The 69804-nt window shown below is 37.4% G+C and overlaps 8 protein-coding genes and 1 pseudogene across 12 annotated transcripts; 6 read left to right on the top strand and 3 right to left on the bottom strand.

Annotated features, from left to right (window-relative positions):
- Positions 1-1891: 1891 nt before the first annotated feature.
- On the bottom strand, positions 1892-7251 carry LOC117615609 (CRC domain-containing protein TSO1). 2 transcript variants are annotated; one of them, XM_034344719.1, is made up of 10 exons: positions 6779-7251; positions 5272-5432; positions 4436-5192; positions 3657-4144; positions 3458-3532; positions 3145-3325; positions 2967-3065; positions 2826-2892; positions 2545-2701; positions 1892-2462 (listed from the first exon to the last, which is right to left on the bottom strand). In XM_034344719.1, exons 1-10 carry the CDS (start codon positions 6827-6829, stop codon positions 2111-2113), a joined length of 2388 nt encoding a protein of 795 aa, XP_034200610.1. In that variant the 5' UTR covers positions 6830-7251; the 3' UTR covers positions 1892-2110. The 2 variants fall into 2 exon arrangements, with proteins under 2 accessions (XP_034200610.1, XP_034200612.1); XM_034344721.1 differs by having other exon boundaries at positions 2967-3062; positions 6779-7249.
- A 14209-nt stretch (positions 7252-21460) lies between these two features.
- LOC117628471 (serine/threonine-protein kinase STY13-like) lies at positions 21461-28259 on the top strand. Its single transcript, XM_034360941.1, has 6 exons — positions 21461-23147; positions 24407-24528; positions 24653-24861; positions 24951-25125; positions 26701-26835; positions 27526-28259. The coding sequence occupies exons 1-6, from the start codon at positions 22724-22726 to the stop codon at positions 27730-27732; spliced, it is 1272 nt and encodes a 423-aa protein (XP_034216832.1). The 5' UTR covers positions 21461-22723; the 3' UTR covers positions 27733-28259.
- A 2482-nt stretch (positions 28260-30741) lies between these two features.
- Positions 30742-34060, top strand: LOC117635631 (homocysteine S-methyltransferase 3-like). The gene is made up of 7 exons (XM_034369968.1): positions 30742-31215; positions 32181-32237; positions 32327-32517; positions 32813-32942; positions 33165-33368; positions 33458-33529; positions 33725-34060. Exons 1-7 carry the CDS (start codon positions 31039-31041, stop codon positions 33893-33895), a joined length of 1002 nt encoding a protein of 333 aa, XP_034225859.1. The 5' UTR covers positions 30742-31038; the 3' UTR covers positions 33896-34060.
- Positions 34061-35268: 1208 nt separating this feature from the next.
- LOC117615154 (pentatricopeptide repeat-containing protein At3g22690) lies at positions 35269-37936 on the top strand. The gene has a single exon (XM_034344171.1). It carries the CDS (start codon positions 35369-35371, stop codon positions 37904-37906), a length of 2538 nt encoding a protein of 845 aa, XP_034200062.1. The 5' UTR covers positions 35269-35368; the 3' UTR covers positions 37907-37936.
- Positions 37937-38458: 522 nt separating this feature from the next.
- Positions 38459-42302, top strand: LOC117614301 (annotated as a pseudogene).
- A 151-nt stretch (positions 42303-42453) lies between these two features.
- Positions 42454-45966, bottom strand: LOC117624795 (protein RDM1). The gene is made up of 3 exons (XM_034356250.1): positions 45656-45966; positions 43692-43868; positions 42454-42993 (listed from the first exon to the last, which is right to left on the bottom strand). The coding sequence occupies exons 1-3, from the start codon at positions 45882-45884 to the stop codon at positions 42614-42616; spliced, it is 786 nt and encodes a 261-aa protein (XP_034212141.1). The 5' UTR covers positions 45885-45966; the 3' UTR covers positions 42454-42613.
- On the top strand, positions 45662-47990 carry LOC117624785 (pentatricopeptide repeat-containing protein At3g22670, mitochondrial). The gene has a single exon (XM_034356238.1). It carries the CDS (start codon positions 46061-46063, stop codon positions 47711-47713), a length of 1653 nt encoding a protein of 550 aa, XP_034212129.1. The 5' UTR covers positions 45662-46060; the 3' UTR covers positions 47714-47990.
- A 97-nt stretch (positions 47991-48087) lies between these two features.
- Positions 48088-57074, bottom strand: LOC117624761 (DExH-box ATP-dependent RNA helicase DExH16, mitochondrial). 4 transcript variants are annotated; one of them, XM_034356219.1, is made up of 16 exons: positions 56690-57074; positions 55558-55690; positions 54907-55028; positions 54602-54792; positions 54143-54283; positions 53350-53472; positions 52484-52561; positions 52101-52158; positions 50545-50657; positions 50340-50420; positions 49643-49708; positions 49459-49523; positions 49246-49291; positions 49050-49166; positions 48598-48689; positions 48088-48515 (listed from the first exon to the last, which is right to left on the bottom strand). In XM_034356219.1, the coding sequence occupies exons 1-16, from the start codon at positions 56751-56753 to the stop codon at positions 48404-48406; spliced, it is 1602 nt and encodes a 533-aa protein (XP_034212110.1). In that variant the 5' UTR covers positions 56754-57074; the 3' UTR covers positions 48088-48403. The 4 variants fall into 4 exon arrangements, with proteins under 4 accessions (XP_034212110.1, XP_034212093.1, XP_034212102.1 ...); XM_034356202.1 differs by having other exon boundaries at positions 52101-52269; positions 56690-57072; XM_034356211.1 differs by lacking the exon at positions 56690-57074 and adding an exon at positions 55776-55932 and having other exon boundaries at positions 52101-52269.
- A 7301-nt stretch (positions 57075-64375) lies between these two features.
- LOC117616271 (type IV inositol polyphosphate 5-phosphatase 7) lies at positions 64376-69273 on the top strand. Its single transcript, XM_034345529.1, has 13 exons — positions 64376-64900; positions 65037-65124; positions 65504-65575; positions 65689-65773; positions 65870-65974; positions 66068-66776; positions 66878-67071; positions 67212-67320; positions 67433-67581; positions 67766-68031; positions 68540-68615; positions 68707-68890; positions 68983-69273. The coding sequence occupies exons 1-10, from the start codon at positions 64871-64873 to the stop codon at positions 67986-67988; spliced, it is 1764 nt and encodes a 587-aa protein (XP_034201420.1). The 5' UTR covers positions 64376-64870; the 3' UTR covers positions 67989-68031; positions 68540-68615; positions 68707-68890; positions 68983-69273.
- Positions 69274-69804: the final 531 nt, after the last annotated feature.

Here is a 69804-nt window from a genome sequence, read left to right as displayed (position 1 = left end):
AACAAATCGTTTTTTGGATAACGACATTGCGTTTTCAACTAAGAAGCACGGATACGTGGACTTAGGTCCGTATCCTATATCAGATATGCAGTCAGATACGATACGCATCGGATATGCTCTAATCAGAGCCGGTCCTGGGTTTTCTAAGGCCCAGGGAAAATTTCTAGAGAGTGCCCTTTTAGACAAATTAAAAACTAAAATTACAATTTTTTTTTATCAACTAATTAATTTTATTAGGTAACAATTTTTAATTTTTATAAAAACACGAACAATAACAATAAAACTAATGAACAAAGAATAATAAAATTTGGATTTTGAGCATTTTGTTTCTTCAACTCGAAACTTCAAATTTCCAATTGTGAAGTACAAGAATCTCTGTTGAGTTTTTTGCCAAATCAAATAAAAAGAAAAATAAGTTAACAAAGATGTCTCTTACAAAATTCCTATTATACATCTATTTATAAAAAAAGAATGACACAAAGAAAAGACCTTCAAATTGCTAAAGCTTTCCAATATGGGTTGCTGCCACTACCAGGTCTCTTTTTTGTCTAAGATAAGAACGTTTGTTTGGTTTGTTTTTGTTTTTTTTTTTTTGAGAACTCTTTGTTTCCATATGTTTAGTTTCATTAATTTTTGTTCTTTGAAATATTATATTATATAATTTATATTTAGTTTCCTAGAGAATCTCAAAGAGGTTTGGTGCTGCTATGATTAATGATTACATCTACTTCCTTCTGAGACACTAACGGTTCTGGGTTTTTTTAATTAAAAAAAATGTAAATATATAGGCTAAAAAAATCATATTTTTGTACCCCCACAGTTTTGGGCCCTGGGCTGTGGCCCTGGTAGCCCTGGGCTAGGGCCGGCTTTGGCTCTAATACGCATTGGATACGTATTGGAGTCAACGGATGCAATCTTTGACTAACGGATACGAGTATCCTAGGTTCTGGATGGTACGTTTCTGGTCAATCTTGAAGCCAGAAGCCAGAAGCCAGAGAGAGAGAGAGAGAGAGAGATGAAGAAGAGAAAAGATATGGTGGAAAATAAAAAGGAGCGGCGCCAGCTTGAGGAAGAAGAAGACCTAATTTTTCTTTTTTTTAAATATAATTTCTCAAATGAACAAGTGTTAAAAACATAGATATGTTGACCAAAAATAATTAAAGATCTGTTTATGGGTTTTGGGTCTTAATTAATAATATTAAAATGTGCCTAAAATGGGTCATAAAATAATTAAAGCAATAGAACCACCAAGTGTACCAAAATTCACATACACAAATGCATACGTGCATTATTATGACATAAATGACTTCATTTCTTTGCAATTTAATTATATGTTTCCTAGTACTCAGTTAAATTATCATATAAAGTGATGCTCGACATTCCAACTGAGAAAACATGTCTCACATAGGCTGGAATCTACTTAGAGCATCTTTAAGAGATGCGAGATGTGAGATGTTATTTCTAGCCGTTAAATGTTTATGTGGCATTTTTGACACATCAGTTGGAGATGCTCTTATCTCGCAAATCATAAATTGAACTTAATCATGGATGTTCATTCAATCAACTTTCTTAAGAGTCAATTTTGAAGTATTGTAGAATGCGTTGAGCAAATGTTTTTGGCCTTTTCTAAACTATAGTTTGGATGTGGAAATCACTTTCTTTTTTTGTGCGAATAGACATTCACCTTCCAAGTTTCCATCTCATAATCCCATATCCTTGGTGAAATGAAATGGTTCGTCAAAAGATTTGTCCTTTCATCTTTCAGGGCAGTGGTTGAGTAAGATCAGAGAATTCAAGTAAAGCCAATTTAAGGGAAAATCTTATACTATAAGGATCAAGAATTTTTTTAAACATGTTATTTCGTTAAGTGGCCAGAGAAAGATGGGAAGCATGGAAGCAAATGGGAGGAAAAGATGAACTATAGATTGAAATTCCATATTATACAACGAAGAGTTGGGCATTACGAGAGCAGGATACCATACCACATATTATTATACAAGTACAGAAAACTAACTTAATAAATGACATACAAAAAGAAACTAAATAACTTAAGCAAACTAAAAGATTTTGTTCTACTTTCCACAACGAAAATATGACCATCTCAATGCTCTCAATGCTGGGGAGTGAGAGACGGAAACGAAGGGATGGATTGTAAAATTAATTTCCTACCAGTCCTTCGACCGGGTGATGGCCCAAAGTCAGTATTAGGAGGGCACACCCTCTTACTATTGGGAGAAGCAGTCTTGACGCCGGTGCTAGGAGATCCATCTCCTTGAAGAATCTCCGGCATTTCATCCTCAGGAACAGATTGGCTATGTCTCTCAAACTTGGATTCGGGTCGCAGAATATTTGGTTGTCCAAGTTTCTGGCTTGTATACAATCCAGAAGAGGATCCTCCAATGCTAAAAACAGAAGATCGCGGCGGTTTGTTCTTTGATGAAAATGGCAGTGAAACCATTTGTCTGGAACACAAATTGTATCATTAGAGACGTTATAACAATGAAACATCAACTTCTCAACCCACAAACAGTTTAAGAATTAAACCTGGAAAGCCGTAAAGGCGTTGTGGGAAGAGCAGAATCCAGGCGCTGCTCTTCATTTTTCTGAATTTCAATTTTCTGTTGATGTTTCTCAGCCACACTCTTTTCGCATGCTTCTGCTTCTTCCTCATCTAGCTCAGCTTCTGTTCCTATAAAAGATCCTGAATTCCAAAAGAATAAGGAGCAATGTAAAGATAATCAGCAAGCACACTTGAAGAACTTCATAGGAACAAATGTAAAGATGATAAGAAATCAAAGGCATGTCAAGCATAGCACTTCACTCACCATCCTTTCTACCAAATGCGTTTTTACAGCCTTCACATCTGCAGCTAATAGAGCATCCAACACCGCCCTTTAAAAGAAAACCAAATGTTAATAAGATTAAATAGGATTTTATAAGCAAACAGAATATGCTGAGGGGAAAACCTGATAGCATTCACAGTATTTTTTCAGGCAGCTTGATTTCTTGCAGTTGCATCCTCTTTTATGTCGTGCAGAAGCTGGGGTCTTGCTGGATTCCTCCTGCTAGTGAAAACAACTTTTACAGGTTAGATTGCAGTTCAACTAGCAAAAAGAACAGAGAAGAGTTGACTTATTTTCTAACCCCAAGTTCAGGAACAGAATCAGAGCTCCTAATCACTTTCGGAGCAAATGCAAGTGGGTTGCGAGACTCAATCTGTTTACGAGTTGCAAGAACAGTATCTTCATGGATAGGCTTGTTGAAGCATTCTTGACATGAACATGGTTCTATGCAGTAGACACCAGCAGCAAAGCATTCGCAGTAACTACATGAATAGTATCATGAGTCAAATAATAAAATCAAGGACTTCTAATGGACTAATCAACCAGATGCTTATATCTCAATGCAAGCGACGTAACAAAAATTTTAGGCTTCACTAAAAGGGAGATGAACCTACAGTTTCAAACACTTCGATTTTTTACAGTTACAACGTTTGCAAGACTCAGTTTCTCCAGCATGTTCAAACCTGCGCCTGCAAATCCAATGAAAATTATGAGATGATAGATAAATATACAAAAAAATCTAACCAATTACATGAAAAATGAAAATCAACATGACAATAATTTAATGGAGAATATCTAGTCAACAGCACATGCCTCTTCTTTTTGGGGCTATTCTGGTTGAACTCTTCATTAGCTAAAAATGCAGGTTCTTGGGAAGCATCGTGCGCCAGCTGAACCCCATTTTCAGTGCCATCCATGTCTCTTTCTGAAGAAGCTGAAGAGAAAGATTCATGACCAGGTCCTTGACCACCGGTGGGGGAATGAATGTCGGCAGTAGAGTTGGGCAAACTTAGTTGCCTACCATAAACCAGACTTTCACACTTAATGATTTTGTAGTCTTTTGAGGTTTTTGCAAGAGCGTTTAAGTGCAAACCAATTCCAGGTAAGATGCACCGTGAGGATTCACCACCGGGTTTCATAGGAACTAGTTGCTTATCATTTGTGGCGATTTTTTCATCAGATTGAGATAGCGTATTAGAACTACTGTTTGAAACATTATCTAAACTCTTCCTGCGAGCTCCCGCCATCTCAAAATCTAGACAGCGCCTTCGCAAGCCACGTTGCAAATTTAAAACAGCAGGCTGATACACAAACAGAGAAAACACTATCAGTACAACCAAAGAATTAAAATAAAAAGGTAATGAAAACAATATAAACAAACAATTAGAATCAGCAAAGGGAAAATAGATATTAAAGAGGACTATCAAGATGGCATAAATGTTCTGCAGGAGGGTAACCCGAAAATACAAATAAAATTAATAACAAACTTATAACTCTTACCGTACAACCTATAGGAGTAGGCTACTTATTCATTATATATCTATGCAAATGTTACTGAAATGTGGGTGATGGAACCTTGTTGCATACTATACCTTACAATTGAACTGCAAGGGTGTTTCCACTTTATTATCTTCTTTCTCACTTTGACTGCTAATCATACAATTATTTAAATGGCCCTCCATCTGTTCTGTTCTTTCCAGCTTACTAGCTTCTCCATATTGAGAGGCAGGATCTTCAGTTTCAAGTTGTCCGCCAGAACCAACCATATCAAGGACTTGCACGTTTTGCTCATCATTAACGTCATTTTGCGTGAGCTGCGGAGCAAGAGAAGTACAAAATCTTGTTACAGGGTCCAGAGAATTCTGCATTAGCCCCTTGAAAGCCTCTGTGCCATTGGGGGAATCAAAAATTAACAGGTCAGCAGCATCAGAAATCAAACTCTCCCAATCACAGCCTGTCCCTTCTTTTCTTTGCACAGTCTGGCATATAATCTGCAGATGTGCTTCATCACTGGATGAACCTTCTTCAGAGGTCTTTTGAACATATGGAACAAGTGGAGCGGACAAGTCAGCCACTTCCAACTCACAATGTGCCTCAGTACCACAACGAGTTGTTGGGTGACAGTCAGGGCTACCACAGTCATATTTCAAATTCCGTGGTAGCTCAATTACAAACTTTGAGTGTTCACTAGGTGGCTCTACAGAATCTTCTCCTGTAGAAACCCCTTGAACACAATCTTCGCGTAGCTCTTCTGAGTTAATATACAATTGAGCTGCATCTTCATTTGCAGAGACTTTATTTCCACTTTCTAGAGAGGACTCGGGTTTTGACGGATCTGAAATGTTATGCCTGAAAACAAAAAAAAGTATAATTTACTCAAAGAATAAGGTAAAAAAGAAAGGTACAAAGAAATACAGCAGTGAATTACCTCCTGAGGAATCTGGATTCCTTGTGAGCACTGACATGGGGCGAAGTGAAAACAGATGGAAGGGATGCAAAACTGAGGGAGCTGAACGTCTGAGTAATGTGTACTGACTTAACTGGCTTGATAGGAGAAAGACTATTGATGTAGTTAAAGACAGGAGAATCCTGCACATGAGGAACACAATTCTTCTTAATTAAAATAATTACATACACACAGCAATAGGAACATAAAATCTGGACTAAATAGAAACTAAAATGAAAAGGGTTTTCAATACAAAATTAATATATAAACTCTACTGCACCACCAAAAAAGTAAAAGAACCAACCGCATATCCTCAATCATCAACAATAGGAGAATAGGAAAAACAAACATACACCTATCAAGCAAATAGTTTACCACAAAATCTGGCAAAAATGAATGCTCTACAATCATTATCTGCAAATACATGAAGATGCATATATCAGATCTGTTAATAACTTTTCTGAGTCTGGTTGACCAAATTATGGCCTCTTGTAACATAGAATGAAGTAATAAATGGCTCAAAAATCTTTTATAAAATTTTATATAAAAAAAAGTGGCTCTAAAAGACATTGTGTTAGCAATATATTGAATCTTAAATGAAAGAAAAACATTTCAAAATAAATTCCATTACTTCTGTTTACAAGCAAAAAAGGTAAAATTGATAAAAATTAGGCCTGAACAACAGTCTCAAGTCTCAAAATAAGCTTTCTAAACAAATCATCTTGCAAGAGACTTGCTGAAGCCAATTAGTGACAATTGAGCTCAATTTGTGAGATCTAAATCACAAGATATCAAACCCACATAAAGCAAACCAATTTTCCAAAAAAAAATTAAAAGAGGAAAAGAGGACAACAAATTATCTAAAACGAATTATCACGGTAATCTTTCTAAGGACATACAATTGACCACCTAAAAAATATATATGAGCCCTGATCCAGCTGAAAATCAAAGATTAAACCACATGCAGTGATGCAGAGCAACACCCCATGAACCAAAAAGAAGGAAGGAAAAAAAAAGCCTCAGTTAGCCTTCTCAAAAATGCACAAGCTTAAGAAACACCAAGGCAAAAAAACTCAAAAACAAAACAAAACCCAATTCAGCAACAACCTTAAAATTTAGTTTTAAAACCAAGGCAAAAAACTCAAAAACAAAACAAACCCAATTCAGCGACAACCTTAAAATTTTGTTTTAAAAAAATGCCTAGGTCAACCTTGTTAAAAATGCACAAGTTTGAGAAACACCAAGGCAAAAAACTCGAAAACAAAACAAACCCAATTCAGCAACAACCTTAATATATATATATATATATATATATAAATGCCTAGAACCTTCTCAAAACTGCACAAGATTGATAAATACCAAGGCAAAAACTTCAGAAACAAAACAAAACCCAATTCAGCAACAACCTTAAAATTTGAAAGAAAAAAAAAACAAGAAGAAGAAGAAGAAGAAGAAGTAGGAGAACAAGAAAATGGGCACAAAGGCTGACCTCAAATTTGGCTTTGGGAGTGCCGATCTGGTTCCTCTCTGGGGTGTCCATTTCCAGAGAGGCAGCTCCACCACAAGCCCTCTACCTCTACTACTTCATCAGCCACTACCACTACCACTACTTTCTCTCTCTACTTTTTTGGCAGTGAATATTTGTTCTTCTCTCTAAATTGTAAAAAGGAAAGACATGGTGAGGTGGGTCACTTGACTGGGTCTGCTCTGCTGCAAATAGGTTTAGATTCAAGTAGAAGTGAAGGCGGGAGAGTTAGAAAGGAGTAGCTATGGATTTTTCTTGTGGGGATAACCTTGACCCTACCACCAAAGCCCCACAGTCCACAGCTGTCTGTATGTATATATGTTTGCGTTTTCTCACACCCACCCAACTTTTAAAAAAAGGTAACGTACAGTTTACTGTGTATGGATTTTCTCAATCTCTCTTTCTTTCTCAGTTTCTCTCTCTTTCTCTGTGTTTTTTCCTTGCAGGGTAGACTCTGTATTCTCACTCATTCACCACCCGCTTCCCTCCTCCTCTGGTGTTTGGTCTTTGCCCTTTTGGGTTTTTATCCTTTTTATATTAATTACTTTGGTCTGCGTTCTTTTCTTTTCTTTTTACTACTTGACTTTGTAAAGTGTAATACTTGTCCCTTGAGTCTTTGACTATTTTGCCTATGTTGAAGTAACTTGGCAGTGGTTTTGGCCTTTGGTAATGACCCAAGGTTGCAGTCTATGCCAATAGAATTACTTTAACTTCTTACATTTTTTATATGTGAATGGAGTGTCTATATCACATCCTTAAGAGAATAACCAACGATTTTGTTTTCACAAGGTTAAACCGAACAAAATATTTCCATTTTTTGTGCAAATTGCATACTCATTAAGGGTTAAAATCGTCACTTCAACATCTGATACGGAGTTTAAAATGTCACTTTAACATCTGATATAAGGTTAAAATCGTTATTTCAACATCTAACACATGGTTAAAATTGTCAATTCACCATCTGAAACTATATAAAAGTAGTGAATGTGAACTTATAGTCTATATTCAATTTCTCAGATATTGTTATTAATTAGTCATATATTTGCCGTATCTTAAAGTTATTTATTTAGATTATAACGGCCGGTTCTCATAATTTCATATCCTAAGACGATTTAGTAAAATGGACCCCTATTCCCTAATATGTATTGACCCTCTTCATTGCACACTTTCTTACTTCCTAATACCACACATAGTTCGCAAGGATTCAATGCTACATGTTTTTTATACGAGTAATACATTTCTCTTCATAAAAAAGTTTTTCTATATGTTTTAAGACCAAAAGGAAGTGATGTTTACCTCTCACATTAGCCATTGGATGATAACCATGACTAATAAACATTTACACACCCTTAATAACGCCCTAAAATATTATGGAGGAGGGCCCTATCAAAATTGGTTAATAAATTTCATAGCAATAATCTTGAACCGATGCAACATTTATAAGGTAAACAGTGACCATGAAATATCCCGTGAATTTTATTAATGAGACTTATTATTGGTCCCTATTTACGTTTTGTCATCATGTTAGTCGATATTACTTTCTTACCCCTATGGATAACACTGGAGCCAAATCTTTGGCATATATATGCAAAAGGGCTTTTTGGAGAATGTAGAAGTAATTTAATATTTCTTAGCATTTACTCTACCGTTAGTTTTGGTGCCTGGCGTAACGACAGCGAGAGGCAATGTAGTTTTGGCGCGCGGAGATTTCGAAAGGTCGGTGATTCGCTAGGTTTGAGGTCCATCACACTCCATGGATCCTACCCTAGAAACTTTCCTAATAATAATAATACGATATATAATACGGTTTTTAGTTGAAATATTTAGGCCGATATTCCCCAAACACAAAGGAACATCAACATAAGACATTGTCTTGTTCGTTGGCCCTTCACATCAAGGGGAAAATCAAACCTTCTCCGGGTCCCAAGAAGCAAATCGACATCGATCGGTGAGACATGATGACACGTGTACGGTGCGATCAAGGTCCCTATCATGACTTTTTACATTAATGTCACACTTGCAAGTAAGGTAGCTAAACTAAAATGTATATTTATAAGATTAGAGGAGCCTCATAATGTGTTCACCTTTGGACTTTACCACTTTTACAAAGTTTGGTATGCAATAGGGTGAGGTGACCTTTAATAGGAAGCATGTGGTCCCATGAAAAATAAAGGGGCAATGTCACGTGACACCTCACCCCACTAATTTTGTGTTTTTTTTTTCCTTTTCTCCTTTTTTTTTTTAATTTAAAATTATTTATTTATTTTAGGGTTTGGCCCTTTGCAGAAAACCTAGCAGCTGGTTAAGCACATAATGACACAATCTGCTCTTTCCCAACTCCCCACATTCTCTGAAAGAGGAAGTTCATGCGAAATCATAGTGTCTACTACATGCGTACTTTGTGGCACACATTCTGCATCCATCTGGCGATAAGGAAGGAGGCTTCTCTTTTTCCTTTGGGTTTTATTTTTTATTATTATTTGTTGATTAATTATTGACTGACACATGCAAATAGTAATTAGGTGGTGATTAATTATTTCAAGTATGATGATGATGACTTGTTGTGATTTGGAGGATTCGAGTAAAGTCTTTGGAGAGCCCTTTGGTTCAGGCCGTAGTGAATTGTCAGATTGTGGGTTATTAGAATAAAGCTGGGTTGACCCAAATACTTAGGATTTTAATTCTTAATTATTGACCTGGATGCTCTTGTAATTACCAAGTGACCAGGAGAAGATTCAGAAAATTAAACTAATGATATTTTATTTTATGTGAGGTTAATTTTTTCTTTTTCTTTTTGGTGCAGAATGCAGATCAGATCTTGTGGAGTGAGCCTTTTGGCAGGAAGTGTGTGTTAATTAATTAATTTTATCCTGGGACGGGAAGGAAGAAAGCTATCTCAGCTGAGCTGGGATATCCTTGTAGCTTTTTAGGATTCTGAAGGCCTTTTGTTTTTCTGTGTGTTATGTTTGCTGACAAACGTGTAACACCATTTGCATGTTACCCTACCATATCAATGGGTTGTGGTCATCCTTCTTTTTAGCTCAAAGTGTGGATGGATTTCATTTTATCTTTGTATGTTGTTGTGTAGCCATGTATTCATCACTTACGTCCTCATTCGATGAGTTTCGTTTTGTACTTCGGTTCAACTGAGAGGAAAGCCTTAAGTTTAGACATAATTGTAGGATTAAATGCTCTATTCTTAAAATTGTAAGGGACTTCATAGTTCAAATAATTAAGAGAATTCGTCAATTTACCCGAGATTCTATGTACAATTTCCAGCTTTTGTATGGGAAAAAAGTAAATAATAAAGCTCATAGGATTTGGACCTAGGTAAGATTAGGCTAGGCCCAAATAATAACAGCAAACTTTGGTAGAAAATAAACAAAGAGGAGCCCGAGAAACAAAGACTTTGAACTGGAAAGCCCATTTAGGAGGCCCAATGATTCTTTCTCAGTGTTGTTATTGTTGTGTTCTGACTTCTGCGTTTGCTTCCCAAGCTCTCAAATTGTCACATTCCTTGGAGGCTATTGAAGGAAACTGCAAAATGCCTTACACACCAAACAGACAAGAGCCAGGCGAATGTTTTCATGAATCCATCCAATGCACCATGTAACTTAGCTTAGCTACTTTGTTTAGTTGAATCAATTAGGTTGACAGGCTGCTTCGTGTTTCACTTCAAATATGTTTGTAGTTGTTAATAGAGATGGCGTTAAATCTGCACAAAATCAGGCACTCCAATCTCTGTGATTTACTTTCCCTTTATTGTGATATTATAATTCCGTGTAATTATAGGTAATTGTACCCAAATAGGAACGTACTTGGAGACCAAGTACCCACCACTTGTATAAATACTTTAGTTCTATTTGAATACAGATCATCCAATTTCAAACCGAGTAATGTTAGGCTTACCACATTTTTCATACCACAATCGTACCACCTCTCTAATAGAGGTGGAGCCCACCAATACAATGGGGGTCCACCTCTATTAGAGAGGTGATACAATTGTGGTATGAAAAATATGGTAAGCCTAGCATTTTCCTTTCAAACCTAAGTGAATTTCTGACAGTTGTTGTGGGATGTCAACACCATTGCACAGTTGGACTACATGTTTGTCATCACTTGGCAAAGATTGCCAAACATGCATTACTTTGCTCTAATATTAATGTCTACTTTACCATGTTCCAACATTTCAATTTTTAGGAACTCATTCAAAGATCATTTCTAAAAAAATATCATTATAATAAAAAATCATTTAACCACTTAATTATTTTTCATGAACTTTTTCTTATTTACTAAAAATGAGATATTCGTCTATTTATTAGGTGATGCATAAATAACTAAACGTTCTTCAATTTGAGCAAAAATGCTCTTTCAATGGTAACCTAATAAGTAAACAAATAAAATATGTCATTCTTCAAGGCAAGCATTCCATTTCATTGTTGTGATCACCGAATTTTCATTTGTGGGGCTTTGTAACATTGAAACTATGAAACTATGATTTGTAAGTTGTAACCACATCCAGATCACATGTCCATTTGCGCTGCACCAATGCAAATTGTATTGTATGCCTTTTTTTGGCTTCGGCCCCCATACTAACAAATAAAGAAAATTGTCCTCTATGCAATGCTGAGATGGAGAGTGTCTACACGTTCACCTAATCAGAAAATCAACTTTATAATTTTAAATTAATTATGGAAAAATAAGCTATTTCCCTTGTGTACCTTCCTTTCCGACTTTTTTTCATTATTTTTCTTTTTATGGATGTTCTAGGACGTTCTTAAAAAATGATTCATGCACAATTAAAATGACCTTTATAAGATTGCCTATAAGATATACGGTCTCAATAATCAAACCACATTGCAGGATGAATAAGGAATAGAAGAAGGTGGAGAAAGACACAAATGACTAAGGTAGATCTGATTATTTTCTTTTAGAAATGATTCTCTTTTGTTTTTTTTTTCTTTGGTAAGAAAGACAAATGATTATGTTTAATCGAATGTTGGGGAATATATGTATCTAGCCGCTTCCCATATCGACCATCACTATATAAAAATAAAAGCACTGAAAAGTGTCGCTATTTATAAGGAAAAAATAAATAAAGAAAGAAAAATAAATTATGACCCATTTTGAGATATTAAAAGCCTTTCATGATTTGATCAAAAAATTTCCAGTATGAAACTCTATCATATTTATCTTTCTCACACACCGGTTCTTGTAAAATCTGTTTGTCACATAATAAAATTATATGTTAGTCACAATCAACTTATTGACAATTAATTTTCTTTATACCTCTCACAAAGTTCATGCTGAATGTAAAGATGGGTAACATCAAAGTGTTTAAGTAAACTCCCACAAAAAATCCCAAAATGAGGTGGCTCCACCCATGTCTAAAATTCAGAAGAAAAAATAATTTGATAGACATATGTAGTGGAAACACTTAATTTTGGAATTTCTCGAGGAAGTTCTTCACTTAAACACCTTAATGTTCCCCATTTTTACATTCAACAGAAACTTTGCGACAGGTATAAATAAAATTAATTGTTGTGTCAATAAGTTGATTTGTGATTCTAACATATAGTTTTATTATGTGGCAAACAGATCTTTAAAAGAACCGTTGCGTGAGAAAAATAAATTGAATAAGGTTAAATACTGGAAAATTTTCGATGAAATCATGAAAGACTTGAACATCTGAATGAAAAAGGATTCGACCATGGTGATTTATTGATTTCACCCCACTAATTTTGGGTTGTTTCTTTTTTCTTTTTATAAATATTTTGGGGTTTGGCCATTTGCAGAAAACCTAGCAGCTGGTTAAGCACATAATGACACAATTTGCTCTTTCCCAACTCCCCACATTTAAAAGAGGAAGTTCATGCGAAATCACAGTGTCTACTTACTACATGCGTACTTTGTGGCACACCAGCACACATTCTGCATCCATCTGCAATAAGGAAGGAGGCTTCTTTGGGTTCTCCCTATTTATTTTAATATTTATTATTAATTATTAACTCCACATGCAAATAGTAATTAGGTAAAGAGAGCATAGATGTGATTAATTATTTCAAGTATGATGACTTGGTGCGATTTGGATTTGAGTAAAGTCTTTGGAGCCCTATGGTTTCAGCTTTAGGAATTGTTTCTTAATTAATTAATTAATTAATTTTATCCTGGGAGGGATGGGATGGAAAGGCTCACGTAACACCATTTGCCCATCTAGTTTTTTAATCTCTCTCTCTCTCTCTCTCTCTCTCTCTCTCTCTCTCTGTGTACCAAATCAGCATTCCAATAAAAAATCATCCTTCTTTTTAGCTCAAATTGTGGATGGATTTCATTTGACCTCTATGATGCCCTTGTATTGTATGTAGTAGTGTAGCCATGCATTCATCACTTGCATTCTCCAGTCCATCCCATGAGTTTCGTCTTTTTACTTTGGTTCAACTAAGAGGAAGGTCAAAGTTTAGTTGTGAAGAAAGTTGAGGTTCCACCTCAAAATTAATTGGCAATGGAGGGAGGAGCCCAGTTCTTTATAAACCTTTGTTAGGTTTTTTAACTTTCTAATGTGGGACTCTTTACTTTCACATTCTCACAAGCTGTAATTGTAGGAGTCGAAAAAGCCCATTTGGGAGGCCGAACAGAAGTGGCCAACAATCCTAATATCTACTGGATATTTTATGATATGTTAATTATGTTTATATAATATTTTGGTTCAATGATTTAGGAGTCGATGACTCTTTTCTATGTTTAGAATATCTTTGTCTAATAATCATGTTCTGATTAACTATTTCCCCAGTGTTAACTTATTGTTGTGTTCTGACTTCTGTTCTGTGTGCGCTTCCCAACCTCTCAAATTGTCATATTCCTTGGAGGCTACTGAAGGAAACTGCAAGATGCCTCACCTAAAACAGACATGAGCCAGGCAAATGTTTTCATGAATCCAATGCACCATGAAGCTTATCTCAGCTACTTTTTTAGTTGGATTCATTAGGTTGACAGGCTGCGGGATGTCAGCATGGATTACCTGTTTGTCGTCACTTGGCCTTTTTGAGTTTCGAGTGTTGACAAAGATTGCCAAACATGCATTACTTTGCTCTCTTCTTGGCAAGCACACTCCATTTCATTGTAATCACCGAATTTTTGTTTTGGGGGCTTTGAAACACAATGTGGAATTAAAATGCCAAAGAAGATTAATTAAGACACTTCTCTCTTTTGCCGCCCACAAATTTTGATGACACATTGAAACTACGATTTTGTAACGACATCGCATGTCCATTTGCGCCGCACAAAATGCTGATTGTATAAGAAAAACATAGTGATGGGGAAAGACACAAATGAATACGTAAGGTATGTCTGATCATTTTCTATTAGAAATGATTCTGTTTTGTTTTTTTTTTTTTGTAAGAAAGACAAATGATTATGTTCAACCGAATGTTGGGGATATACCATATGCATCTAGCTGCTTCCCATATCGACCAGCACTATTTAAAATAAAAGCATGAAAAGTGTTGCTATTTATAAGAAAAAAAGAAGAAGAAAGAAAAACAGTGTGCCCAAATAATTTGTCCCTTGCCTTCTCAGATACCAGAATCTATCCCGCACTGCACCTAAATAATGTTAAGATATTGGCCCAACAAATAGTCTAGTTGAAAACCAAACAGTCGTTGTCACATGGCCCAACAAATAGTTTAATAAGACTTGCATTTCAATCCTTTTTTTTTTTTTAATCACAAAGAATAGCATTTGGTTGCCTCTATTTTGTTCGTTCTGTTCCAATGTTAGATAGATGTCTTGTTCTTACTTTTACATCAAAAACAACATTTTGGCCCATAGAAATTCATGGTCCAATCAGTAGAGTCCTATGCCTAAGAACTTTTTTTTTAGCACTAGAGTCCTATTTTTGTCATCCATAATAATTTGGTACCCAAAATATTTACAATGCATCAAAGTGACATTCCACATCACATCTAAACAAAACAAAAAAAACAAAAAAAAGGAAAAAGGAAAGAAAGAAAAGTAAATGATGGCCAATTTTGAGTTTCTAGACCTAGACTTGTAGTTTGAAAAAGAGAAGAAGACCTAGACTTGTAGTTGTGAGTTTTGTTTTGAACTTTAAATCTTGATATTTATTAAGAAAAGTATGCTTGTGAGGTCAAGTCCGATGGCATTTGGACGATAGGGTAGTCTCATGTTCGAATTCCCTGACATCTTAGTAGTGTGTAAGAAAAAACCCATGTGAATAGTAATTGTCCTTGGATTGCCATGACAATGGGTGAAAAAACACAAAAACATTTGCTAGGCTAAATACTATTTACGTGAATAAGGATTTCATTTAAATTTTCTTGATGAAATTGCTGAAAAAGCTAATCAGTGGACCACTCCTAGTCTATTTGAAAGTACTAATCGCTCTAAGTCTACTTCCTCTTCTATTAGTAAAGGAAATTTTCAATTAAAAAGAGGAAGAATATTTGAAATTAAAATATGAGAATTTATCTTATACTCCAAATTCATTTAATCCTAAACCATCACTGGGAGATACTGACAGGACCCGACCCAATTTTTTTTGCTTCGGAAACCGAGCCGAATCCTGTGCGTGTCCGACACCTGGCAAATCTCGGGCACGAATGACCTTTTTACCCCTTCCTTAATCAAATTTCTTAAAATTTGCTTCCGACTTCTGCCGAAAATTCGGCAGCGTCTCCCCTATATTTTGACCATACCCAAAGTCTTCCACCTGTCAAACAGTCTCAAAAATTCTACCAACAGCCAGACTAAATCAACAACAGATTTCAACCTCAGTTCCTTATGTTCAACAAGATATCAGAGCAGTTCTATACAGATTTACAGGATTTACAAAGAAATTACAACGAGTTCCTACACTTTGGTGGTGGGACGGGAGCTAGGATGATGGCCCGGGTGGTTCCCTCCCTTCTTCTACGGCTGCTGGTCCGAGCTAGCTGGATCTCTAGAAGGTCCCTCCTGTGGATTAGCTGGACTCCTGGTGCCTCACTCGACTGATTTGGTTGAGAAACGGAGGAGATCGAGAGGAGGGAAGTTCGGGTGACTTCCGTCAGAAATCTGCAGTTTCCGATCGTTTCCAGGCGTCCCACGGCCGGCGACTGGTCGGGAAAGATCGGCGAGACCGAGGCGGAGGTGACGGTGCCCTTGCCGGAGATCGAGTCGCCCTGAGGTGGCGACGGGAGCGACTAGAAGGGAGGGGGGCTGGCTGGTCGCGCGCGGGAGAGAGAGGAAGGAGAGAGAGAGAGCTGACGCGGGGAGAGAGAGAAACAGGGATAAAAATCTGACTTTTGTCCAAATTATCATTTTGCCCTTCGCGATGTTTTGATCGTAATTTCTTCGTTAAAACTCCGATTTGGGTCTACTCCGTGTCTACGGACTCGTTTCGCCGTAGTCTACGCAACGGCGCAAACGGAATTCCCAAATTCATCCCCGATCAAAAAGTCAAATTTTCCCCTATTAAAATATGCGAGGGCAAAATCGTCTTTTGGGTAGAATAAAGAAATCTTAATTTTTTTTAGATATTTTGGTTTGGGTTCTTACAATCTACCCCCCTTAAAAAATTTCGTCCTCGAAATTTACGTACATGTTACTCGAAGAGATACGGGTACTGTTCCCGCATCTGGTCCTCAGGTTCCCGGGTAGCCTCTTCCACTGTATGGCTCCTCCACAAAACTTTCACAAAAGGGATCTCCCTCGAGCGCAAAACTTGCATCTTTCGATCCAAAATTTGCACTGGCTGCTCCACATAAGTCAGATCTTCTTTCAGCTCTATCGGTTGCTCCTCCAGTACATGAGATGGATCTGGAATGTACTTCCGGAGCATCGAGACATGGAATACATCATGCAGCCGAGATAAATCTAGAGGTAAAGCAAGTCTGTAGGCTACTGGGCCTACTCGCTCCACAACCTCATACGGGCCAATGTAACGAGGACTTAGCTTTCCTCGCTTCCCGAATCTTACCACGCCTTTCCAAGGCGAAAGCTTCAGGAATACCCAATCTCCAACTTCAAACTGGAGGTCTTTCCTTCTGTTGTCTGCATAACTCTTCTGTCTATCCTGGGCTGTTTTCAGCCTTTCACGGATTATCTTCACCTGTTTTTTCGTCCGCTCAACGTCATCTGTTACATCCAGTCGGCTCTCACCTACTTCATCCCAATAAAATGGTGTTCTGCACTGTTTTCCATACAAAGCATCGAATAGAGACATTTTAATACTTGCCTGGTAGCTGTTATTATATGCAAACTCCATGCCCAGTATAACATCCAAGCCCACCATCTCTAGTGGAATCAGATATGCTTCCAAACACACGTCCCTCACTAATACTGGACTATCGCGATACACTGTACCCACATAAAAGATCTCTCCTGTAGGTACAGAGATCGCTAGCTCACTCCGTAAAGCTGATAGTTTGACATCAGCGTTGTGGGCAAAACTAGGAGTAACGAATGAATGCGTAGCCCCAGGGTCAATCAAAATTCTAGCAGGGGTCCCAAAAACTGATAAAGTACTTGTAACCAAATCTGGTGATGCTTGCGCCTGCTGCTGAGACATATGATATACCCTGCTGGTAGCTCGGGCACGTCTGCCTCGTCCCTGCTGCTGACTGCCACCTCTACTGGCAACACTAGTCTGAACTCCACCGCTGGACGAGGCTCCTCCAAACTGGGTTCTGCTCTGTGTGCCTGTCTCTCGAGAGGGTGCAACAGTCGCTTCACCACCTTGTAACAATAGCGGGCATTCTCTCAGGAAGTGCCCATGTTGACCACAGTGGAAACACCCTGTGGTACCCTGTCTGCAAGCCCTGGTGTGAAGTCTACCTCACACTGTACACTGGGGGCTTCTCATCCTGCCAGCTGCAGATGGTGGCTGCCTACCAGAACCCCTGACTGAACTGCTCGTAGGTCGGCCCCCAGAACTACCACTCTGGTTTGAGCCTCCACTGGAACTAACTCCTGGTCGGAAACCTCCGAAACTGCGACCACTAGACGATCCGGAGCTATAACTACCTCTCTTGGATGACCCCTGACTGGGACCACCCGTCTCGTACTGTCTCCTCCTAGGTTCACCCCGGGCTCTAACCATCATCTGGCTACTCTCAATCAGTGAGGCTGACATCACCAGATCTCCGAAATTAGTCAGTCGCTGACTAATCACAATGTCTCTGATAGAGGCCTTCAATCCCCTGATAAACAGCTGGCACTTCTTGCTTTCATCTACTACTAGCGGTAAGCAGTATTTCGATAACTCATTAAACTTCTGCTCATACTCCAGTGCCATCATAGATCCCTGCTCTAGCTGCAAAAATTCATCCATCTTCATATTCTGATAAACCTTCTTCTAACGGACTCCCACCAAAATCTCGCATTCCGAGTCAGAAAGAATGTGGCCAAAGTCACTCTACGATCTTGGGGAACTGCCATTACCTCCATGATCCGCTCCATCTTTTCAATCCATTCCTCAGCCACAGCTGGATCACTATCTCCGTCAAAATCTGTGGCCCCAATTCTTTTTGCTTGGTCCGCATATCCCAAGGATGGGTCTCGAGACTGCCCAGCCCGGGATAGGGCCTGTGTCAATAGCTCTAAAGTCTGCTGGAGGTTTGGGTCTCCCATCACTGTGGGCATAGGAGGTGCGGGCCCTGAGGGGCCTCCAACAAACGACTGCTCAACCGGTTCCTGCACCGGTTCTGGGGTAAGGAGGTTCTCTGGTTCAAGAGGAGGGTTCTGTCCCCTCACACGGGACGACTGTCTCGTCCCCCTACGAAAACCACCACGCTTCGGGCCCATAGTCAACTGGAATACGAACAAAGATTCAGTAACAAGTAATAGGGGCTACAGGAAGTAAAACCTATGCTCTGATACCAAGTTGACAGGACCCGACCCAATTTTTTTTGCTTGAAACCGAGCCGAATCCTGTGCGTGTCTGACACCTAGCAAATCTCGGGCACGAATGACCTTTTTACCCCTTCCTTAATCAAATTTCTTAAAATTTGCTTCCGACTTCTGCCGAAAATTCGGCAGAGTCTCCCATATATTTTGACCATGCCCAAAGTCTTCCACCTGTCAAACAGTCTCAAAAATCCTACCAACAGCCAGACTAAATCAACAACAGATTTCAACCTCAGTTCCTTATGTTCAACAAGATATCAGAGCAGTTCTACACAGATTTACAGGATTTACAAAGAAATTACAACGAGTTCCTACACTTTGGTGGTGGGACGGGAGCTAGGATGATGGCCCGGGTGGTTCCCTCCCTTCTTCTATGGCTGCTGGTCCGAGCTAGCTGGACCTCTCGAAGGTCCCTCCTGTGGATTAGATGGACTCCTGGTGCCTCACTCGACTGATTTGGTTGAGAAACGGAGGAGATCGAGATGAGGGAAGTTCAGGTGACTTCCGTCGGAAATCTGCAGTTTCCGATCGTTTCCAGGCGTCCCACGGCCGGCGACTGGTCGCGGAAGATCGGCGAGACCGAGGCGGAGGTGACGGTGCCCTTGCCGGAGATCGAGTCACCCTGAGGTGGCGACGGGAGCGACTGGAAGGGAGGGGGGCTGGCTGGTCGCGCGCGGGAGAGAAAGGAAGGAGAGAGAGAGAGCTGACGTGGGGAGAGAGAGAAACAGGGATAAAAATCTGACTTTTGTCCAAATTACCATTTTGCCCTTCGCGATGTTTTGATCGTAATTTCTTCGTTAAAACTCCGATTTGGGTCTACTCCGTGTCTACGGACTCATTTCGCCGTGGTCTACGCAACGGCTCAAACGGAATTCCCAAATTCATCCCCGATCAAAAAGTCAAATTTTCCCTTATTAAAATATGCGAGGGCAAAATCGTCTTTTGAGTAGAATAAAGAAATCTTAATTTTTTTTAGATATTTTGGTTTGGGTTCTTACAGATACTCTTTTCTAACTTTTACAAAAAAAAAAAAAAAAAAATTGATGGCATTTGATGCATATGACCTATGCTTATTTTTATATGACTTGAAAGATCCTAAGAGCATTTCCACTCATGGCATTTTGTCATGGCAAAAGGCCCTGGATTGAAAAAACCTCTCCACTAATGAATTCTAGCCTGGGTAGTAGGGATGACAAAAATCCCCTCGGGGGCAGGTCCCCGACCCTAACGAGGGGAGATTTCGGGGCCAAACTGGTATTGGGTACGGGGATCATCAAACTTGAAAAATCCCCGATGGATATGGAGAGGAGATGGTATTGGCGTCCCTATCTTCGAACCCGACCCGAAAATATATATGTTTATATTTAAATAAATAAATATATAATTATAATATTTATGTTTGATCCTAAGTTAACCTCCATCTCTTAATTCTTCCTAATCTTCTTTGGAATTGTTGAGGCCTAAAAAATCCAAGGCTGGGCCCAGATATATTCATGGCCCAGTACAACACCTTACTGAGAGGAAACCTAACTTGGGCACGCAAGAGTTTGTCATATGCGCTTGCACACATGCCACACTAAGCAAATACCCAACACGCCAGACAGAAGGGTTGTAAGAAGCCCGTAAAATGTATTGGCTCTATGAACCCAAGCTTATTTTCCAGTTGAGTGCCATTTGGTCCGGCCATAGCCCGTTACAATACGACAAAGCTCAAGCACACCAAATAATATGCAACGCCAAGCGGAAAACCTTTATCTTATTACCAAGCCACGTTACAAGCTCAAGTGGGCCCAAGCCACACGAATGCCTAAGATTTGCTGAGCGAATTGTAGTATGGATGGTTACAAGTATTCACGAAGCTCATTGAGAATGTAAGTTTTGGTTTGCTTGGGAGCACCAAAACTTAAGCTCATTTTTTGAGGCCAGACATATAGGTAAGCATGAAAGAGAAAACCCAATACCTTTAGAAAAAATCCAATAACCTACAACACTTAGAAATATCTCACATCAGTCAAAATATTCATCTCTTCCCTAATTTGAGCATGTACGAAGATATAATTTGAGTACCAAATCCATCTAATTTAAAAGTTTAGATATAAAAATTAATTTGAATTAAGGATATTTCAAAAGTTGGAAAAGTTTCTAGTACCCAACAATTTTCAAAGTACCAAATTGAGATGGGTTAATAATTAGAGCATGTCCACCGCAGCTATTCTAGCCAGGGCAAGAGGTCCATTTCTTCACTTTTGGACCTCCAGCACAGCGCCTGTAGCCTGGGCAAGTCCTGGGTCCCACCAGCCTGGGCAAGCCCAAGGGCAGATTTTGCCTGGGCTTCAGCCTGAGTTTGCTGATGTCACGCTGACATAAGCGAGTCAAAAAAATTGAAAAAAATGGAAAAAAAATCAAAATTTTTTATAAAAAAAAAACCAAAAAAATTATGGATGTTTTCTCATAAATACATAACAATTTTATTCACTTTTCCTATAAATACATAACAAGTTTATATTTTGTTGCATATTCTTTTTTTTTTTTCTTGCCCTTGCCCTAACCTTTTGGAGTGGAACCAAAAAAGGCAAGGTTACCGCTATTCATATGAATAGTGGCAGCCCTTACTTGCCCTTGCCCTTTCCTTAACCCTTATGGGTGGAGATGCTCTTAGTGATAAAAATTCCCACTTTTTATTATTATATAAACTTGACTTGGGTTGGGTCCGTCTAAATAATACACGTAAACTAGGTAAACAGAGAGTTTGGGTCCTCCCGCGCCGTGGAACAGATTTGTTTTTTTTATTTTATTTTTTATAATCAGACAGATTTGTTGTTTTTCTGTTACGAATTCTTTTTTGGGTCAATTGTTGCGAAAATTATTTTCTCCTGGCCACCTTTCTCGTATGTACCTGTCAATTGTACCTCTCTTCTGGTTTTTTCCTTGAGTTTTGAAACAGTCTCTCTCCCTCAAAGCCGTACATTAGGCAAACCAGCGCATCTCTCTCGCCTCTCTCTCTCTCTCTCTCCCTCTCTCTCTAAAACTCTCATTCATTCGCCTCTGCCTTCTGGGCTGTGGTTTCCTGTTCTGGTTTTTTGGTTAATCCTCCTCGAAATCTCATCCACAAAGGAAAAACCAAAAGGAAAACAAAAAACCCATAAGCCCCAAACTGCCCAACACCCCCAAAAACGTTGTTTTCTGCTCATTATTGTTGTTAAAGTTTGTTCCATTCTCTGTTTTTTCATTGCCCTCCAACGACTTTGTCTTTCTTCGATTCTCTGGTGTTCAAAATAAACCTTTTCGTCTCCCTATAATAGATTCCAGTTTCGGGATTTATTGGGATTTTTTTTGCACGCGTGATTCTTCTGGTACTTTTCCGTGGGTTTGTTTTTGGGCTTGTGTTTGAATTTTCAATCTTTTGAGGGTCGTTGGTCTTTGGTCACACAGTTGTGGAAATTGTGTCGTTTTCTGAGAGTTTACTTTCATTCTTTTGTTTTATTATTTTATAGAAAAGAAATCAAAGAAAAGTTGTTGGTGATGAAATACTTGGGATTTTGAAGGTTGTTTTGTTTTCATTTATTTCATTTGGAATATAAAAGAAAGGAAAGTCGGTATTGATATTTTTATTAGTGCATATTAACAGAAATTGTTTTTTGGGTTATGAGGTCAACATTGGAGACATTTGGGGTGGTGTGATTGGTTTTCAATTACATCATATATTCCTTTTTCATCTTCCATCTTATTTCATTTGTTAAATTTAAGGAAAGCTTTGTTGGTGAGTTCTATTGTTAACCAAAGAAGGGTTTTCCAAATCTATCTGTTTTGAGCTTTATCATTGATGGGTTGCTGCATGCATATCTGGCAAAGATGATGATGAAAAATTGAAGTCTTTTGTTGATCATGTTGACAACAGCTTAACAGATTGTTTCTGGGTTTAGCTTCGTTTCATTTCTTTTTGCTGTTCCCATTACCGTTGGTCGTTTGGATTTTCTGTCGATTTTTCTGTATTGATTGTCAGCAATGGATTCAAGGACAAGTGAGAATTTTGAAGGTGACATTGTATCAAAGCAGGTGGATCTCCAGCAAGGCGATATGAAGTTTAACATGAAGGGTACAGGTACAGGAAGCATTAGTTTCAAAGATATGGATCCAAAAATTAAGGGTACAGGAAGCATTAGTAACAAACAGATGGATCCGAAATTTAAGGGTACAGGAAGTATTAGTGGCAAAGAGATGATCTTCAGAGCTGATAAAATTGATTTGAAGCACATAGATATACAGCTTGAGAAGCACTTGAGCAGGGTTTGGTCCAAGAACATTGAGAGAACCCGGCCTAAGGAAGAGTGGGAAATTGATTTATCTAAATTGGATATAAGATATGTTGTAGCTAGAGGGACCTATGGTATTGTATACAGGGGTACCTACGATGAACGAGACGTTGCAGGTAATCACTGATAATCCCATTCGCATTGTGATTTTGATTTTTTCTGGCTGTGTAGGACATGATGGAAAGAAAAAGAAAAGGAAGGAGCTTTCTTTACATATTGTATTGAATACATCCATCTTCTCTGTGTATCTCTTATGTTAATTTGGCATTGAATAACTAGTTTTTTGGCAGTTAATTCTAAGAACCGCTACGCTGAATCCCTTTCGGCCATTTCTGGAGTTGAATTGGGATTTATATGAATAAAAATAACAATTTGTTTTTGGCATTTCCCTTTGCTTTTGGTGAGTCATGTTAAAACACTAATTTGGCATGTATCAAGTCTCTAGGTGAAACTGAATTATGTGTTCCACTTCAACGTTGAACGCATGTATTGAAGTGTTACTTATAATTTATCTTTATATTCTGTATTATTGGTGTAAGAGTGTTGTGATTGACAAGTCCTGTCATACTTTCAGGCCTTAGTAGAATTTTGATCGATACATTAAAATCGTTCATAATCCTGATAGAAAACCATAGCCACTCTTAATTTGTTGAATTTTTTAAACTTCTGTACTAATGTTGTTTATGGCACTTTCCATCATGTGATTAGATTACTCCAATCGCTTTGTTTCACTCTGTTTCCAATCAATCATTAGCAGCCATAAAAGTCGGTGCTCAACCTCATATCATATGTACTGTCTTTGATAATTCTGAAATTCTTTGGATTTATGCAATATAAATTGGAGCTACCACTTTATATTATGAATGATCTTATTTGAGTCACATTATAATGTTGAAGCAAATCTATTAAAGAATATATATTAGTCAAAGTTAAAGAAAAACACTTGAGGAGCCAGGATGCCAGTTAATTAATAATGGATATTTTATTTTGGATTATTATTCTAGAGCTTAATTTCTGTAAAATGAAAAAGGAAATGTCATTCTAAAGATTATTTATAGTAGTATGATAACTTTGCGTATAGTTATAGAACTCTGCAAATGATGTTAATTTAGTATATTATGTTGCATTAGTATTGTGTTGTCAGGAACCTGGTGGAGTTTGAATTGTTTTACATGGTGATTTGCAAACTTTATGATTGAAGCATGACTGTTTAATCTGTTCTAACACTAGTCATTTCATTTCTAGAGTACCAGAAAAAAAACTGATGTTAAATGAGATCGATAGCAATTGTTTGCAGTGGTGGCACAGTAGTGCTCTGCCACTTTGTTGGCATGCATATCAAATTCTCATTGCAATCTCGTGCTGAATTTTATAGTTAAGGTGTTGGACTGGGGGGAGGATGGTTATGCCACAGCTAATGACACTAATGCTGCGCGGGAATCATTTCAAAAAGAAGTTGCTGTCTGGCACAAGCTTGACCACCCTAATGTTACAAAGGTACAGACCCAGTTTTCTTTTGATTTTTTATATTCAGTTTATTGCAATCTCCATTATTAATGTAAAAGTGACAGTTGTGGAGATTATCACTCAACGATTCTTCCACCCCTCCTCTTTGTATCAGTTCATTGGAGCTTCAATGGGAACTTCAGATCTTAAGATTCCTTCAAAAAGCTCTTCAAGTGATGGTCTAGATTCTAATCCTGCAAGAGCATGTTGTGTTGTTGTGGAGTATCTCGCTGGTGGGACACTAAAGCAATACTTGATAAGAAACAGGCAAAAGAAACTTGCCTTTAAGGTTGTGATCCAACTTGCTTTGGACCTGGCTAGAGGGTGAGTTCGATTGTTCTATACATTTCTCAGCTACATACTTTTCTAGTAAAATTCTTATTGATCTGGGATTATTACCCTTCCTCTTGCAGTCTTAGCTATCTGCATTCTCAAAAAATTGTACACCGTGATGTCAAAACAGAAAATATGTTGCTTGATACTCGCAGAAACCTTAAAATAGCTGATTTTGGTGTCGCTCGTGTTGAAGCTCAGAATCCAAGGGACATGACTGGTGAAACTGGTACCCTTGGATACATGGCCCCAGAGGTATGTATGCCTAGTTAAAACCTGGTATGTGTTTTTGTGTAGCTGGAATATTATTTCACACTAAAAAAGTAACTGTCTGGTGCTCTATGAGCTTGAAATAAATTAACAAAAAAAAAAAGGGGGGGGACATAAGGTTAAATCTCCCCTACACTTCTAATTTCATCAGTTCACACCTTAACTGTGTATGCATCTTTTTTTTGAGCTTTGGACTTTAGAATGGATGGAAATGACATGCAACCTTCACATGTGAATAATAGTGTGCCCTTCATGTGAGAAAGCCTAATCTACCTGCTGAAACCACACTAACATATTTTAAAACAACAAAAATTGCATAAGGCTGTTGTGAGCATGTGCAAAGGCACATGGGCTCAGCAAAAATGCTCTCACAGGGTTCTCAACATCCATGTTGAAACCAGAGCAACATATAACAAAGCCACCTTCCTCTTGCTTCTCACCAAAAAATACCAACACTTATTTGTACAAACTATTTCTCAGTTCCCAGCTTCTGATTCTTTACTCTTTCCCCACCAAATTCGCTTGTCAAGGCGATGAAGACAGGGACCCAAATGAGGATGTTGTTTTGAGCCATTAAAGTTGGTTATGAAAAAAATATCCTGTGCACCACCTTGCTCGGTATTCTGTCTGTTCCTAGGCATCAAGAGAAGTAATTCATTGAGGTCAAGTATGATAACCTCTTATTCGACACACATCAACAACACTAAGCATTTAAGAACTATTCCTTTGACCTTTTCGTGTTACTGGGAATCTGCTTGATCAATATGTTAAATTGAGCTTTAGATGAAGGAATGAGACGTCAAAGGTGAGAGGGTTTAGTTCAAGAATTGAGGATTGCAGGATTGTAATTGTGGGGCTGATACTTAGAGCATGAAGGGCCAACCTTTGAGAAGGGTTTTAGAGCGAGTTGGCTAGAGAGGGAGAGGGGCTTATGGCTATGATAAAAAGAAAAGAAGAACGTGCGGCAGTTGACGACAATGTTGGTTTTGCCACCGACATAGCAAATGACCTGTTATGTGGGTGTGGGATGATGTGGCCACCATAGTTGCCCATGAGGTGACCTGCCTTACAGTGCTCGTTGGAAGGAGAGGCTCGTCACATGAGTCTGTATGAGAGCTTTCCTTAATGTCATGTGAAAGGCACATGAAATTTCCATCCATTTTAACGTGTGTTAATTGATAGAATTAGAAGTTTAGGGGAACATTGGGACTAGCCAAAAGTTTATGGGGGTTAATTATATATTCCAAAAAAAAAAAAGGAAAGAAGCAACAAGGAGATGCTATTGAGTTGAATTATGTTTTCCATCTTGCATATAGTGCTAAAGATGATTCTTCTTTATTGGGTTTGGGGTTGGTTTTGTCTGGGACTCAGATATTGTGTTCCCCCTGTGATAAGGTAAACCTATCATTTGTGTTGTTAGCTTTTTACAAATACCTCCATAAAAGAGAAGAGAAAAAAAAAATCAATTTTATGTACACCTCTCTGTATTTCTCTTAATTCGTGTGATATTTTGTGAGGTTTTAAGTGGTAAATCATTAAGCTGACAAGATATATATGTAGGTTCTGGATGGTAAGCCTTATAATAGAAGATGCGATGTCTACAGCTTTGGCATATGCTTATGGGAAGTTTATTGCTGCGATATGCCTTACCCAGACCTTAGCTTTGCTGATGTGTCGTCTGCAGTTGTCCGACAGGTCAGTTTTTTTAAAGAAATAAATATATATCTCTTTACATTATATAAATACAAGAAAAACTGGCATGATCTAGAGTTTGACTTGTCCATGTTTAACTTTAAAGGTCCTTTTGAAATGTGGGATTTCAAATCTACGCATTTTGGCTTATGTGTTATATGTAAACATTGCATGATACCTGAATTTTCGTATTTGCATTGTGCATATATATATTTCTGATGATTCATTGTATCTGATAATTTCAAATTCAAAATGTTCCATTGTCGCCTTTCGAAATAAATTGAATTCAATATTTTTGTTGCTTTTCCAATAAAATGTAGCTTCATTGTCAAAATCCAAATCGCTAAGTTAGGTCACCCAGTTTAAAGTTATCTGCTTTTATAAGATTGCTTACTGTTCATTTAATGAGCAACGTTTATTTATTTTGCTTCTCTGCTGACAATGACCAAAATAAGAAAAATCTGAAATGACTCAAGAAAATTGCATGAAGATTTAGCTCATATCTTGTACTTTTCTGCCTGTTGGTTGGGTCTAAGACTCCAAAGATCGAGGCTTAGTTAGTTGAGTTACCAGTGTCTTAATGAATGGACTTTTGTGGCGGTCTTTGTAATTGAAGTTGTATATCTAGTCGAAGATTTGACATCTAACTCTTCATGGGCGTTTCATTGTACGTACTATATGGTTTGTTAACAGAACTTACGGCCAGAAATCCCCAGATGCTGTCCGAGTTCTTTTTCAAACATCATGCGCAAGTGCTGGGACGCAAATGCAAATAAACGTCCTGAAATGGGTGAGGTGGTGAGAATGTTGGAAGCAATTGATACGAGTAAAGGAGGTGGGATGATACCTGAAGACCGTTCTCCGGGCTGTTTCTGTTTTGCCCCTACTCGTGGTCCCTGAGCTTTTATCTTGATTTGTTCCTGTTGCCGAAGGAAATTGATCGGCTATTTTCTCGCCAGAAAGACGATTGAAAAGTAAAAGAAGGGAAAAGAAAAGGATGGTAAAGTTTATTTTCCAGATATGCTTGCAGTTGCAGCCTTGCCTCTTAGTTTCAAAGTTGCCTCTTTAGTGAATGAACAAAGAAAGGTTTATGAATTGTGTATCAATCTGATTTTCCAGCTTGTATTTGTGATGTGGGTCTGTTTCGATAGTGAGCTTCGAGAGTTGGGATTGAATGCGTTGTTGCACATGACAAAGAGCCGAGGGAATCATTGCCTAGGAACAAACAAGCAGTGACTGGATGGAAACAAGTTGAGCGGCTTATTGAAACGTATTTAGGGGCTGTATTATATATGGTTCTGTAGCGTTGCTATGTTCCTATATATTTGATTGGCCTTTTGTATGTTGATTTTTAAACGAAAATATTTACATTTGTTTGTTGGGCCTTTTGACCTTTCATTTAATGCATATACTATTTAGCAACGAAACTTAGAAACTTATCTGGACACTAAGTATGCTAAGGACTATTATGTGGGCAATAATGTAATTCTACGGCATTGAGCAACACACAAGCAGAGCAAATGTTTGGGTCACGCCCCATTCATTTGGTGGTGGAGAGGGTGACAGGAAAGGATAGAAAACAATTCAAGCGATAATTGATTGTTGGTTCTATTTGAGTGATCTTTAAATTTATTTTCTACTTTTAAGGGGTGGTGCAAATTTGAGATATCTTTCTATTGGGAAGAAAAATAACGCATGAATTCGACTCAATAAAAGACAGAAAGAAAAAGAGACCAAAGAAATGAGAGAGAGAAAAAGAGAGAAAAAGATGAAGAGATGCACCAGCTTAGTGGGATTCTAGTATTATTAATTTGAACACCAATTAAATAGAGCTTGTTTGTATGATCATCATCTCACAGGTGACAGCATATCTCTGATATATTCTTCTCATGTCATGCGCTTGCCATATAACACAAGTGGAATTGTAGTCGGATTAATTTGGTGATGGATGAGGATGAACCTACCTTCATTTGTCGCCTGTGGTTGCTTCTGTGTTCCTATAGTGGTGGAAGTGGAACCAATGACAATTATTATGAAGAGAAGTTAACTGGTATATTTTATAAGGGAGCGGTTGTTCACACTCTAAAAAAGTCAGCTTGGTCCACTCTTATTTATCAAACTTATTCATCAAAATTGTTCACCAAATCAACGATGTATCTATAATACCAACGAACTATTTATTTATTGGTATTTCTCTACTTTTTAGAGGAAGTTTCAAGTTCGAATTCTCATTTTTTTCTTTGCGTGATAAGTAACGTGATGAGAGAGATAGATGCATAATTATATACAATAATTGGTACAAAATTGAATTTACTCCCACGAAAGCACAGAAAACAGTCCCTTTATTTTTATGTACTAACTTCTCATTTGGTAAACAAATCATCCTTGATCTTCATGTTGTCAATGCCAGTATCTAAAAACATGAAAAGAAGATTTGTCCTTGCTGCCGATACGATGTCCTATTATTTACCTAATCGAATAATATTTGTTTGTTTTCACCGTACCCTTTTGGAAGTAGTGGGTGTCACCACTTGCACTAGTTAAATCATTGTCATTCTCCATATCTGCACCCTCCACCACTTCACCTTATCTTAAGCTAAGACTAAGATCCTAGAGGTAGGGCACCTTATAAAAAGAAAACCCCCATGAAATATATTTATATTTTTCTAAATAAAGCACTGGACCCAGACTCTATCTTCTATTGGGTTCCATGCGACAGTGCAAAAGCAAACAGAAGCAGTAGAATTGTTCCTTATTTTATGCTGTCAAGAATGTGGACGTCAAATCGACCATATGCTTATTCTCAGAACACACCCCTCCCCAGAAAAAAAAAAAAAAAAAACATAGAAGGAAAAAATTGAGATTTTTTTATATTTTTTATACAAGCAATATTTTACTTTAATTTAATATAAATTACAGGAAATTCGAACTCGAGAGTATATTTGCTTTAATCAACTTAACTAAAATCATGTCTGCACTGAAAATTTTATTTTGATTGAACCTCTATCGGTGGATTAAAGAAGATAATGATTTCTAATTTTGTTTGTGTCCAGATTTTAGGGATAATATATATGTTTACAGTGACTCCAAAATCCCAAGTTCATGCATGCGTCAATTCATAAATAAGAACTTTGAATCTAGTGGACTATGTAGACAAATTAGTCATAACCTCAGGCTCGTTAGTGGGAAAATAATACGCTGAAAGGGGCACTTTCAAGTCTGTCGAGAATTATAAAAAAGGGAGCTCCACAACAATTCTAAAACAAACCCACCAAGAACACAAGGGAAAGAAAAAAAAACATGGAGAAATGGGCTGAGGTGGTGATAAAAAGTAGGCAATTAAAAAAAATTTGTCCGCTTTAATCATACGAGGCCCCATTAAAACATGTTAACTTGCAATCAGATGTATGAAAATGTAAGACAGGAACGTGAGGTAGTGCTTCTTTATATTGATGAGTAAGAATTTTCAACACGAAATGTTGTGTCCGGTGGTGAGATAAGAACAAATGTCGATATCCTTTGCCAACAAACTTCATTTTCGTTTTGTTTTTCTTGCTTTCTTGGTTGTCCTTTAGTACCCCATACGCCACGGTGCTGCCTAATCCTTATTTGGTGGAAATCTCTTGGAGTTTATTAGTGTATTAGTTGGAACGCTTAGCATATATATCTTAATCCTTCAACGTAATTAAACTCTTGCTTATGTTGCGGTAATTTATCTTAATATTCGATTCAGATTCACAGCTTAATAATAAGTGCCTATCCGGCATTGTTTTTATATTTTATATTTTTAGACTTATTTCTTTTTATTGATTTAACAAATCTACTCGTATCCCACATTACGTAATATCTACTCTAACCTTTATGTCACGTTTCCTTGATCCTAGACCCTTTATTATGGGAATATCACAGAGTCACGGTTGTAAAGTCTGACCCAAAAAAGAAAAAAAATCCGATAGAGATTAGATTAGAAAGAATATCATAAATTTGGTTAAATATGGGGGAGGTGGGGGCATATTAGTAATTCCACACTTCATTGTATTCCCTCTACAAAATGCTTCAAGAAGGTGGCCACATTCATTAATATTATCAACAAGCTGCTTTCAGTTACAAAAAAAAAAAATCATCATAAAGAACTTCTGCTGCCCCTTCAACTACAACGCAAAGCAGCCAAGAGTGCTTCTCTGTTCCGCTTTTACTCCTTGTGCCATGGGCTTAGGAGGCCAGGAAACGTCGTCGTTTGTGAGTGATTTTCTGGAAAAGTGTGGTGGCTATGCTGTTCTTGACGGTGGGTTTGCCACTGAGCTTGAACGACATGGAGCTGACCTCAACGACCCTCTCTGGAGCGCCAAATGCCTTATCAGTTCTCCTCACCTTGTCAGAAGGGTACTTCTTCTTGAGTTGCCCTACTCTCAACTTTTTTATTTTTTTATTTGGTTAAATCTTTTCTCCGCACTTTTGCTTGCTTGTTTTTTTTTTTTTAAATTTCTAGAATCCCATAAAAGGAAAAACTTAAAAAGAAATGCGAATAAATGCTCAATAATATCTTCTACTGTATGTATATTATATTGCATTTATGACATGTTTATTTACTCGGAAGGAAAAATAGTATGTTTATTTACTCGGAAGGAGAGTGGGATTTATACATCTTTTGATTTATGTGTTAGTAAACGAAGGGAAATTAATACTTATTTATGATAAGTAAACATGCGAATATAATGATGTATATATTTTCAATCATGCTTTTTCTATTTTTCTCTTTTTCCATTTTGTGGATAAGGTAAATTAATCTGCTGCTATTTCAAAATAACAAGATAAATCATATTCTAAAACTAGAAGTTTTTTTTTTTTTTTTTCTGTCTTGAGATGTATTTTAATGCATGAATATATCTTTAGTGGGTGTCTGTATTATAATCTCGATTAAAGATGACAGCTGAGTCATCCTAGGTTGTATCATGGTAAGTGAAGCACGTCAGCTTCTGACAGCGACGTGGAAAAGCACAAATATCCAACTCAGATCGTCTCATTTTCTCATGACACCTGTATTTTTCATGCAACAATTAATAAAAAAAATTTGGTGCACAAAAAATATTATCTAGATATGACGGTCAAAAATATTGGGCCATCTTAAAGTCCAATCCCATTTCATATCCTTCTGGGCACAGCAAAGCTTAGGCCCATCAAATATTTATTCTTTTTTTAAGATATTAAAAGAGGGGAATGTGAATATATATATATATATATTTTTTTTTTTTGAAAATTCTTTTAATTATTTGAACTACAAATTCTTGTAAATATTCATTTTTGGTGCCGTGTTTTAGAATATTTTTTCGTTTTTCTTCTATTAACAGGTACACTTGGACTACCTTGATGCTGGTGCAAACGTCATAATAACCGCGTCTTATCAGGTAATTAATTTTGTTTATCCCACCTCATTACTTTATAATTGTTTTTTAATAACAAAGTTAATTATGTTGTTATATTTTCTGTGATACAGGCCACCATTCAGGGTTTTGAGGCCAAAGGTTTCTCTAAAGAAGAAGCCAAAGCCTTGATCAGGAAAAGTGTAGAAATTGCAATTGAGGCAAGGGAAATTTATTATGACAAATTGCAATCAAGACGTCCAGTTCTAGTTGCAGCATCTGTGGGCAGCTATGGGGCATACTTGGCTGATGGCTCTGAGTACAGGTCAGTGAACCCAGTGATCCATAAAACTTTCACTCATTGAACCCAAATTAATTTACAAAGCAACAGCTAGATTTCTGAGCAATGGTAATTTATAGGACCCTAAAAATTTCCTGAATGTTTCAGCATATGATTTTGTAGTTGGAACAAGAAAATGGAAGCAACCCTGCATGTGTTATTTTCTTGTGCATTGTTTTAATGGTTTATGGTTCATTTTTTCTGGCCTGGTTTGTGTTACTATGTTCCTAGATGATTACCTGATCTCATGCATTATGATTTTGCTGTTTCCGCTTCGCAGTGGAAACTACGGTGATGCAGTTACCGTAGAGACGTTGAAGGATTTCCACAGGGAAAGGGTACAGATTCTGGCCAACTCCGGTGCTGATCTTATCGCATTTGAGACAACCCCGAATAAGATAGAAGCAAAGGTAGATGCCATTTCCCTTAGTTGTGCCTATGTGAAACATAATATGTTTAAGGCATTTCATGCCCCATTGTTGTCCAAATGCCACGTGCATCTTGAATTAGGCTCATGCCTGTTTATTGATGGGGAAAATATAACTCATGAGGGTGTTTCAGTCATGTTCAGACTAGAACATGGAAAATTCCACTCTGGTTTTGGCTAAATTCCTTGCTTGAATGTGATGCAGGCATATGCTGAGTTGCTTGAGGAAGAAGGAATAGACATTCCAGCCTGGTTTTCCTTCACTTCTAAGGATGGAATCAATGTGGTCAGTGGCGATTCGATCTCAGAGTGCACCTCTATTGCAGATTCATGCAAGCAAGTTGTTGCTGTTGGAATCAACTGCACACCTCCTAGATTCATCCATGGACTGGTTTCATCGATTAGGAAGGTCTGATTTTTGGTCAATTTATTAGTTTATATACTCAATTAGCCCCTTGAACTTCTGATAAAATGGTCCTGTTCCCATCTAAAGTGCAGGTTACAAGCAAACCAATAGTCATATACCCCAACAGTGGTGAGACTTATGATGGTCTGACCAAGCAATGGGTGGTGAGTCTCCCTACTTTTTACAGAAAATACTTGTGTTGCAAGACTCGGAATCTGAACCATTGATCATGTTGATTGTTGCTTGAAAATACTTACTGTAGAAAGAGTAGCAAATTCTTGTCAAACATATGAAATCTGGTCTTAAATTGTTCCAAATGTTTTGAAAAATTCTGAATGCATGTTAATTTTCGATTGCAGCAATCAAGCGGGGAGGTCGATGAAGAGTTTGCAGACATAGTGATAGGCAAGTGGCGTGAGGCCGGGGCTTCTCTATTCGGAGGCTGCTGCAGGACAACTCCAAATACCATAAGGGCCATATCTAGAGTTCTCTCCAACCAGAAGTCTTCTGCAATTAACGAGGATGCTTAAATGAGTTCCAAAACTGAGATGTAAATATTTCTCTAATCCGCTAAGAATAAAAGCTTTATATCCCTTCCTTTCCTTGTTTTGTAACTCAGAGGAAGTAGTGAAAATGTCACCGTGGTAAAAGTGTTAATTTCAAGAGTAAAATTTTCTGGCACTTTTTGAGGTTTAGGTTTATTCTGTTGCATTCTTACCTGTAGCCAAATAAACAGGGGAATCATGAAAAAAATGACTCATTTTAAAAGGGCCTTCAAATCCTTTTTCCAATTTTTTTTTAGAAATAGTTAAAAAATGACTCATTTTGATAATATTCTCGCGTGATAGAGGAAGAGGTAAGGCCATCTCCAACGGAGGGCTAAATGTAAAATTGAATTTTAGCCCCAAATTTCTTCTCCAATACATAGGCCAGGTCATAATTTCTGCCCACGCACTAATCCAGGTGGAATTCCGCTCAACTTTTGAGTCGGACCTAAATTTTCAAACATGTTGCTTGTTTGCCTTTTTTTTTTTTTTTAACCTTCTTAAGTCAGAACTTAAACGTTTACCTCCCATCAAATGCCCATGATTTAGCCTTATAAAAAAGATCCAACGGACCAAAACGAAATCTCAGCCAAAATGTTAATTAAATAATCTAACCTCAATATCATCCTAAAGTATATAAATACACACTTGTTTGTTCATAGTATGTGTGTTTGTCCTTTATCATTTATGAATTAAATTTTTGTTTTCAAAATTAGAATTTTTAAATTATGTTAAAATGTTTAGATTAATAAATCACGATAGTATAAACCAAAATTAACTTAAGAAAAATTAAACACAAAATATTTTTAGAGTTAAACGATTCTTAAATAATTAATAAAGTTACAGACTCAAATTTTGAGTTCTGCAGGGTTGGAGGAAAAAACTGTTTGAGTATGGGTAATACATGAATAGTTATATTTTGAAAGGGACAATTTGGATTTAGCCTCGTTTGAGTTGGAAATGATCTAACATATATGCGTGCAATCCGTATTGAGCAAAAAAAGCCACCCTCAAGCGAAATACCTACATACTGAGATCTCCAACTTGCAATTGTTACCATTATCTCCACTAGCTCAATTTAAGTAGAGGTACTTGGTGTATTTTGTTCTTTCAACTTAAAAATCAATCATTTATTTTTCTAAATGTTTGAAGAAATTGTCAACTTTTTTTTTGGGTTCAAAACCTACTAAATGACGGATATTTTAGATGTCATTCCCTTCACAGGAAAACAGAGGAAAAGAGGTAATTCAAAATTTCTAAAAAGAGAGAGAGAGAGAGAGAGAGAGAGAGAGAGAGAGAGAGAGAGAATAAAAAAAGTTCTGAACTTTGAACAGTCGGCGTACCAAGTTTGACGTAAGTCAATATGGTTCAAGCCCAACCGCAATGCAAAAGGAAGCATTTCAGTTAAGTTAGTTGACGGTGCAAAACCCCAAACAGGCAAAACAGACGCATCCCAAAATGGCTGCAACGCTTCAACTAAGTCCTCTGGTCTCAGCCACCCCAAGCTTCGTAGCTCCCACAAACCAAAGGGAATCCAAAACTATGGCCAAGGACACTTCCCCAACTGGGTCACTCAGAAACTGTAAAACCATGAACGAAGTCAAGCAACTTCACTGTCAAATCAATAAAAAAGGCCTCAGAAACAGACCCTCTACTGTTACCAATCTAATTAGTACATGTGCCGAAATGGGCACCCTTGAAAGCTTAGATTATGCCCGGAAAGCCTTCAACTTGTTCCTTGAAGACGAAGAAACAAAGGGTCATATATTGTTCATGTACAATTCTTTGATAAGGGGTTACTCTAGTGCTGGACTTAGTGATGAGGCCGTTTTGCTTTATGTTCAGATGGTGGTGAAGGGTATTTTGCCCGATAAGTTCACATTTCCGTTTGTGCTGAGCGCTTGCTCCAAGGTTGTGGCTTTCAGTGAAGGGGTTCAGCTCCATGGAGCACTTGTTAAGATGGGTTTGGAGGAAGATGCATTTATTGAGAATTCTTTGATCCATTTCTATGCTGAAAGTGGGGAGTTGGATTATAGCCGAAAGGTGTTCGATGGAATGGCCGAGAGAAATATCGTGTCGTGGACTAGTTTGATTTGTGGTTATGCTAGGAGGCAGTTTCCAAAGGAAGCTGTTTCTTTGTTTTTTGAGATGGTGGCGGCTGGTATTAAACCAAATTCGGTAACCATGGTGTGTGTCATTTCTGCTTGTGCAAAGTTGAAGGATCTTGAATTGAGTGAGAGGGTGTGTGCTTACATTGGGGAGTCGGGAGTGAAGGTTAATACGCTTGTGGTAAATGCACTTGTTGATATGTATATGAAATGTGGAGCTAGTGATGCTGCAAAGCGGCTTTTTGACGAATGTGGGGATAAAAACTTGGTTCTTTACAATACAATTTTGTCCAATTATGTGCGTCAGGGACTGGCTAGGGAGGCACTTGCTGTATTGGATGAAATGCTTAGACAAGGTCCAAGACCAGACAAGGTTACACTGTTGTCTGCAATCTCAGCTTGTGCACAACTAGGTGATTCTCTGTCCGGAAAGTGCTGCCATGGTTATGTGATCAGAAATAGACTCGAAGGTTGGGATGCTATTTGTAATGCCATGATTGACATGTACATGAAGTGTGGAAAACAAGAGATGGCCTGCGGAATTTTCGATAATATGTCGAACAGGACTGTAGTGTCATGGAACTCATTGATTGCTGGTTTTATCAGAAGTGGTGATGTGAACTCAGCTTGGCAGATGTTCAATGAGATGCCGAAGAGCGATCTTGTCTCTTGGAACACCATGATTGGTGCTTTAGTCCAAGAGAGTATGTTTGTGGAAGCAATTGAGCTTTTTCGGGTGATGCAGGCTGACGGAATAAAAGGAGATAGGGTGACCATGGTGGAAGTGGCATCTGCCTGCGGATATCTAGGAGCTCTTGATCTTGCAAAGTGGACCCATGCTTATATTGAGAAAAATAAAATCGACTGTGATATGCGGCTTGGCACAGCCTTAGTTGACATGTTTGGTAGATGTGGAGATCCTCAAAGTGCAATGAAAGTGTTCAGTAGCATGGCAAGAAGAGATGTTTCTGCTTGGACTGCAGCCATTGGAGCAATGGCCATGGAGGGAAATGGTGAACGGGCTCTAGAGCTTTTTGATGAAATGATTAGGCAAGGGGTGAAACCAGATGAAGTAGTCTTTGTGGCTGTATTAACAGCATGCAGCCATGTTGGGTTTGTGAAACAAGGGTGGAACATTTTCAGGTCAATGAAGTCAGTCCATGGAATTTCCCCTCATATTATTCACTATGGTTGCATGGTTGATCTACTAGGCCGAGCCGGGCTCTTGGGAGAAGCTTTTGATCTGGTAAAGAGCATGCCAATGGAGCCTAATGACGTCATTTGGGGGACTCTCTTAGCCGCTTGTCGAACCTACAAAAATGTCGAAATTGCATCATACGCAGCCAAACGGTTATCCAAGTTGCCTACTCAGAGGACTGGGATTCATGTGCTTCTATCAAACATATATGCATCTGCTGAGAAATGGGCTGATGTTGCAAAAGTGAGGCTACATTTGAAGGGGAAAGGGATACACAAGGTGCCCGGATCAAGCTCCATAGAGGTCAATGGAATGATCCATGAGTTTATTTCTGGTGGTGATACAAACACAGAGAAGAGCCAGCTTACATTGATGCTACAAGAAATAAACTGCAGACTGAGAGAAGCTGGCCATGTTCCTGATTTGGACAATGTCCTGCTTGATGTTGATGAGAAGGAAAAAGAGTACTTGCTCAGTCGGCATAGTGAGAAACTTGCCATAGCTTTTGGGCTGATAGGTACAGGGCAAGGCGTGCCGATTCGTGTGGTTAAGAATCTCAGAATGTGCTCTGACTGTCACTCCTTTGCCAAGTTAGTGTCAAGAATATACAACCGGGAAATTATAGTTCGGGATAACAACAGGTTTCATTTTTTCAATCAGGGGCTTTGCTCTTGTAGTGATTACTGGTAATAAAACTATAATTGAAGGCTCGCATTTGTACTTAAGACATTCTTATCTTCATCTTCAGGTCTTGTAGATTATAAAAAAGGAATATAAAAGTATAAATTCAGTATATAAAAAAACTGTGAAAGCCCAGCTGTTGACTTGGTTCAGGCATGTGAACGCGTCAGTGACAAAGGAATATCAAACGAAGGTTCCTCACTTTTGACTTGACATTCATTTTTGCAGGCAGCAGGAAGCTGCTTACTATATGTGATAAAGCACAAGGCCTTAATATATAACAAGAGATAGTTTCTGACATGAATATGGTTTCTATGGCCAATCAAGCAGCCTCTCCTTCCTCTTCTTCTTTCTCCAATTCATGCACGTATGATGTGTTTCTTAGTTTCAGAGGTGAAGATACACGCCATAATTTTACAGATCATTTGTACAGTGCTTTGGTTCAGAAGGGAATCAATACCTTCATAGATGATAAGCTCAGAAGAGGAGGAGAAATATCAGCATCACTTCTCAAAGCAATTGAAAAGTCAAGGATTTCTATAATCGAATTCTCTACAAAATATGCAGTGCCTGGATGTACTCGATAAGATCCTTGAGTGTAAAAAATTGAAGCAACAGAAAGTGTGGCCGATTTTTTACAAGGTGGAGCCCTCGGATGTAAGGCACCAAAGAGGATCTTTTGGTGAAGAGCTTGCTAAACATGAATGCAAATTCAAGAATAATATTCACAAAGTGCACAGATGGAGGAAAGCTCTTTCAGAAGCAGCCAATTTGTCTGGGTGGACTTTTTCAGATGGGTACGTATATTTCCGACGACTTTAGTGTTTGTTTTTGTGTGTATATATTTCCGGGCTATTTTCCTTTTTAAGCCTTTTCTTTTTGTTAAATTGCTTAACATATAATGGGATATTGATTTGTTAAATCTTCAAGAACACATAACGTATGAAGGACAAATTTTGACACATTCTAATTGGAAGGTATTAGCATAAGTGGAGGCAAAAAGAGTCAAAACTAAGGTTGAGGCTGACTTAAACAATTGGGTCGAGTGGTTGACTAATTGTTGAGGTAAAATATTCTGTCTCTTTTAAAATGTCGTGTTGGTTTATGAAATCTTTTGTATTCTTTTAAAGTGACAGGCATGAATCTCAGTTTATCCGTGAGATTGTTGACGATGTCTTAGAGGAACTATCATCCCATGCATATTTAGATGTGGCTACATATCCAGTTGGAATAGAGTCTTATGTAGGAGAAATCAATAAACGTTTAGAAGTTGGGGAAGAAAGTGTTTGCATGGTAGGGATATGGGGAACTGGTGGAATTGGTAAGACAACAATTGCTAAAGCTGTTTATAATTTAATTGTCCATGAGTTTGATGGTAGTTGTTTCTTGGCAAATGTTAGAGAAAACTCAATGCCACATGGAGGCCTAGTCCAATTGCAAGAGACTCTTCTAATTGATATTCTGAAGGTTAAAAAGTTGAAAGTGACTAATGTTGATAAAGGAGTCGCTATGATAAAGAAGAGGTTGAGCAATAAAAAGGTTCTCTTGATTCTTGACGATGTGAATCAATTGGAACAGTTACACATTAGCTCGAGGGTCTGATTGGTTTGGATCGGGCAGTAGAATTATCATAACGACAAGAGATAAACATTTGCTAATTGCTCATCAAGTATATTTGATATACAATGTCAAAGTATTAGATTATCATGAAGCTCGAGTTGTTCAGTTGGAATGCATTCAAAAGAAATGTACCTCTGAGCGATTATGTGAAAGTTGCTAGACATGCAGTATACTATGTTCAAGGCCTTCCACTAGCTCTAACAGTTTTAGGTTCTCATCTATGTGGTAGAAGCATAGATCAATGGCAAGCGGCATTAGATAGTTACAAGAGAGTTCCTAACAAAGAGATACAAGAGATTCTCAAAATAAGTTTCGATGCATTGGAAGATATTGTGAAAGAAATTTTCCTTCACATTGCATGTTTCTTTAAAGGTAAATATGTACACTACGTGACACAAATGCTAGAATGCTGTGACCTCAACCCTATGATTGGTATTGAGCTACTTGTAGAAAAGGCTCTCATAACTATAGATGGATGTCGGGTTTTGATGCATGACTTGCTAGAAGAAATGGGTAAAGAAAAAGTTCGTCAAGAATCGCCCAATAATCCGGGAAAGCGTAGCAGATTGTGGTTTCACGAGGATGTTGATCACGTGCTGACAGAAAATACAGTAAGTATATTTCTGTTGTGTTATTCAGCTTGAGAAGCAAGCCCATATGAATATAGTTTTCTTCTTGTCAAAATTCTGAAGCAAAACATTTATAATTTGGAAACACGTGTAACCAATTTACACTAATGGTTTTTCTTTTGTTTTTTTTGTTTTTGTTTTTGTTTTTTCTTTTCTTTCTGTTTCTACTATGGGGAACAGATACAATTAAAGGCATTATGATAAAGGTGCCTGAATCATATAATCAGATATGCTTGAATGCTAAAAGCTTCTCAAAGATGAAAAGTCTTAATTTATTTGTGAACCATGATGCGCACTTTTCTGGGAACATTGATTATCTCTCAAACGAGTTGAGGTGGCTTGACTGGCCTGGATGTTCTTTACCGTCTCTGCCATCTAATTTTCATCCAAAGAAGCTTGCTGTTCTCAATATGCCTCAAAGCTGTATCACCAGACTATGGGAGGGATTCATGGTACTTAAAAGTATTCATTCATTATTTTTCTCAAACGCTTATGCTGAAGCTTTCTTTGAAGCTTCATTTGATTCTCTTTCTTGTTGCACTGAATTTGCCAAAGTTGACATCTGTAAATTTTGAAGGCTGTAAGTTCTTGGAGAAAATCCCGGACTTTACTGGAGTCATAAACTTAGAAAACTTGAATCTAGATTACTGTACAAGTTTAGTTGAGGTTCATCTTCCGTTGGATTCCTCGATAAACTTGTTATGTTGAGTCTCAGGGGCTGCTCTAACCTCATGAAGTTTCCAGCACAAATAAGCTTGAAATCTTTAGAAGTTATGGAGCTGGGCAATTGCTTTAGGCTTGAGAATTTTCCAGTAATTGTAGAAAAGATGGAATCCTTAATATATATGAATCTACAAGGCACTGCCATTAAAGAATTGCACTCATCAATTGGATATCTCATTGGGCTTGAAGAGTTGTACTTATCAAATTGTGAAGATCTTACAACTCTGCCATGCAGCATTTATGAGTTGCAAGATCTAAAGGTTCTTGACTTTCATTGCTGCAAGAGGCTTCGAGAAATTCCAGAGCTTCCACCAAAGATACATTGGTTAGTTGCGAGTGATTGTGAATCATTGGAAAGGTTTTCAAAATTGTCAAAGATATTCAAACACAGAGAAGAATCGCGAGGGATTTATTGGGTGAACCTGTCTAATTGTTATAGATTGTGCTCTAATCTGGGCTATGGCGTGGCAAAGATTGAAAATGTTTTACTGAATCAGGTCTCTATATCCTCTCTCACTCTCTCTACGCAAATATATATGTGTACACACACACACACACATGTAGTTAACATTGTTATGTGTGTTACAGGCATCTTCCGATCATGACTCTGCATTTGACATTGTACTTCCTGGATATGAGGTTCCGGAGTGGTTCCCCTGTCGTAAATGTGAACTTCTTGTTGAAACCCCTCGATATAGGTGTGGTATATGTGAATTTTCTTTTGAAATTCCTGCAACAGTCCAATGGGAGAGCACATGATTGGCTTTCTGTGCTGTTTTTAAGGTCGTACAGAATAGTTTTACTGGTTGGAATTTTGGAGCTACAATTTCCATCAGTGATGTATGCTTAGAGCGTGATTGTGAGTTTTTTTCTTGTTCAAGAAAGACAACGTCTGCTCATGTGTGGCTCAAGTATATTCCATTAAGAACTTGGAAGAAGTCACAGATATTTGAAACGCAGCCTCGGTTTCGTCTTCATACCTGTCGAGTTAGATTTTACTTTGGGAGCGGCGCACGACCAGTTTTGTTGAAAAGCTCAAGTGTTGACCTACTCCTAGTATGCAACCAGGATGATTTCAACTACGGCATGGCAGTCAATCATCAGCAAGAGGAGTTGCTTTCAGTCTTCGAAACCGATGAATCCTCAAAAGCGAAACCTACAACAAAGAGCCTCAGTTCTCATGAAAATCGATGATACTAACATCGAACATCAGCAAGAGCAACCGCCTAACTTGTCTTTGGAACCAACGAATCCTCGAAAACGGAAGCATAATGAGGAACGAAGGCATCATAGAAAACAGAAGGGTGTTGAGGATTAACCATCCACTTCAACTTCACCAATGATTTAGTGGCTTGGTCTCTTATCATGTGCAACCAATCGTTGGTTGTTTGTCACTCTCAGAAATGAAAGCCTATTCCATCAGAATGATCTTATTTTTGTGTGTGCTGAGGATCTTCTTACAAAGTGGCACTCTAAAGCCTGCGTTTTGAATTCATTGATAATCTTTTGTTCTTTTTGGGTTAGTGTTCAACGATTTTGTGCTAAGAGTAAACACTTACAGCCATTAAAGTAGGAAGAGAAGGGTGGAAAACAAGATATGCCTTTTATTTCATCAGGAACTACCAAAAAAAAAAGAGACCAAATCTACGAATTTATTGACCAAAAAAAATCTACCAATGTAACAAACATTTTACATGACAAAATTAACAAGCAGAATGTAACAGTTGGTAAAACCCAAAGGCCTTCATGATTTGCTTCTTAACTGCGGAAAGATGGAATCCACAAAGGCATGGTGCATCGGATCTGATAGCCAGAGATTGGCTATATGATAATGAGATGAGGTGTGCCGGTGGACTTCTTCCATGAGCCAGATGGTGGCTTCGGCTTTACACGGATGAATTATGGTATCCAAGGGCCTGTACTCTTCCTCACTGCCCATCCTCAATTGGTCCCACTGTTTTAGGAGAATATTGGTGAGGTAATGCAAAGGTTGTCCATATAACTGCTTAATGGATTTGCCTAACCCCATCCATGAGGTGAATGGAATAACAGAGCCACGGTGCGCTGGGATCGGGATCTGCTTCATGTACTCCTGATACATCTCTGCCCTTCGCGTCAAAGCACCTATAGTTTAAAGCATGTTTAGAGGACTTAAAGAGACCAAAAAAGCAAACCACCCTAACAGCATTGGAGTCATCAAGGCTACTAAGGTACCAGGAAAGAAATATGGTAAAGTGCCATAGTGGATATAAACAGCAACCTATTAGCCACTCATTTTCCTAAAGAGGTTATCACATATTGAGATTACTATATTCAGCCAAAAAAAGCTCAAACAACCCCAACAATGACATTTACGAGTACACAGTTCTTCATCTTAGTTAATAGCATTGTCACTGACAAGTTTAAGAATGGCCAATTATGTACCCATTACATGCAAAATAAGGAAAAATAAAACTTGTTGGACTATTGATCTTAGCAAATAAGCATTTTGGTAAAAACTGGTAATTCATTTACTGGAACAACAGTATTACATCGCTTGGATCAGAGATTTTCACAGATTCATAATTTCTCGATGACGTTGATGTAGTCTAAACATGATAGAGCGTGCATAAGCTTACACAACTATTTAGTTTCTCGAACTTGAAATTTACCATTTCAGTTGGACTACATTTTTGTTAATATATTATTTTAGAAAAAGAAAAAGAAAACATAAATTTGCTCTGCAACATTATAAATAAATCTTAATTGACACTATAATTTCAACATACATTAGTTCACCAGTTTCGGTAAAACAAGGCTCTAAATCTTGATTGTGCAATTACCTTCGGATGTTCTTTCTTTGGCTGGTTGATCAGATGTGGTATTATTGGTTAACTGCTTGCTATCAGACTCAATATTGGTTTCCATCTCCATGTCTGAGGAAGAAGAGTCATCTGATGATATAACATCAACCTGCTCATCCCATGGAAATGCCCTCTTCATGGTATATGGACTGTAACCTGCATAGGATAACTCATTCAGCATTCATATGAACTAAAACAACAGGGAGCCGATATAAAATAGATGAAAAACTTGAAGCTCCCAAAAGAACCATAAGTTACTCATTTTGTGCAGCATACACACCACCCACCCACCATAAAGAATTAGTGCGATAAATTAGCTACTGGAGAGGTTTTTAGAGAAAATAACAGAAGCTGGTGGCATTTGGAACACGAAACATCCTATCACCAATTCTGTCACTAATCTTTAAATACAAAGACAATAATATTCGGATAAAATCAGATTCGAGACAATGCCTGCAGGCTGTTCAATTCCAAAACATGGCTGACCACAGGGGAACAATTGCGAATAATGTTTGCCTACTATTAATTCATAAATGAATCCATAGGCAAGAACTAAGGCCAACCAGATAAATTAGACATATGAATAACAGATAAAAGGCATGCAATAAACTGCACACCTAGATAAGGCATGCTGGACTGCAAATCTCTTAATTATAAATCACAGGTCACTCAATTCTCATGATACACCCTATTTAGGGTACAAATGGGTTCTCCTAGAAGCAAACCAAACACGAACTTTCAATATGATTTCATGCAAACAGATCTTTTGATTTCATCAACTCTGTCCTTTTTACCACTGAATTCTACCAATTTTGTCAATTCTGCACAGCATGCTTCCAGTGAATTTTCAATGACCCATTGCCTGACTTGTTTGCATGATATTTTAAACAATTAAAAAACACAAAACAAACACATTCCTATTTACTTTCTTGACTCTTCATACTTTTCCAGAAATGGCAGAACAAAATCACCCAACTGCTTAATTAGAAAAAGAAAAGAACAGAAATTTAGTTCCTTCCTCGGGAACAATTAACTGTAGAAATTAGAAGGCCCAAAGAAGAAGAACGAAGAAATGAATTGCAGAAAGATCACTAAAGAGAGCAACGGGACTGACCTTTAAACAGCAAACGGAAAACGATTATTATTAGAAGATGTATTTCTGCTGCTGTCGAAGTTTCTTCAGTTAGTTTTACCAATTCGGGTCGTATTTGTACAGGACAAAGTGGAGAGAGAGAATTCCGTTGCGGGCTCCACCCGAGACCCGTCCACTCAATGTTTTTACTCTACAACTCATAGGTCGACCCGACCCGACCCTAATATGTAGAGGACCGTCTCTACCTTTGACCATAAATAAGAGGCTCCTGTTTAGGAAGACTAAAAAGAGACTTAAAAGAATTGTACAACTCAGAAACTAAACACTTTGATTTGCATTTTAGGGCTCAAATGATTCCTGAAGTAATGAGGATTCAGAATATCACACATTGATGAAATTCAATAACTAAAAGAAAGATCGATTCTTTGAAATCCTTCTTTTTTTCAAACATTACGAATAGAAATAGAATCGGACCAATTTTCTAAATGTTTTTCTGGATATTCTTCAATATTCCGGCTATTCACGCAACGTGAAGTTCCATGTTGGTTATTCAACTAAATTATTTGTTCTAATGGTCGTTCAACTCTTGCAAATTGGTCTTACGGTCTAACTCCGTTAATATTGCTATTACTTTAAGGGTAAAATCGTCAATTTATACTAAAATATTAATAAATTAATTAAAAATATAAAGAAAAATACTATAAAAATCAGAAATTTTTAAATAAATAAATAAAACTAAAAACTGAAATGCGCAAGAGTTAAAATTAAAATAATAATAAATAAATAAATAAAAACCAAATATTCAATCTAATTGAATACACACACAAGAAAGAGGAAAAAATTGGCTCACCATTAGAGCCCGATCGCTCGCCGTGGTTGCTCTGCTGCGTGTCCATGAACATATTCATCCTCTGCACCTCTAAATCATTGGCGAATTGCATCCTCTGCTTCTCCAACTCCACCATCTGCCTCAACTTCTCGGCCTCCACTCTCTGATACACCTCCCCGAACCTCTCAATCGCTCTCGCCAATCTCTTCAACCCTTCTTCTCCTCCTCCGCTCTCTCTCTCCCTCTCCATCTCAACCTCATACTTCTCCTCCTCGTCCTCTCCATCTCAACCTCATCATCTAGAATTGGAATAGCTGTCAAAAGTCCTATTTACCCCTAAAAAGGTTGCATGTACTGCTCACAATGATTTAATTTGACAGAAAATGTTACACTGATTGGCAGTCTTTCCCTATCTCTCGCCCAAAAATGCTTCCAAGGTTCCAAAATCCCAACCTCTCTTCCATTTCAAAAACCAACATCAAACTGCTGCGACACTTGTTATGCAATCCTCTGTGCACCTTGACTGAGCCAACCCCAGTCAGTGAAGTCACCGAGTCTCCCGAGCTTCCAAACTGGGTCAAATTCTTCGACACTAAACGCCCAGAAAAGGCAGTTCTTGATGAGGATTTTGTTATCCCTTCTCTTGCCAATTGGGTCGAGGCTCAGAAGCTCAGAGACCCCAGCAAAGCTGTCAAGCGCCCGCTCAGCGAGACCGCTGATACCGACGACATCGATAAAGTCTGTAGAATCTTGAAAAATGGGTACCCATCACCGGAAAATGCTGCTCAAGCTCTGGATGGGTGTGTTTCGGATTTATCAAACAGTTTGGTGGAACGGGTTTTGAAGAGGTTTAGCAATGAATGGGTTCCTGCTTTCGGATTCTTCATTTGGGCAAAAGCACAAACAGGTTATAGGCATCCGCCGGAGGCATATAACTCAATGGTTGACATTTTAGGCAAGTCCGAGAATTTTGAGCTCATGTGGGAGATGGTTGAAGAAATGGTCAAAATTGGAGGAGGGTATGTTACTTTGGACACAATGAGTAAGGTGATGAGGAGGCTTGCAAGGGCTGGTCGGTACAAGGAGGCAATAGATGCATTTCGGGGGATCGAGCGATTTGGCGTGAGGAGAGACGTGCTGTCCTTGAACACTCTCATGGGTGCATTGGTGAAGGAAAGAAGTGTTGAGCATGCCCATGAAGTTTTCTTGGAGTTTAAGGAATCTATACCTTTGAATCCTCAAACTTTCAATGTTCTGATACATGGGTGGTGTAAACCCAGGAAGCTAGACATTGCTAGAAACACAATGGAGGAGATGGAGAAGCACGGTTTTCATCCCGATGTTCTCTCTTATACCTGTTTCATTGAAGCATATTGTCATGACAAGGATTTTCGCAAAGTTGATGAAGTTCTTGGTGAAATGAAGGACAAGGCTTGTGAGCCAAATACCGTGACATATACTATAATAATGCATGCTTTAGGGAAGGCAAGGGAGATAACTAAAGCTTTGGAGGTTTATGAGAAGATGAAAAGGAGTGGTTGTGTTCCTGATACTTCGTTTTATAACTCTTTGATTTTCCTTCTTGGTAAAGCTGGTAGGCTCAAGGATGTTCAGGAAGTAGTTGAGGACATGACAAATCAAGGTGTAAAGCCGGACACTTTGACGCATAATACCCTGATTTCTTCTGCTTGTGCACATTCGCAGGAAGAGACTGCTCTCAAGTTGCTCAAGAATATGGAGGAGGAATCATGCAAGCCGGATCTTAAGACTTATGCCCCATTGTTGAAGTTGTTTTGCAGAAAGAAGAGGATGAGGGTGCTCTGCTTTTTGTTAGACCACATGTTTAAGAACGACGTGAGCATTGAAGGTGGAACTTATGCACTCTTGGTACGTGGGCTTTGTAGCAATGGTAAGCTTGAAAATGCTTGCTCATTCTTTGAGGAAATGGTGTCGAAGGGATTCGTTCCGAAGGATAGCACATACAACATGTTGATAAAGGAATTGGAGGGGAAGAGTATGGAGAAAGAGAAGAAACATGTTGAAAAGTTAATGTTGGAGGCAAAAGAGCAAGAGATATAGGCAACTCTTTCCGCCACTGAATGCCCGATGTTCAAGATGAGTAATGCATAAGAGTCATGCGGATTTGTACCCTTGGACCATTATCAAATTATAGCATCCCTTTTTCACTGTTATCAAATTATTCCCAGAGAATTCCCAAGACATTGCTGTTAACAGAGATGCATGTCTTTGATGTAAGCAAATAGAGATCATTTAAGAGCAATTTTGTTTTGAAATGTTGGTCTCTTTATTTTGTACTCAGTTCATCCAAAAAACATGTTTGGTGAGAATCATGACATATTTTGCCGTGTAAGTTGTAACTTAACCATAAAACCAAAAAAAGGAAAATAAAATAGTAGCGAGAACTCCAGTGTGAACTTGTAAGGAGATTGGGGAAAGAAGAAAACTCATCCATCAACCACTATTGTCATGATGTCAGTCAATGTTGCATACATACAAAGAATAATACAATACTTTCCATAATTACAAATTTAAACTACTTTTTTGTGAAAGAATATAAACTACTTTTTTGTGAAAGAATATAAACTACTTTTCAGTTTGGGAGCTTAATGCTCTTTCTGAGAAGTTGATGTGTGGACAGATAACACACTGAAGGTGAAGAGAAGATTCCAAAGGTTTCTCCTGGCCTCCGAGTGATCCAACTGAGCATAGAAGAGAGGGAATAGACATGCTGAAGGAACGACAAATATCTCACAAGAACTGTCTTGTTTTACGGAATAACGAAGTTAAGGGAGTACGTGAGGCTAATCTCTTGGACCTCGGCTTCTGCCATCCTAATCTCTCCAGAAACTCTTCAATCAACCTACAATTTCGAAGTAGAACAAATTAGAGATACAAAGAAAACCAAAACCAAAAAAACCAATGCCAGTTGCAAGTGAACTCACATGCTACACATCGACTTCTGCGAAGATGCCAGCTCACGGTCTGGGAATGATTCCTCTAACCGGAAACTCAACCAAACATAGAGATCCAAAACCTTCAATTTTGGCACCAACAGAGAGATCTTATCAGAGGCTGACCTCACAGAGTAGTTTCAAGTGAAAAGACATTACTTTTAAGAAGCTCAAGTCAAAGAAACCATTTATCTTATCGTTCTGAATACATAGTATGGTACCAAGTACTTTCAGGTAAAGTGCAAGTACATATTTAAAGCTGATGGATTTTGTCTTTTGGCATCTGCCATTCTGGAAATCATTCCCAAAACTAATTCGTACGAGGTAGAATTTAGTGATTTCCATCAAATGGGTTTGGGAGTGAAACATTCCATGGTGAAATTTGGAAGTTAGAACCCCACATTCCTTCTCAGGAAATAGGCAATCTAAAGAAACAATATTACCTTGTGAATGGATTCAAGCTCCTTGAGTGCAGCTTCTGTTTGTGGTACCTTAAGTGTCCCTGGTGTGAATATTTCTCGAAGCCGAACAATGCCGGTATTTGCATAACTTTGAGCAAACTGTACCAGGACAGTCTTGTTATAATGGCTGCCCATTAAATTAAACAGTACACACTCAAGGACAGTATATTAATTTTACCTGTGTAAGACCCTGGGATGAAATTTCATCATCCATGTCAACTGGGCTGCAGATCACAATGATTAATGAATCTAATTCTGAACAAGTTAAAAAGCTTACCCAACATGATTGTTAACTAAATTTTCTAAATCAAAGAGAAGACCTATTGAAAAGGTAAATTTCATTCTAAAACTTAAAAAGACAAACTCAGGTAGAAGTCTCTCCTTTATTTACCTTATACAGAAACGGTACTTATCTTGCAACCCAAGAGGCAACTCATCAATAACAGCTGCAACTTTCTGATCAAAGTGAAGGATGAAGTAAGCAACAAAAAAAGTTATCAAAATCAATTGTTAACAAGAAATACCATGTTGAGTTCCCTGACTCATTTAAAATTAACCAAAACGCACAAACATACCAATACTTCTTCACAGTTGGCAATGAAATAATTGTCTGATAATTTGGCATTCTCTACAAAATGTGCCTGCCAACACGTAGGGGAAGGAAATGATACATAAATACATAATATATCTCATTAAACAGGAGGCTTAAACTTCAATAACATAGAATGTCAACAATCAAATTAATTTTTGGTTAGCTGATAATTTTCATTTTGTTTGAAGTTTTCAAAGCAAACACGAAATGACCAATCTTGGATTCATCTCTTACTATTGTTCAAGATGTGTAAATCATCTAAAAAGTTCAAATCCACTTATAGATCCTGCTATTGTGAAATCTATTATATGTTTGGTTTCAAAAAGCAACAAGATCCAAAACGCTGTCCGTGTGAAGTACAAGTGAAATGTAATCAGCCGGAATAATTTCCCATGTTTTGCTTTTGAAGTAGCTTTAACTGTCAACAAGCTTCACCTATGCCCTAAATGATGCTTATTTTTTACGCTTTCTTTTATTTGATAAAGTATTCCATGACACTAATTTAGTTGAATTGATCACCCTGAGCATATCTTTGTAGTGTTCCTCTGTAATACACACATGTACACACAAACATATGTAAGCTCGTATGCATGCGTTCAAAGATACAGAGCCCATGAATAAACACATACACGGGAACAGATACAAGTTATAAAGAATATAGAGATGATAATGAAACCAACCAGTATTTGGTAGAGACCACATTCTGGGTGTAAACGTGAATACATATACATAAGATCAAAGGTAGGAAATAATCCAGCACTCTGCATTATAACAATTGCACCCGGTTAGAGGACAAGGGACACATCAATGTGAACCAAGATGTAGAAGTAGATGCATCATAAGAATCAAATAAATGTTCTTTGCAATAGATAATAGCATAATCACCTCAAGAGTCGGAGATGGGGATTCTAGTGATGAATGAAGCAAGGGCAGATCATCTGCATTTAAACAAGTCACTTCACCAACAGGAAACTTTGATCCATACCTGCCAGCTCTTCCTGTAAGAAAAACCAGTATGTTCGTCCAAACATACAGAACCCATCATTTCAAGGTAAGAGTATAAAAGGTTACTATTTACACAAAACAATTAAAGTTAGTGGAAATTACGAAATTTTCAACATAACACACCACAGCACCTTCATGCACTATAGATACATCACAAGGATATGGGAACCTATAATTTTAGCTCTTATCATTATGGTAAAGTATCCACCATTTATGAAGTATTTCTTGCAGCAACTAGAGGTTATGAGAATGCATGGTAATGACACATTAATGCCTTAGAGCAAATCAGGGATCCTTAAAAGCAGGGAGTATGAATGATGCACACACCTCATAGGTTTTTATATGACGATTACATAGAGCACTAACAGATACCATGAAATTGTGGTCATTTCAATATTGAAATATTTCAATTCGGGGTTCTGATTAGTTTAACTGAATAAATCTCAGAGATGGAATAATTAAGTCATAATTCGTTGGTTGATTGTATCATTAACTTCTTCTTTTTTTAATTACAGGTATCAATTGATTCAACAATTGGATCGGTGGAGTTATCGTATTATTAGTCTAGGGTTTATCTTTTTAACCGTAGGTATTCTTTCGGGAGCAGTCTGGGCTAAAAGTAATAAAAGATTTAAGACGAAACAAGCTCATAACAGACTTGTTCATTTTTAGACGAGGAAGATGTTATCATGATGCCTTTTCTGGCACTTGTGGTTGGAGAGTAGTAGAGCGTTTGAAGGAGCTGATCCAAAGGACCAAAGGATACTCAGAATAGCGTCTTGACAAGCCACCTATACTCCTTGTATATTTGTCAGATTATGCCCTTTCTCTACATCTTTAATTTGATGTACTTCATGTGTACATAGGTGACACCCCCTTGAGTCTTTCATTAACCATAAGAGTAATAGACACATGCCATCAAGAGAGCTTAAAAACCTCATAACATACCAACTCCAAAAATTGATTCGTTAAAAATTTCAAGAAATAACCAACATAAAGATAAGAGAGAAGGGGAAGAGTGAAGGAGAGCTACAAACAATAGCTCGGAACTTTAGAGTAGATCAGAAATTGTTGCTGTGGAAGTTGATGAAGATTCATGGGGTGGGAGAGGAATAGACTAAGGATTTACACAATGAAAAAGACTTAGGTTGTGCTTCTTGGTTAGGAAAATGCCTCACAGAACTGGCATAGACTAGAGTGTATGACAGGTATTATATAGGTTTATATAAAACCAGGGTTTTAGGATCGATGTTCGGAGACCTAGATTTTAGGAAGATTTATTTGGGCTGCCTTGATAAAATTCTGAAGAAATTAAATACAGATATACTTACAAATAGGCTACTAGCATTAGCATCAAACTAAAATATGAACCTCACCTATATGGACTTACAAGTTGAAACTTTAAAGTATATGCTATTAACCCAAAGAAGGAGTACCTGCAATTTGTTTGACCTCAGGTACAGTGAGTTCCCACTTCTCAAAACCATCAAATTTCTTCATTGTTGAAAATATGATCCGAGAAATGTTCAGATTAAGACCCATCCCAATTGCATCACTTGCCACAAGAACATCAAACTCACTGCTTGCATCATTGAACTTTGTTGCCTGCAGTCCTAAAGGGTATATTAACTGAGAAATTATGGGGATCATAGAAGGTTGAAACTAGAAAGTCAATCATTACAACCAAAAACATCCACAATTGAATTGGAATCTGCATTTTATTCTTTTACATTCAAAACAGTTTAGCAAGACAGTAAGCTTGTCACTAAAGGAAATCATTTAAGAAAAAGGATACCTATTTGCAAGAAGGAACTAATACCTGTCTTGTTCGAGTCTCTGGTGGGAGTGAACCATAAACAACAGAACAAAGATGCTTTCCCCCATTTTCAATTTCTTTCTAGCAATACAATAAACGATACAAATGCACTTTGCCAAGTTAGTACAACGGTAATACCGTAAATGAATAGAATCAAGAAAGACAAAGAACATCAACAGAAGTTCAAACAGCATCAGCAATAAAACGCTTATAATATAATATATAAAAAGTCCTTTTTGAGCCCCGAAACAAAAGTAAATATTAGTATAGCAGGGAAACATTTTCTACTGAGACTTGAGAGAATAGAATAAAGCTTTCTCAACCAATGACCATTTTTAGACTCAAAATTTTCCTTTAACACCCAAATTCCTTTCTAGTGTCTCTTTTCCAAGCCTGATCTCATATGTACCTCAAAGTAGAATATATATTATCACTATCAAGACTCAGAGAAGCAATCTCAATTATTCCCATCCAGCCAACAAAGACAAGTCACGCATCTCATACAAGAGACACACAGTCAGTTCAGTCTTTCAAAATCTATCCTTTAGGTTAACCCAGCATTATAGAAACTTGGATGCCAGTTCTCATCTTCATTTCTTTTCCCTCCAGAGAAGAGCTTATGACTAACAAAAGTTCTAGAAACTCTTCTTCTTTGGGACATAAAGCATAGCATACCTAAATAAATAAATAAAAGTTCATACTGTACACAGATAAGCTCGAGTTTCAAACACAAACACATCAGGAAACTAATCTAAGAAGATGTAACTAGGAAAAATATTGAAAGTAGGTCTTGCGTTAAACATAAACTGACACGCGCACCTACATATTTCATGACATACAAAAACAAATACAAGATTGTCGATCACTACCTTCAATTTGTATATTTTATGACGTGAAAAGGTTACAATGCAGTCGCCTGTCCTTATATTAGAAAAGGAACCGAGAGGAACCTTCATTGGAACAAGAGGTGAAAGTCTCTCATAGAAGTTAACCTAATCAAAACCAAAAACAAGAACACATTGAGAGGAACAAAGATAAAAACAAGTGACAGAAGGAAATCGGAAGAGCATTACTGAATACACACATCATATGCTCATAAAAGCACTTAACCAATACAATCAATCTAAGGAGATACAAATCATGAGCTTCAGGTTTATTGAAGTTGATGGGAAATTTTCATTCAAATGTCAAACCGTCGTATCCTCAAAATTTTAGACAAATCAATGATGTCCTGAATACATACTTTTGTCAATCAATCCAAGGAAAGTATGTGGACACTCTCAAAATTTCTCAAAATACAATTCAGATTATAAATCCCTCCCTCTCACTCATATAGCAAACTTTCATAAGTGGAAACCAGAATAAATACAAAGGAAAATCCTCTAACACCTAGTTTCTGGCTGAAAATACAGTAAATATATTATTGATATTGCAGTAGGCTTCTCATTATTGTCTTTCTGAAACAATCAAAGTGAAATGAACTTACAGCATGGACATTACAGTTTGGGGTCTTTATTAATAGTTCAAATGAGTAAAACACATGCACAGCAAAAAATACCTAACAAGTAATTATGTAGCATCCTTATCCCTCTGGTCCAATACAAACTACTTTACTAAAACAAGAAAGACTTTAGCAAATCTGGCTACAAAAAACCCTATTACCTCAATATGATCACCAGTCACTTTCAGTATTTCCTGAATAAGAGGAACAGCAGCTGGATCTCCACAAAGGTGAAGTTCGTCAGCCGAAATTCCTAAAAGAGCACGTGTGAATGAAAAACCCCTTGTCTTACAACCCAACATCTGACCAAAGAGAAAAAGATAAAAAAATTAATCCAGAAAACAGAGAAAAGCTTTCAACCAACTCTTGAGTTAACTTGTGAAGGAAAAATGTTCTCGGGCGGTCTGACTGAAAACTCTAAACAAAATTTCTGACTCATACTCGGATACAAACAAGTACTTAGATCATTTCCTTGAATGAGCACTAGTCCATATGCCTCAATAATTTTCCATTTCCACCAAACACCACAATCTCAATTAAACAACAGAGACTGATCTTTAAAAGGTTTCTAAAAGGTAGGAAGCAAATCTCTAGAGTCCACATAAATAAAATCAACTTGCCTGAATTTCGTCAATAATGGCACAATGGTAGTGGGAGGTTACATCAGCCATCTCAACTGTCACAGCCGTATGTTTTGCACCATCAATCGCCTCTCTTTCTTGTCCTGTAATTAGATCACAAGGAACGTTTGCCTTGTTCAGCCGTTTGGCAACCTCCCAAGCCAACAATCTCAGAGGACCACAATATATGCCTGCAGAGAAGGGAAAAAAAAATACCGAACTATATTCAAGGCATTATTATAACAGCTTGTCATTAATTACCTGAGTAAACTGAATAATCAAAACCACTGCAACTCACAACATACCAGATGGACTTGATTCGAGTTGCTTCAGAGCATTGTGCGTTTTACCACTGTTCGTGGGACCCATGTGCAGGATAACCTTGCGTTGCTTACTTCGAGCTTTTGGATACCATGTATGAGGAGAACTGAATTTGACACATTCAATCATGAGGATAAAACTAAAGGATGCTAAATGCTCTTCATGGAAAAAAAGAATATAACAATCCAAAGAGGAATGTAAAAGGAAAATGACACATTGTTGGATCCTAAGTCCTAAGCTTTGAGCCTCTAGTAACAGCTGTATGTAAACTCCAAGCTTGGCTCCATTTATCCACTTGAAGTACAATATGAGTGACCAAAACTAGAAAGATACAATAAGAAGTTGAGAAATCACATTATATCGAATCGTAAAATTGTCATACCACATAGTACATATGATTTTTTTTATTTTATAAAATGACTGTTTAAATATCTAAATTGAACCTACAAAAGGAAAATAATAAAATCATTTTCGAAAGCGGGAACAAAAGAAAATACAAAAAAGAACAAACTCATCCAGAATGCTATGCAAGACAATAGGAAACTGGTAGTTATACTTTGCTTCCAAACAAGTCTTACATAATTTACAATTGCATATCCAAGGCAATAAATAGTTAAGAGCAACAAATTTCTTACGTCAGGTCTGTAAAATCAAACTTTGTGGCACCACTGGAGCTACTATACTGCTTTTTCTTATCAAAAACATCAACCAAAGTTGCGACCTTCAATTCCAAGTGCAGGCAAAAGGGCCCCATATTACCTGCTAGGCCTGTGGAAATGTAACAACAAGAAACAATATAAAATTAAAAAAAAAAAAAAAACTAGTTATAGCAACACTCGGATTATGAAATTACACATGAATCAATCTAGAAATTCTGAATTAGCAAATCCCAAGAGCTCATAACATCCTTTACAGACTAATTACAAGTATAAACATGTCGGCTTATGAAGCGGGTGACATCTACAAATTTTAATTAATATTTTTTTGGTACATTAAAAAGATAAACAACACCGATCTAATTTTCTCTTCATCTCTATCCACTTTTTTGGAGAGAAAAAAAAGTAGGCCAAGAGAGGAAGTCAGGCCACATTTCTCTCAAAACAAGTGTGCAGTGCACGCATGCTCTTGATGGTAAAAAGATAAAAGTGGACTAAAGAACAATAACTCAACCTACTACATTAGAGTTAGCAGTATAATTGATCTTCACTTCGCGTTTCCCTTTCCCTCGTTACCCAACAAAGTTGTTGAAATAAATCTGCTAAAATTTCTGAAAAGTAAGCACATGAGAATTGGAAAATGGAAAAACTATACTTGTTTCACAATGAGTTCCAAACATGTTGTAAGTACTAATATTTGAAACAAATTAAAAATGACAAATAGCAGAACCCTCCTATTGGATAATATTATATTTAACATGATCAAATCAAATCACGCAAGTCAGATGATTGCATTAGACTCTGCACTGGTGATTTCCCAAGTTACAGGAATGATACATAACGAACACTCCTGCAGTTTCTAGGCTAGCAAAACTGATATTGCAATGCAGAATCCAAAAGTTCAACACTTATCCGCAGTTTAATCCCACTATAATCAAATTTCTATACTTGGGTTGACTTTATTCATCCTAAAAGAAGAACATTCTGTAACCAAATAAAAAGCAACATAAAGCTTGCTCTTTTCTCCACCGTTCTCTCAGCAACCAAACACCTTATAACTACAAAAGCAACTAAATGAAAGGAAAAAAAATGTGGGTTTGAAGGAACGAACCGTGGAGAGTGCGAGAAACGCCCACAGATGAAACTCTTCGGGAAAGTATTAACGATGCCGCCATTGTTTCGGGTTCAAATTTTCCAAAATAAAAAAAGAAAATTATGGCAAAAACGTTACTGCTATTGTTGTTGTTGCTGCGTTTATGAGGATTAAAGTGTTAAAAAGAAAAAAAAAAAAATCGTTATGAGTTATGAGACATGTTATAGGAAAAAGGTTTGGTTCTTCTCTCTCAAAACACTAAGTGCCGAACTCATTCTTCGGGTGGGCTTCAATTCTCTTCCCCCGTCCTCACTCAACTTTCCGTTTAGGTCCTAAAAGTAGAAAATTGGATACTTGGCTGTTAAAATGCCATAATACAAACCCTCGTTGTCAATTTGTCATTCATGATTGGGATTTGAAGGTCAACGTACCCAATGAAAAGGGTTTGACGACCTCTAATCTTATATACAAACCCTATAAATATCCCCCTATTTAAGCTTTCCTTTCGGACGTCCTCAAGCTTTCAAGCCCCGTTTGGTTTACGGAATGGATTTGAGAGGAAATCAATTCGCGTGTCATTTCCTAAGAAATGGGGAATGAAAGATTCATTTCCCACGTTTGATAATGTCGGAAAAGTAACTAGGAGATTTCACTTTGTTTCCTTTCCTATATTTGTTTTGAGTAAGAATGGAAAACAAATTTTGTATACTTTTCCAATTATACCCATATTAAATCAAATAAAAAAAATGCATTTAATGATACATTGTAATTCTAAATTGTTCATGGGGACAAAATAGTCATGAAAATTGTGCATTGAATGTTGGCTCATTTTCCCAAACTTTCCCATGAGGAGGGAAAACAAAACCCAAGTTGAGAGGAGAGCTTCACTTTCCCCCCTACTTTCCCATGTGCCAGGCAACCATTTCCCATGCCCGGACTTACCAAACATGGGAAAGCAATTGAATTCCCATTCCCAAGCCTCATTTCCCATGAAACAAACAGAGCCTCAGTCCAAGCTCCATTCCATTCTGTGTTGGGTTGGGTTGGGTTGGGTTCAGTTTCACACTGGGCAAAGCCCTAACGTCATACCTATAGAACCCACATGACCCAAATGATAAGGGCAAGATGCAGTTTGCTTTGGTTTCGGCCCAATATTGATGGGCCGGTTTGGTTTCAAACCAACATTTATACATATGATGCGGTTTGGTTCGGTTTCAGCTTGACATTAAATCATCGCAGTTTTGATTTGTTCGGGGTAGTCTCAAATTAGTAGTATAACCGAATCAAACCAAATAAATGCATTTAAAGATCGATTTGGTTCGATCATTCCAATGAAGTAAATATCTTATGTTCTTTTTACATATATCAAAAACTTAACTTTTGATATTATTATTTTTAAATTATCTGTTTATATACTAATGGGAAAGTTTATAAAAGGATGATGGCTAGCCGATAATACTTATGGGAAAGTAGAAAAAAAACAAATTGAGAATAAGTATATTGATTAATTAGTTGGGTGCACTATGAAGCCCATAAATAATCGATGAACAAACATGGCCCATCTGCTTAGATGTATGGGTTTGAACCCATCCCATGCTTAATCCCAATCACCATTGGGCTGGAGACACTTAGGTTGTCCCTTAGAAATGCACATAATCCGGACATGAGGCATATGGTTTCATAATTTGATTGCTGTAAGTCTGATTGTTGGGAAAAGCTTTGGCTCGTGTGTTGACTCACAATTACAGGACCATCCTAATATTCCCATGCATGTTTCTACATCTAATGGAGCAAATTTAATTTCATAAGCCTTGAGATATATCCTCCACATAATCCAAATGTATCTATTTAGCTGGGCCAAGTCATATTGAATGCTGTGTTAGGGAATGACAAGACTATTGAAATGGCCAGAACCTCATGATATTTGGTAGAAAATATAATGCCCGGAAGAGGGAAGAGATGCCTCCCCACCTCACATATGTCAATATGTAATGCAAGGTGGGTGCTATGCTTCAGCAGGCCAATATTGTACTATTGTGAACTATATTCACATCTATGTCCACATTTATAAATGCTGTTAATATCAATAGGGGTGATAGTTAGTGTTGAGGCACATATATTTTACTATTTGGATCAATACACGATATTATTATTATTATTATTATTATTATTAGTTTTGTTGAATTTTTTACACTTTAAAAGCATGCTACATACAATTAGACATTGGAAGGTTTTAAAATTCAAAATTTTCAAAATTTTGAAATTTGATCGAAATTGAAATGTATTTCAAGACCAAATAGACATAGACGAATTAGCCTATAAATGATTGCATATTGTACAATCTACAATGTCACTCAAATTATAGGGGCTCTTCAATTGTTTTAGACAAGGTCAAATGATTTCATTCTTTTTCAAACTTTGAATACGGTGGTCCTATAACATACTTTTGAGTCTGGACCATGCCCTAGTTTTTCACATCAATCTCGTGAAAGGTATATATACTTGCCAATCAATTTCCAGATACAGAAATAATCAAATGAATCTGGGAATGTACAAAAGAAACAAAAGAAAATTTTCTCGTAATTCCAAAAGGGAACTGTGGAGCAGTGGAAAGAAGAACATAGCAAAAACAGTCTCGAATAATCATCTAATTATTCAGACAGTAAATCATTATAGCCAAAAGAAATTTCCTGTTTCAATGCATATTTATAGTAAAAAAATAAGTAAAGGAAAAACCAATATAAAAAGTTTGATATTCCACCATGTTCGATCCTCTATGTATAAAACTTTTTGCGTTTTATATCCCTCATGTAATATTGTGACTGCACAACAATGTTGATCTTCATGGTCATCTTAATAAATGTGAGATTTAATCCGACTGTATATGGTAATTAATTGAAGAAAAAAAAATTGCTTGTTGGATAGGTACTACGTTGAACTTTCACAAGTACAACGTAAATCTCACTCTTTACGATGTATCCTATACTTGGTGTGTGAAAGTCTGACACAATGCACGGGACACATAAGAATTTCTCTTAAAATTGTTCCAAGTACTTCTTGGCGAGCTCTAATATGATCAGATTTATAAGTAAGCATCTCTTGTAAAATATGAGCAACACCAAATCCCTCTAGAGCCCAAACTTCCATTTCTCCTACCCGTTGTCCCCCTTGCTTGGCCCTTCCTCTAAGGGGTTGTTAAAGGATGGCGTCGATCTATGAATAGGAGATGTTGTGCGAGTATCTACAGGACCTAAATTATCAACAGGCTCTCCAAGCACGTTGAAAATTCGTCCTAGAGTAGCATCATTAACCAATAGGATTGGAGCGCGGGTACTAATATTTCGGATTGATGCATTTCGGATTAATATTTCGGGTACTCATCCAAAAAATTGAGTAAAAAACAAGCAAGGAAACACCAAAATATTCTTGTAGTCTGGGATAATAAACGTATGTGAGAGGTCTACATCCAAGGGACAAATAAATATATTATTAGGTACAAATGCAGAGGTAAAATGAACTTTGTTTATCCAAGAGAATATGCCAAAGACAGTGACATGTGAGAAAGCTTCGTAACATTTTGAAAACAAAGAACAAAACCTTGTCTTAAAAACGGATACAAACCTCATTAAAGGAAAAGAAGGAAGAAGAATGGGGGATGGGTCTGAAAGCCAACAAAACAAAGAAAACAATAAAAAAGCAATAAGGAATCTTGGAAGAAAATGAAATGCTGCATACCTTTGACTGCCTCGTAAATCTTCATTATATTTGGCCTCAGATTCACCAAGGCCCAAAGGGGAAGGAGGGTAGTTTGGGAAACAAAAAAGAAAAAGTAGCAGTACCAAATCTTCTTTGAGTTCTTTATGTTTTATTGACCTATTTTGCATGAATCTTATTTTATTGGGACAACGCAATCTCATACACATACGGTTTGTGAACAAATGCATCTTTTAATCTTTACTCTTTAGAAGACAATTGGTAATCATCATGTTCTATTCCAATGTTTGATTACGTGGAAATTAACTTGAAGGCTAATTTTAATTATAAAACCATCTTCGGTTGCCTTTAATTTGATATGCATTTTGTAAGAGCGCATGAATGATTATCAACTGCTGAGCATAATACATCCCACCATCAATCTAGAATTGATATATAAATAATATAAATTTAATAGCAAAATTGAGAAAGAGTTATATTTTTGGGGAATTGGAATATCCTTTATAAAGAAATGTCATCCCTTGTGTCAATTCTCAACCAGAATGGATGGTGCTGATTGAAAAAACCAGTTCATCACTTTTGATCTCATCAGTTGCTTTCATTGGAACTGTGGAAGGGAGTAGCCAAGGGTTGTTTATACCCACTCCCTTTGCTCTCATTAGTCAATGGGTGGGATGGGACTAAGATATCCGATGAACTCTGAGATACCCTTCTTCATCTTCAGAATCATGTATTTATTTATGGCTTGGTTGAATCCATGAACGTGGTGTTCCCTAGATACCACTTCATGAAATTGGAATGCTTGTGTGTTCTATAGAATCATGGATCAAAATTTTGAATTTAAGGTCTATTTGTAGGACCTATTCTATGAATTTTGGATGTCATATTCAACGTTTAGGAGCTATTGGCCTTCATATTCAATTTTGAGGTATATTCCTTCAAAGATTATTCATGCAAAAAAGTTAGAATAAATAGAAAATTATTTACCAATTTGAATATCTATAATTTTTTTGTTGGGGCTTAATTATAGTTTAAGTGGTTAAGAGCAGTTATTCTTACATCCGAAGTCATGTGTTGGATTTTTCCTCCTCTCCCTCTCCCAATAATATCACTTGTATAAAAATACACTATGGTATCATTTATTTGCACAGAACTAAACCAAATTTATGTACGAAAAAACAATTATATACTAGCATCCTTTCATATGCTTACAATATCCGCATATTGATGAGTATGCATGTCCAAATTTCCCTTTTTTCATCATGTCTTCATTGAATCAAAAGAATATGATTTTTGTTAGATACCCATTTGAATTTTCCTGAAATCCTTCGTCAATTGTGAAGGTTCTCAAAGTGGAGAAGAATGAAGTATATTTCCAATCGTAGTGGGGCCACTTTGTTCGAGTTTTTTTCCCTTTAGATATCCAATTACAAGGGATGGCCCATTAGCTCTGTGTCTTTGATACAATCTCTCACTTTACATGTTCCTTTGCACTATTTCAGTATTAACTTTTTCTCGTTATTGCTTCAAATCATTCCCTAAGACCCACATTAGCAGAAGCAAATTGAAAACAATGTCGTCCTAAAATCCATCCATACAAAAGCAAAAGCAAATAATTCACCAACCATTTCATGAAGATTGAATGATTTAATGCTGATTAGATAACCTTGATGAGCAAAATGGAAGTAAACTCATTATTACATGTTTTTGAAACTTGGGGTAGTGCGTATATGATACCATTTTCTAGTTAAAAAAATTGCTTAAGTTTTTCTTTTAAGTTTTTAAACTTGCAAGTTCACTCATTGCTACTTCATGGCCTTAACCCAAATGGAAACTTTGGATTGAGAAAAGTAATTTGGTGGCAGACTCTCTTGCGGATATTGAGCATGATTTAGCTCAGCCTAGCTAAAACATGGACTGTCTGACCAAAAAGTATGAAAAAGGCTAAAACATGGCCTAATTGTTTTCTGTATATAAATGGGGTTGTGGATGCCTTAGGTTTTTGAGTGGAAGTCTTTTTATGTATGCTATTTTAAGTGCTATTTCAAAGGGTTTGTAATTTGTTTAATTTATTTTTTAAGTACAAGCGATTGTGGAAAGGATGCTTACACACAAATATTCACGCGTCGTTTTGGGAGTTTCATACTTCTGTCCACATGGATAGAGGTGGAATGGCTTAATTTAGTGGTACTTTTTTTCCAATGTTGAAAATTTGAATTTATTACTAATTATTTTTGCTAGAGCCTGAAATTGTGGTACAGTTGGGCTTTTCATCTTCATAACAAAGGCAAACAATGCATTTATATGCAAGTCCCAATCTTGCATATCTATTTGGGACCAATTGGTCATCATAAAAACTACAAGTAGTTAGTGGAGGCTAATGAAGCTATTAAGGATTTCCATTTGGAATGTGGGTGGATTTTGATTTATGCCTTTGTGGTGCCCCCCCCAACAACAATTGTTCCGCCGTTTGCACAATACATTTTGTCCTCTAACATGTAAAGTATGCCCCTAATCAATGGTTTAAGACCCAATAATAATCATGAGGATTTGCGACAACTAATACAAAATGCAAGAGACAGCCTAGCTCTCTCTGCCTCTTGGATGCTTATGGGGTCATCGGTATTAAGAGTTTAATACTGGTCAATTAAGACTTCAAACTTTTGGGGAAAAAAAAAAAATTAGGACTTCAAATTTGAGAGCCTATCCTAAACCAAAAAGGGTAAAGACCTTGTTTTGTTCAAAGATTGGCTTTCAAACATGTTGTTGTTGAAGGCTCAAGAAGAGCTAGAGCTTGGCATGGGCGGCGGGCACATCAAACTATAGAAGTAGGACACTTTGTGTGACCACACAAATATTGCTCAAATGCCTTCTAAGTCAAAAGATCCCCATGCAAATAATAATTATAATAATGAAAATAAAAATTAAAGATAATGTTATATAAATTCAAATCTATGCTAATGTGGTCTAGTTTAGTGGAAAGAGTCTTGACTTGTTGATAAGTGGTCTCAAGTTCGAATCCCCATGATACATTGACAGTAACCCTCCTCCCCCAATATCGTTTGTATAAAAAAAAAGCTCACATCTTTATAAGTTGGTAGCTTCTAAATAATTAAAAAGAGAACCCCAACACCCAAAATTTGGGACAGCTACATATGTTTCCAAAGACACAAAACCTAGATTGAGCCAAGAAAGCCTCAAAATTGCTTAATAAACATTCTCCCAAGTTCCCAACCCAACATCCACAATCATTTCATCTATAATAACAACATAGAGAATCGCACACATGACACATACATCCACATTGCTCAAAAAAATTAAAGTTTGGAACTTTGGAAAAACCTAAAAGGACAAAAAATGAAGTTTGTTGAGGGAATTTTATACATTGCTAAAGTTGAATGCCTCCCAAAACCACAAAAACCCAACAATTTCACAAAAACACAAAAAAACCAAGTAGGGAATGTATCAATTTGTTTTGTTTATTGTCAAGACTCAAGACACTGTTTCTTCAACCCCAAACATTCTTTGCCAGCAAAAAGAAGAAAATAATAAAATAAAAAAGAGCAGCAGAAAACAAATATAGTATTAGTACTAGAACAAGAGCAGATACATTCCCTTTATCTTTTTCCTTCTTTAACTGCTTTTTACTTTGATGGGTAGACCGAAATGGGGTAGAAGGATACAGCTATAGGGGAGGAGGGTATATGTCTGGTTCTCAAACCTGCCCTTCACTTTGCTGACCGTGGGCAGCCTTTGTTCTGCTGACCGGCTCGTTTCTGTTCAGAAGCTAAAGCTAAACGACATGCCCGTTGCCCCATCATGTTGGGCCTGCCTTGAGCTTTGAGGTAAAATATTTTTCAAATTAAAAAAATAAATAGAAATTAAAAAGAAAAGCCCACAAAGACTCTGTCTTTCTCTCTCTGTGTCTCTGGGCACTTTATACTGTTCAAATTCGATACTTTGCTGTTGTTACTAAGAACGAGGCCCTTTGGTTCAAAGAGAGAGAAAGAGAAAGCTTCGCTTCTCTCTCTCTCCATGTCTGCCGCATTGTCTTGTTCTACTTCAGAATCTCATCTCACTTCCACGCATTAAAGCGTTGTCTCTCTTTCTCTCTCTTTCTCATTCCAGTCGTTGTGCTTTCATATTCTTCTGCGCTTCTTTTGCTTCTCTGAGCCTCAACACTTAGCCACAGAGAGAGTGTGTGTGTATACATAGCACAACAAGACCAAAACAAGAAAACCCATTTGTTGTTTGCTCTCCTTCTTTCAATATTTGGAGCTTTTTTTTATTATTATTTCTGAGAGTTTAAGGAGCTATTGGGAAAACACAAAGGACTGAACTTGTTCGTAGTCTAGAGCTCCTCAGAGTGAAAACCCAGAAATTGGGGAAGGGGAGAGTATCTTTGGCTGACACTGGTTAAAAAACCAGAAGCCCAAGAATTGTAGAGAATAATACTGCAGAGCTGTATGAAGTAATAGTGAAACAATGAGAGATGAGAATTCCAAGAAAAGCAAGGTTTTTTACTTTCTTCTGCTGGAAAAAGTATTTATTTTAATGAAAAATTTATGAATTTGTTTATTATTCTTTTGTTTTGTTTTGTTTTGATTTCTGGAAATGGTTTGCTGATTCTTCAATTTGTTGTTTGGTGAAGCTCTCATGGTCAAAGAAAATGGTCAGAAAGTGGTTCAATATCAAGAGCAAAACTGAGGACTTTCAGGCAGATGATGTTGTTTCTGGAGGTCGAAATCTTTGCTTTGTTTTCTTTACCCATGCGGTACATGATTGGTTCTTGCTATTATTAAATCATTATTGGGGTTCTGGGTGACATAATCTTAAGCTCACTACAGAAAACTGAGAGAAACTATAAAAAGAAAAGTAATTGGTAAATGCTGCTATAGCTTCTAAAATTGACTTATTTTTCAGAAGTAATGTAAAATGCTAACTTCTAAATTCTGACTTATTTTCGTTCTCATAGCTATTCTTATTGTCCTATCTGGTTTGGCTATATATGAAACCAATTTGAAACATGTAAATCTCTTTTGGTGCTTATTTTGACCTCTCTTGTGTTTTCTTTTTTGAACTCAAAATTAATGCATTGCCAATAATTTTCTTCTTCAGGAGGTGATCAGGTCGAATACAGGACTAGCTTCTCAGAGAGGGAACCGTGCACAATTAAGAAAAGCAAGACAGGTTGGGTATAATCTGAAAGAAACTATTTGAATCAGCCCCTCTCTTTCATGTCTCAAGACTAGGCATTATTGGTCTCTTTTCCTCATATTATTTTCTCTCACTTTATTGCACAGAGAAATTTAGCAAGAACCCAGAGCAGGTCCGTCGACGAAAAATGAATCTTGACCATCCTCGAATCATAGATGTAGAAAACCATAGGTAAATGTCTATATCTTCTTTCACAATGTTCTTGATAAAGTACTTTATCTAATATATTATTTATTGACAAGTTTTCTTCCTTTTGATTTGGAGCAGCATTTTTGTTGCTACATGGAATGTGGCTGGAAGATCTCCACCAAGTAATTTAAAACTAGATGAGTGGCTTCATGCCTCACCTCCTGCAGACATTTATGTTCTTGGGTAAGGTTTGGTTGTTTATATGCTATCATCTTTCTGAACAAACTCTGTTATTGACCCGTTGCTAAAAGATATATGTATACTTCTCTCTTTCAGATTTCAAGAGATAGTTCCCCTAAATGCTGGTAATGTTCTGGGAGCAGAAGACAATGGCCCTGCCAAGAAATGGCTGGCTCTCATTCGAAAGACTTTAAACAATCTTCCCGGTACCAGCGGGGGTAGTGGGTGCTATACACCATCTCCCATCCCTCATCCAATTGTAGAACTACATGCAGATTTTGAAGGATCAAGTAGGCAGAAGAGCTCTTCTTTCTTTCAACGCCGATCATTCCAGGCGACCCAAAGCTGGAGAACGGAGAATGACCCTTCAATCTCACAACCTCGACTTGATCGAAGGTTCAGTGTTTGTGATCGGGTGATCTTTGGTCACAGGCCAAGTGACTATGATCCCAGTTTCAGATGGGGTCATAGGCCAAGTGACTATTCAAGGCCGAGTGACTACTCAAGGCCAAGTGACTACTCAAGGCCAAGTGACTATTCTAGGTGGGCTTCGTCTGATGATGATAATGGACCAGGTGATTCACCAAGTACTGTTTTATTCTCACCAATGTCCTATGGTGGATCTGCATCCAATGAAAATGGATATAGAATGCCAGGAGGGCATTCAAGGTACAACTTAGTTGCAAGCAAGCAAATGGTTGGCATCTTTCTTACAGTATGGGTCAGGAGTGAACTGAGGGATTATGTTCAAAACATGAAAGTATCATGTGTTGGAAGAGGATTGATGGGTTATCTTGGGAATAAGGTATTGATTGAATTAATTATATGGTTGTTTTGATTCTTTTCAATGCATTTTTTCAATTGTAATAAACTTAGCAAATGCAAATTTTCTGTTTGGATTAACAGGGATCCATCTCAGTAAGTATGTCTTTGCACGATACAACCTTTTGCTTTGTTTGTACTCACTTAACATCGGGACAGAAGGAGGGTGATGAACTAAGAAGGAATTCAGATGTCATGGAAATCCTTCGGAAGACCAGGTTTCCGCGGGTTAATGGCTCCCGCGCGCTGAAATCCCCAGAAACAATCCTGGAGCATGAGTAAGATTTTTGCTCATCAACCATTGATTACATATTACATTATAGTGTTCAGCTGCGTGTATATGCCTCTTTTATAATTACCATTGCCCAATGATTTTCTTATAATAAACTAATAATGTTTTCTCTCACTTCTTATCTAGTCGAGTTATATGGCTTGGGGATTTGAATTATCGAATTTCCCTCTCATACCGCTCTGCTAAAGCGTTAGTTGAGATGCAAAATTGGAGGGCCTTGTTAGAGAATGACCAGGCATGTTTTCAAGTCCCTCAATATATTTCTCTGTTTTTAAATCCTTGCCTTTGTTCTTTACTACTGCAGTAGTAAAAGTTTCATCATAAATTGACGTTGGTTCTTTCAACAGTTACGGCTAGAGCAGAAACGTGGTCGTGTCTTTGCTGGCTGGAATGAGGGGAAGATTTATTTTCCACCAACTTACAAGTATTCAACTAACTCAGACAGATACGCAGGGGATGATATGCACCCAAAGGAGAAACGTCGAACACCTGCTTGGTAAGACTTTCTTTCCTACTGTATGGAGAATTATGCTTGAAATAGAAGGGAAAATGGGGTGTAAAGTGAAGAAAAATGGATTGATCTTAGAGCAAAATGATGAAAGTTGGTACTGCAGCCTATGCATGGGCATGCCAATAACCAAAAACTTGCAATGCTAATTTGTTCACTTTTGTCGGTGAAGGTGTGATCGAATATTGTGGTATGGTGAAGGTCTCCAACAATTATCTTATGTCCGTGGAGAATCTAGGTTCTCAGATCACAGACCAGTTTATGGTGTATTTTGGGCTGAGGTTGAGTCAAGCCAGAGCCGGTTGAAGAAAAGCACGAGTTATTCTAGTTCCAGGATTGAAGTGGAGGAGCTTCTTCCATATTCTCATGGATATACTGAGCTAAACTTTTTCTGAAGGATGAGAGAACAATGATGACCCACACCGGTCCTGCATTCAAGTATGCTTTCTCTCTCCCTCTCTGATGCCTGCACACAAATGATATGGTTGTCTGCGTGTGTGTTTCACTTGCAGAGAGAGATATATATTTTAATATTTTAAAGTTATATAGTTTAGTTGTTCCACTAGGTTGCCAATACATGTTGAATAAGTTCATTTTTTCTTTCCTGCAAACCATAATTGGTTTTGCATCCTAAATTATTCAAGCGACCCATTCCCTTTCTCCCATTTGACCCTTGTTTCATGAAAGTTTCATCTGTCACACTCCTGAGCATTCTGGTTGTCTTGGGGGTATAGGAACCTTTTAACTCCACCGCTGTCCGGCTCAATCAGATCCTTCAATCTATACATCTGTCATCCTGTAGAATATACCTTTGAAAAATCTCATTGAAGGAGAGGAATGATGCCTCTTTAAGTAACCTGAAAGTCTCTCAAATTTTCTCTCTCTATTTTCTTGAGCAGTAGATCTCTTGCTTCTTTATGTTCCTAATTTACAATTTGGTCCCCAGTTGCAGGCGGGAATCACTTTGAAGAACTAATCTTGAAGGGTGATGGAGACTTCTCCTAGCCCACAAACCGAAAAAGGTTAGTCTTTTTTTCTTTTTCACTTTTCTTGGTTTTGCTGTACATCTTGGTTTTGCTTTGTCTAATTTGACGCTTTACTTTCTCTTATCAGGTGTTAATTTTGCAATTTTGGTCAGTTTAACTCTATACATCAACAGCAAGTTGTACAGTAACAACAGTTGGTTAGCAGTAAGAAACAGTTTCAGCAGTCAGAACACTGCATTATTTGATCACTCAATTAACAGATACCTACCCCACTGGCAACTCGAGCATTTCGTCTTCTGCACAATTATTAGGTACTATAATTTTGTTAAAAAGTGAATACTTCTACGCTTACGGTAATAATTACTTGCCCATAAGCTTACCATTAAAAACTTTTCTCTTGCAGGGTAATCTCAGCCAACCAGAACTAGCCAAGTGGGAAGATGAAGGATTTTTTTATTCATGATTCTTTATGTGTTTAGGAATTAGGAATATATATGATGAGTGAATGAAAGTGAAAGGGTCAAAATAATCATTTTCTTACATCCTTTTTGTATTAAATGCAAAAGAAGAAGTAAAAGATTTGATGGAGGCCTGTTGAGGCTATTGTCAAAGAAGAAAAAATAGAAAAAATGTTTAAAGCCTCCTGTATCTTCCTGTTGTGGCAATTGATTTTACTGCAAAAGTTGGAGCTGCTCTTGATAGTCTCCCATCCCCACTCTGCATCTGCTTTTCCTTTTTAACTGTGAGGTTGGTAAATAAACTAGGAAAGCATGGGTCAGTTTTTACAGGTTTTGACAGGTATATGGATGAGCAACCATGATTTAGAGACTGCTTTCTTTTGTAGTGGGTTGCATTTCCACATTTGTCTTTACCAGTTTGCATGCACCAAATTCTCATGATTACCTTCTAGTAAGGACCACTTAGAACAGGTGCAAGCAGCCAACAAAAGGAAACTGCCATGATTTTTATACTAAGTGGACAAATAAATAACCAAAAACAAACGCATGCATTAGAACCCTCACCCAAGAAAAAAAAATCATTAAAAACGTGAAGGGTGGGATTATTTTTCTAGTTTTACATTAAAATTAAATAACAGGGGAAAAGAATTCATGAATTTTTATTACATAAAGTGAGAGTAGCAGCACAGAATAAAGGAAGTTTTCTGATAGCTATCTGGGCTTTGGTGATTATTTACTGAAAAATGCAGTGTACTTCATCTTCATAG

Source organism: Prunus dulcis, chromosome 1, assembly GCF_902201215.1.
Source record: "Prunus dulcis chromosome 1, ALMONDv2, whole genome shotgun sequence".
NCBI lineage: Eukaryota > Viridiplantae > Streptophyta > Magnoliopsida > Rosales > Rosaceae > Prunus > Prunus dulcis.
The sequence above is the reverse complement of the archived record's forward strand: the minus strand, read 5'-3'. Positions and strand labels throughout refer to the sequence as shown.

Bases quoted from the DNA above. Each gene is read 5' to 3' on its own strand.
- LOC117615609 (XM_034344719.1), bottom strand. From the start codon at position 6,829: ATGGACACCCCAGAGAGGAACCAGATCGGCACTCCCAAAGCCAAATTT. The intron at 3,533-3,656 runs GCATGTGCTGTT...TTGGATTTGCAG, and splicing joins AATAGCCCCAAAAAGAAGAG to GCGCAGGTTTGAACATGCTG. The intron at 3,326-3,457 runs GTAGGTTCATCT...CTATTCATGTAG, and splicing joins AAATCGAAGTGTTTGAAACT to TTACTGCGAATGCTTTGCTG.
- LOC117628471 (XM_034360941.1), top strand. From the start codon at position 22,724: ATGGATTCAAGGACAAGTGAGAATTTTGAAGGTGACATTGTATCAAAG. The intron at 25,126-26,700 runs GTATGTATGCCT...ATATATATGTAG, and splicing joins TTGGATACATGGCCCCAGAG to GTTCTGGATGGTAAGCCTTA. The intron at 26,836-27,525 runs GTCAGTTTTTTT...GTTTGTTAACAG, and splicing joins CGTCTGCAGTTGTCCGACAG to AACTTACGGCCAGAAATCCC.
- LOC117635631 (XM_034369968.1), top strand. From the start codon at position 31,039: ATGGGCTTAGGAGGCCAGGAAACGTCGTCGTTTGTGAGTGATTTTCTG. The intron at 31,216-32,180 runs GTACTTCTTCTT...TTCTATTAACAG, and splicing joins CTCCTCACCTTGTCAGAAGG to GTACACTTGGACTACCTTGA. The intron at 33,369-33,457 runs GTCTGATTTTTG...TCTAAAGTGCAG, and splicing joins TGGTTTCATCGATTAGGAAG to GTTACAAGCAAACCAATAGT.
- LOC117615154 (XM_034344171.1), top strand. From the start codon at position 35,369: ATGGCTGCAACGCTTCAACTAAGTCCTCTGGTCTCAGCCACCCCAAGC.
- LOC117624795 (XM_034356250.1), bottom strand. From the start codon at position 45,884: ATGGAGAGGGAGAGAGAGAGCGGAGGAGGAGAAGAAGGGTTGAAGAGA. The intron at 43,869-45,655 runs GTGAGCCAATTT...TATCCTATGCAG, and splicing joins CGAGCGATCGGGCTCTAATG to GTTACAGTCCATATACCATG. The intron at 42,994-43,691 runs GTAATTGCACAA...TTTAAACTATAG, and splicing joins CAAAGAAAGAACATCCGAAG to GTGCTTTGACGCGAAGGGCA.
- LOC117624785 (XM_034356238.1), top strand. From the start codon at position 46,061: ATGCTTCCAAGGTTCCAAAATCCCAACCTCTCTTCCATTTCAAAAACC.
- LOC117624761 (XM_034356202.1), bottom strand. From the start codon at position 56,753: ATGGCGGCATCGTTAATACTTTCCCGAAGAGTTTCATCTGTGGGCGTT. The intron at 54,793-54,906 runs GTATGTTGTGAG...CCTTCTCTGCAG, and splicing joins ACTCGAATCAAGTCCATCTG to GCATATATTGTGGTCCTCTG. The intron at 50,421-50,544 runs GTGATTATGCTA...GTTATAATGCAG, and splicing joins CCCCATCTCCGACTCTTGAG to AGTGCTGGATTATTTCCTAC.
- LOC117616271 (XM_034345529.1), top strand. From the start codon at position 64,871: ATGAGAGATGAGAATTCCAAGAAAAGCAAG. The intron at 65,576-65,688 runs GTTGGGTATAAT...TTTATTGCACAG, and splicing joins AATTAAGAAAAGCAAGACAG to AGAAATTTAGCAAGAACCCA. The intron at 65,975-66,067 runs GTAAGGTTTGGT...TCTCTCTTTCAG, and splicing joins GCAGACATTTATGTTCTTGG to ATTTCAAGAGATAGTTCCCC.